Source organism: Schistocerca americana, chromosome 4 (assembly GCF_021461395.2).
Source record: "Schistocerca americana isolate TAMUIC-IGC-003095 chromosome 4, iqSchAmer2.1, whole genome shotgun sequence".
NCBI lineage: Eukaryota > Metazoa > Arthropoda > Insecta > Orthoptera > Acrididae > Schistocerca > Schistocerca americana.
This window is the reverse complement of record NC_060122.1, coordinates 13,741,107-13,813,195: the sequence shown is the minus strand read 5'-3', so window position 1 is coordinate 13,813,195 and position 72,089 is coordinate 13,741,107.

Here is a 72,089-nt window from a genome sequence, read left to right as displayed (position 1 = left end):
TCGGCATTGTGCCTTTTGTATTTAATTCCGATGCAATTTCTGTGTTTCATCGCCAATAAGAAGGTCCAAGGTATACAGTAAACCTGAAGTGAAGCATCGGAATCTATAACTAGTGTCAAATAAATGGTTCAAATCAAAGTCAGTAAGAAGAGTCAGTCTTCTTGTACTTAAGTCGGCATTGTGCCTTTTCTATTAAATTCCGATGCAATTTCTGTATTTCATTGTCAATTTGACGGTCCAAGGTGTACAGTAAACCTGAAGTGAAGCATCTGAATCCATAACTAGTGTCACAGGAATGGTTCAAAACATAGACAGTAAGAAGAGTCAGTCTTCTTGTACTTAAGTCGTCATTGTGCATTTTCTATTTAATTCCGATGCAATTTCTGTGTTTTATCGTCAATAAGAAGGTCCAAGGGATACAGTTAACCTGAAGTGAAGCATCGGAATCTATAACTAGTGTCACAGGAATGGTTCAAAACATAGTCAGTAAGAAGAGTCAGTCATCTTGTACTTAAGTCGGCATTGTGCCATTTGTATTTAATTCCAATGCAATTTCTGTGTTTCATCGTCAATAAAAATGTCAGAGGGGTACAGTAAACCCGAATTGAAGCATAGGAATATATAACTAGTGTCACAGGAATGTTTCAGAACATAGTCAGTTAGAAGAGACAGTCTTCTTGTCTTTAAGTCGGCATTGTGCCTTTTGTATTTAATTCCGATAGAACTTCTGTGTCTCATCGTCAATAAGAAGGTAGAAGGGATAGTGTAAACCTGGAGTGAAGCATCGGAATCTATAACTAGTGTCACAGTAATGGTTCAAAACATAGACAGTATGAAGAGTCGGTCTTCTTGTACTTAAGTCCGCATTGTGCCTTTTGTATTTAATTCCGATGCAATTTCTATGTTTCATCGTCAATAAGAAGGTCCAAGGGATACAGTAAACCTGAAGTGAAGCATCGGAATCTAGAACTAGTGTCACTGGAATGGTTCAAAATATAGACAGTAAGAAGAGTCAGTCTTCTTGTGGTAAAGCCGGTATTGTGCTTTTTGTTTTTAATTCCGATGAAACTTCTGTGATTCATCGTCAATAAGAAGATCCAAGGGATACAGTAAACCTGAAGTGAAGCATCGGACTCTATAACTAGTGTCACAGAAATGGTTCAAAACATAGACAGTATTAAGAGTCAGTCTTCTTGTACTTAAGTCGGAATTGTGCCTTTTCTATTTAATTCCGATGCAATTTCTGTGTTTCATCGTCAATTACAAGGTCCAAGGGATACAGTAAACCTGGAGTGAAGCATCGGAATCTATAACTAGTGTCACAGGAATGGTTCAAAACATTGTCAGTAAGAAGAGTCAGTCTTCTTGTACATAAGTCGGCATTGTGGCTTTTGTATTTAATTCCGATGCAATTACTGTGTTTCATCGTCAATAAGAAGGTCCAAGGGATACAGTAAACCTGTAGTGAAGCATCGGAATCTACTACTAGTGTCACAGGAATGGTTCAAAACATAGACAGTAAGAAAAGTCAGTCGTCTTGTACTTAAGTCGGCTTTGTGCCTTTAGTATTTAATTCCGATACAATTTCTGTGTTTCATCGTCAATAAGAAGGTCAGAAGGATACAGTAAACCTGAAGTGAAGCATCGGAATCTATAACTAGTGTCACAGGAATGGTTCGAAACATAGACAGTAAGAAGAGTCAGTCTTCTTGTACATAAGTCGGCATTGTGCCTTTTGTATTTAATTCCGATGCAATTTCTGTGTTTCATCGTCAATAAGAAGATCAGAGGGATACAATAAACCTGAAGTGAAGCATCGGAACCTATAACTAGTATCACAGGAATGGTTCAAAACTTTGACAGTAGGAGGAGTCAGTCTTATTGTACTTAAGTCGGCATTGTGCCTTTTGTATTTAATTCCGATGCAATTACTGTGCTTCATCGTCAATAAGATGGTCCAAGGGATACAGTAAACCTGAAGTGAAGCATCGGAATCTATAACTAGTGTCACAGGAATGGTTCATAACATAGACAGTAGGAAGAGTCAGTCTTCTTGTACTTAGGTCGGCATTGTGCGTTTTGTATTTAATTCCGATGCAATTTCTGTGTTTCACTGTCAATACGTAGGTCAGAGGGATACGGTTAACCTGAAGTGAAGCATCGGAATCCATAACTAGTGTCAAAGGAATGGTCCAAAACATAGTCAGTAAGAAGAGTCAGTCTTCTTGTACTTAAGTCGGCATTCTGCCTTTTCTATTTAATTCCGATGTAATTTCTGTGTTTCATCGTCAATAAGAAGGACCAAGGGTTACAGTAAACCTGGAGTGAAGCATCGGAATTTATAACTAGTGTCACAGGAATGGTTCAAAACATAGACAGTAAGAAGAGTCAGTCTTCTTGTACTTAAGTCGACATTGTGCCTTTTCTATTTAATTCCGATGCAATTTCTGTTTTTCATCGTCAATAAGAAGGTCAGAGGGATACAATAAACCTGAAGTGAAGCATCGGAATCTATAACTAGTCTCACAGGAATGGTTCAAAACAAAGTCAGTAAGAAGAGTCAGTCTTCTAGTACTTAAGTCGGCATTGTGCCTTTCGTATTTAATTCGGATGCAATTTGTGTGTTTCATCGTCAATAACATGGTCCAAGCGATGCAGTAAACCTGGAGTGTAGCATCGGAATCTATAACTAGTGTCACAGGAATAGTTCAAAATATAGGCAGTAAGAAGAGTCAGTCTTCGTGTACGTAAGTCGGCATTTTGCCTTTTGTAATAAACTGCGATGCAATTTCTGTGTTTCATCGTCAATATGAAGGTCCAAATGATACAGTAAACCTGTAGTGAAGCATCGGAATCTACTACTAGTGTCACAGGAATGGTTCAAAACATAGACAGTAAGAAAAGTCAGTCGTCTTGTACTTAAGTCGGCTTTGTGCCTTTAGTATTTAATTCCGATACAATTTCTGTGTTTCATCGTCAATAAGAAGGTCAGAAGGATACAGTAAACCTGAAGTGAAGCATCGGAATCTATAACTAGTGTCACAGGAATGGTTCGAAACATAGACAGTAAGAAGAGTCAGTCTTCTTGTACATAAGTCGGCATTGTGCCTTTTGTATTTAATTCCGATGCAATTTCTGTGTTTCATCGTCAATAAGAAGATCAGAGGGATACAATAAACCTGAAGTGAAGCATCGGAACCTATAACTAGTATCACAGGAATGGTTCAAAACTTTGACAGTAGGAAGAGTCAGTCTTATTGTACTTAAGTCGGCATTGTGCCTTTTGTATTTAATTCCGATGCAATTACTGTGCTTCATCGTCAATAAGATGGTCCAAGGGATACAGTAAACCTGAAGTGAAGCATCGGAATCTATAACTAGTGTCACAGGAATGGTTCATAACATAGACAGTAGGAAGAGTCAGTCTTCTTGTACTTAGGTCGGCATTGTGCGTTTTGTATTTAATTCCGATGCAATTTCTGTGTTTCACCGTCAATACGTAGGTCAGAGGGATACGGTAAACCTGAAGTGAAGCATCGGAATCCATAACTAGTGTCAAAGGAATGGTTCAAAACATAGTCAGTAAGAAGAGTCAGTCTTCTTGTACTTAAGTCGGCATTCTGCCTTTTCTATTTAATTCCGATGTAATTTCTGTGTTTCATCGTCAATAAGAAGGACCAAGGGTTACAGTAAACCTGGAGTGAAGCATCGGAATTTATAACTAGTGTCAAGGGAATGGTTCAAAACATAGACAGTAAGAAGAGTCAGTCTTCTTGTACTTAAGTCGACATTGTGCCTTTTCTATTTAATTCCGATGCAATTTCTGTTTTTCATCGTCAATAAGAAGGTCAGAGGGATACAATAAACCTGAAGTGAAGCATCGGAATCTATAACTAGTCTCACAGGAATGGTTCAAAACAAAGTCAGTAAGAAGAGTCAGTCTTCTAGTACTTAAGTCGGCATTGTGCCTTTCGTATTTAATTCGGATGCAATTTGTGTGTTTCATCGTCAATAACATGGTCCAAGCGATGCAGTAAACCTGGAGTGTAGCATCGGAATCTATAACTAGTGTCACAGGAATAGTTCAAAATATAGGCAGTAAGAAGAGTCAGTCTTCGTGTACGTAAGTCGGCATTTTGCCTTTTGTAATAAACTGCGATGCAATTTCTGTGTTTCATCGTCAATATGAAGGTCCCAATGATACAGTAAACCTGAAGTGAAGCATCGGAATATATAACTAGTGTCACAGGAATGGTTCAAAACATAGTCAGTAAGAAGAGTCAGTCATCTTGTACTTAAGTCGGCATTGTGCCATTTGTATTTAATTCCAATGCAATTTCTGTGTTTCATCGTCAATAAAAATGTCAGAGGGATACTGTAAACCTGAATTGAAGCATCGGAATCTATAACTAGTGTCACAGGAATGTTTCTGAACATAGTCCGTTAGAAGAGTCAGTCTTCTTGTCCTTAAGTCGGCATTGTGCCTTTTGTATTTAATTCCGATAGAACTTCTGTGTCTCATCGTCAATAAGAAGGTCCAAGGGATAGTGTAAACCTGGAGTGAAGCATCGGAATCTATAACTAGTGTCACAGTGATGGTTCAAAACATAGACAGTAAGAAGAGTCAGTCTTCTTGTACTTAAGACGGCATTGTGCATTTTGTATTTAATTCCGATGCAATTTCTGCGGTTCATCGTCAATAAGAATGTCCAAGGGATACAGTAAACCTGAAGTCAAGCATCGGAATCTATATCTAGTGTCACTGGAATGGTTCAAAATATAGACAGTAAGAAGAGTCAGTCTTCTTGTGGAAAAGTCGGTATTGTGCTTTTTGTATTTAATTCCGATGCAATTTCTGTGATTCATCGTCAATAAGACGATCCAAGGGATACAGTAAACCTGAAGTGAAGGATCGGACTCTATAACTAGTGTCATAGAAATGGTTCAAAACATTGTCAGTAAGAAGAGTCAGTCTTCTTGTACTTAAGTCGGCATTGTGGCTTTTGTATTTAATTCCGATGCAATTTCTGTGTTTCATCGTCAATGGGAAGGTCCAAGGGAAACAGTAAACCTCAAGTGAAGCTTCGGAATCCATAATTAGTGTCACAGGAATGTTTCAAAGCATAGACAGTAGGAAGAGTCAATCTTCTTGTACTTAAGTCGGCATTGTGCCTTTTGTATTTAATTCCGATGCAATTTCTGTGTTTCATCGTCAATAAGAAGGTCAGAGGGATACAGTAAACCTGAAGTGAAGCATCGGAATCTATAACTAGTGTCACAGGAATGGTTCAAAACATAGTCAGTAAGAGGAGTCAGTCTTTTTGAACTTAAGTCGGCATTGTGCCTTTTGTGGTTAATTCCGATGCAATATATGTTTTTCATCATCAATAAGAAGGTCCAAGGGATACAGTAAACCTGAAGTGAAGCATCGGATTCTATAACTAGTGTAACAGGAATGGTTCAAAACATAGACAGTAAGAAGAGTCAGTCTTCTTGTACATAAGTCGGCATTGTGCCTTTTGTATTTAATTCCGATGCAATTTCTGTGTTTCATCGTCAATAAGAAGATCAGAGGGATACAATAAACCTGAAGTGAAGCATCGGAACCTATAACTAGTATCACAGGAATGGTTCGAAACATAGACAGTAGGAAGAGTCAATCTTATTGTACTTAAGTCGGCATTGTGCCTTTTGTATTTAATTCCGATGCAATTACTGTGCTTCATCATCAATAAGATGGTCCAAGGGATACAGTAAACCTGAAGTGAAGCATCGGAATCTATAACTAGTGTCACAGGAAAGGTTCATAACATAGACAGTAGGAAGAGTCAGTCTTCTTGTACTTAGGTCGGCATTGTGCCTTTTGTATTTAATTCCGATGCAATTTCTGTGTTTCATCGTCAATACGTAGGTCAGAGGGATACAGTAAACCTGAAGTGAAGCATCGGCGTCCAAAACTAGTGTCACAGGAATGGTTCAAAACATAGACCGTAGGAAGAGTTAGTCTTCTTGTACCTAAGTCGGCATTGTGCCTTTTGTATTTAATTCCGATGCAATTTCTGTGTTTCATCGCCAATAAGAAGGTCCAAGGTATACAGAAAATCTGAATTGAAGCATCGGAATCTATAACTAGTGTCAAAGGAATGGTTCAAAACATAGTCAGTAAGAAGTGTCAGTCTTCTTGTACTTAAGTCGGCATTGTGCCTTTTCTATTTAATTCCAATGCAATTTCTGTGTTTCATCGTCAATAAGAAGGTCCAAGGGTTACAGTAAACCTGGAGTGAAGCATCGGAATCTATAACTAGTGTGACAGGAATGGTTCAAAGCATAGACAGTTAGAAGAGTCAGTCTTCTTGTCCTTAAGTCGGCATTGTGCCTTTTGTATTTATTTCCGATAGAATTTCTGTGTCTCATCGTCAATAAGAAGGTCCAAGGGATAGTGTAAACCTGGAGTGAAGCATCGGACTCTATAACTAGTGTCACAGAAATGGTTCAAAACATAGACAGTAGGAAGAGTCAGTCTTCTTGTACTTAAGTCGGTATTGTGCCTTTTCTATTTAATTCCGATGCAATTTCTGTGTTTCATCGTCAATTACAAGGTCCAAGGGATACAGTAAACCTGGAGTGAAGCATCGGAATCTATAACTAGTGTCACAGGAATGGTTCAAAACATAGTCAGTAGGAAGAGTCAGTCTTCCTGTACTTAAGTCGGCATTGTGGCTTTTGTATTTAATTATGATGCAATTTCTGTGTTTCATCGTCAATAAGAAGGTCAGAGGGATACAGTAAACCTGAAGTGAAGCATCGGAATCTATAACTAGTGTCACAGGAATGTTTCAATTATAGTCAGTAAGATGAGTCAGTCAATTGTCTTAAAGTCGGCATTGTGCCTTTTGTATTTCATTCCGACGCAATTTCTGTGTTTCATCGTCAATAAGAAGGTCCAAGGGATTCAGTCAACCTGGAGTGAAGCATCGGAATCTATAACTAGTGTCGCAGGATTGGTTCAAACCATAGACAGTAAGAAGAGTCAGTCTTCTTGTACTTAAGTCGGCATTGTGCCTTTTGTATTTAATTCCGATGCAATTTCTGTGTTTCATCGTCAATAAAAAGGTCCAAGGATTCAGTAAACCTCAAGTGAAGCTTCGGAATCTGTAACTAGTGTCACAGGAATGGTTCAAAACATGGTCAGTAGGAAGAGTCGGTCTTCATGTACTTAAGTCGGCATTGTGCCATTTGTATTTAATTCCGATGCAATTTCTGTGTTTCATCGTCAGTAAGAAGGTCCAAGGGATACAGTAAACCTGATGTGAAGCATCGGAATTTATAACTAGTGTCACAGGAATGGTTCAAAACATAGTCAGTAATAAGAGTCAGTCTTCTTGTACTTAAGTCGGAATTGTGGCTTTTGTATTTAATTATGATGCAATTTCTGTGTTTCATCGTCAGTAACAAGGTCCAAGGGATACAGTAAACCTGGAGTGAAGCATCGGAATCTATATCTAGTGTCACAGGAATGGTTCAAAGCATAGTCAGTAGGAAGAGTCGGTCTTCATGTACTTAAATCGGCATTGTGCCTTTTGTATTTAATTTTCGATGCTATTTCTGTGTTTCATCGTCAGTAAGAAGGTACAAGGGTTACAGTAATCCTGAAGTGAAGCATCGGAATCTGTAACTAGTGTCACAGGAATGGTTCAAATCATAGAATGTAAGAAAAGTCAGTCGGCTTGTACTTAAGTCGGTATTGTGCTTTTTCTATTTAATTCCGATGCAATTTCTGTGTTTCATCGTCAATAAGAAGGTCCAAGGGATACAGTAAACCTGAAGTGAAGCATCGGAATCTATAACTAGTGTCACAGGAATGGTTCAAAACATAGACAGTAAGAAGAGTCAGTCTTCTTGTACTTGAGTCGGCATTGTGCCTTTTGTATTTAATTCCGATGCAAACTCTGTGTTTATTCGTCAATAAGAAGATCAGAGGGATATAATAAACCTGAAGTGAAGCATCTGAATCCATAACTAGTGTCACAGGAATGGTTCAAAACATTGACAGTAGGAAGAGTCAGTCTTCTTGCACTTATGTCGGCATTGTGCATTTTGTATTTAATTCCGATGCAATTTCTGTGTTTGATCGTCAATAAGAAGGTCCAAGGGATACAGTAAACGTGAAGTGGAGCATCGGAATCTATAACTAGTGTCACAGGAATGGTTCAAAACATAGACAGTAAGAAGAGTCAGTCTTCTTGTACATAAGTCGGTATTGTGCCTTTTGTATTTAATTCCGATGCAATTTCTGTGTTTCATCGTCAATAAGAAGGTCCAAGGGATACAGTAAACCTGAAGTGAAGCATCGGAATCTATAACTAGTGTCACAGGAATGGTTCAAACATAGACAGTAAGATGAGTTAGTCTTCTTGTACTTAAGTCGGCATTGTGCCTTTTCTATTTAATTCCGATGCAATTTCTGTGTTTCATCGTCAAAAACATGGTCCAGGGGATACAGTAAACCTTAAGTGAAGCATCGGAATCTATAGCTAGTGTCACAGGAATGGTTCAAAACATAGTCAGTAAGAAGAGTAAGTCTTCTTGTCCTTAAGTCGGCATTGTGACCTTTGTATTTACGTCCGAAGCAATTTCTGTGTTTCATCGTCAATAAGAAGGACCAAGAAATACAGTAAACCTGGAGTGAAGCATCGGAATCTATATCTAGTGTCACAGGAATGGTTCAAACCATAGACAGTAAGAAGAGTCAGTCTTCTTGTACTTAAGTTGGCATTGTGCCTTTTGTATTAAATTCCGATTGCAATTTCTGTGTTTCATCGTCAATAAGAAGGTCCAAGGGATACAGTAAACGTCAAGTGAAGCATCGGAATCTGTAACTAGTGTCACAGGAATGGTTCAAATCTTGGTCAGTAGGAACAGTCGGTCTTCATGTACTTAAATCGGCATTGTGCCTTTTGTATTTAATTTTCGATGCTATTTCTGTGTTTCATCGTCAGTAAGAAGGTCAGAGGGATACAGTAAACCTGAAGTGAAGCATCGGAATCTATAACTAGTGTCACAGGAATGTTTCAAACATAGTCAGTATGATGAGTCAGTCTTCTTGTCTTAAAGTCGGCATTGTGCCTTTTGTATTTCATTCTGATGCAATTTCTGTGTTTCATCGTCAATAAGAAGGTCCAAGGGATTCAGTCAACCTGGAGTGAAGCATCGGAATCTATAACTAGTGTCGCAGGAATGGTTCAAAACATAGACAGTAAGAAGAGTCAGTCTTCTTGTATTTAAGTCGGCATTGTGCCTTTTGTATTTAATTCCGATGCAATTTCTGTGTTTCATCGTCAATAAGAAGGTCCAAGGGATACAGTAAACCTGAAGTGAAGCATCTGAATCCATAACTAGTGTCACAGGAATGGTTCAAAACATTGACAGTAGGAAGAGTCAGTCTTATTGCACTTATGTCGGCATTGTGCCTTTTGTATTTAATTCCGATGCAATTTCTGTGTTTCATCGTCAATAAGAAGGTCCAAGGGATACAGTAAACGTGAAGTGAAGCATCGGAATCTATAACTAGTGTCACAGGAATGGTTCAAAACATAGACAGTAAGATGAGTCAGTCTTCTTGTACTTAAGTTGGCATTGTGCCTTTTGTATTAAATTCCGATTGCAATTTCTGTGTTTCATCGTCAATAAGAAGGTCCAAGGGATACAGTAAACGTCAAGTGAAGCATCGGAATCTATAACTAGTGTCACAGGAATGGTTCAAAACATAGTCAGTAGGAAGAGTCGGTCTTCTTGTACTTAAGTCGGCATTGTGGCTTTTGTATTTAATTCCGATGCAATTTCTGTGTTTCATCATCAATGAGAAGGTCCAAGGATACAGTAAACCTCAAGTGAAGCTTCGGAATCTATAACTAGTGTCACAGGAATGGTTCAAAACATAGACAGTAGTAAGAGTCAGTCTTCTTGTACTTAAGTCGGCATTGTGCCTTTTGTATTTAATTCCGATGCAATTTCTGTGTTTCATCGTCAATAAGAAGGTCCAAGGGATTCAGTAAACCTAAAGTGAAGCATCGGAATCTATAACTAGTGTCACAGGAATGGATCAAAACATAGACAGTAAGAAGAATCAGTCGTCTTGTACTTAAGTCGGCATTGTGCCTTTTAGATTTAATTCCGATGCAATTTCTGTGTTTCATCGTCAATTAGAAGGTCAGCGGGATACAGTAAACCTGAAGTGAAGCATCGGAATCTATAACTAGTGTCACAGGAATGGTTCAAAACATAGACAGTAAGAAGAGTCAGTCTTCTTGTACTTAAGTCGGCATTTTGCCCGTTCTATTTAATTCCGATGCAATTTCTGTGTTTCATCGTCAATAAGATGGTCCAAGGGATACAGTAAACCTGAAGTGAAGCATCGGAATCTATAGCTAGTGTCACAGGAATGGTTCAAAACATAGTCAGTAAGAAGAGTCAGTCTTCTTGTACATAAGTCGGCATTGTGCCCTTTGTATTTAATTCCGATGCAATTTCTGTGTTCCGTCGTCAATAAGAAGGTCCAAGAAATACAGTAAACCTGGAGTGAAGCATCGGAATCAATATCTAGTGTCACAGGAATGGTTCAAACCATAGACATTAGGAAGAGTCAGTCTTCTTGTACTTAAAGTGGCATTGTGCCTTTTGTATTTAATTCCGATGCAATTTCTGTGTTTCATCGTCAATAAGAAGGTCCAAGGTACACAGTAAACGTCACGTGAAGCATTGGAATCTATAGCTAATGTCACAGGAATGGTTCAAAACATAGTCAGTAGGAAGAGTCGGTCTTCTTGTAATTAAGTCAGCATTGTGCATTTTGTATTTAATTCCGATGCAATTTCTGTGTTTCATCGTCAATGAGAAGGTCCGAGGTATACAGTAAACCTCAAGTGAAGCTTCGGAATCTATAACTAGTGTCACAGGAATTTTTCAAAACTTAGACAGTAGGAAGAGTCAGTCTTCTTGTACTTAAGTCGGCATTGTGCCTTTTGTATTTAATTCCGATGCAATTTCTGTGTTTCACCGTCAATAAGAAGGTCCAAGGGATTCAATACCTGAAGTGAAGCATCGGAGTCTATAACTAGTGTCACAGGAATGGTTCAAAACATAGACAGTAAGAAGAATCAGTCGTCTTGTACTTAAGTTGGCATTGTGCCTTTTCGATTTAATTCCGATGCAATTTCTGTGTTTCATCGTCAATAAGAAGGTCAGAGGGATACAGTAAACCTGAAGTGAAGCATCGGAATCTATAACTAGTGTCACAGGAATGGTTCAAAACATAAACAGTAAGAAGAGTCAGTCTTCTTGTACTTAAGTCGGCATTGTGCCCGTTCTATTTAATTCCGATGCAATTTCTGTGTTTCATCGTCAACAAGATGGTCCAAGGGATACAGTAAACCTGAAGTGAAGCATCGGAATCTATAGCTAGTGTCACAGGAATGGTTCAAAACATAGACAGTAAGAAGAGACAGTCTTCTTGTCCTTAAGTCGGCATTGTGCCCTTTGTATTTAATTCCGATGCAATTTCTGTGTTTCATCGTCATTAAGAAGGTCCAAGAAATACAGAAAACCTGGAGTGAAGCATCGGAATCTATATCTAGTGTCACAGGAATGGTTCAAACCATAGACAGTAAGAAGAGTCAGTCTTCTTGTACTTAAGTTGGCATTGTGCCTCTTGTATTTAATTCCGATGCAATTTCTGTGTCTCATCGTCAATAAGAAGGTCCAAGGGATAGTGTAAACCTGGAGTGAAGCATCGGAATCTATAACTAGTGTCACAGTAATGGTTCAAAACATAGACAGTAAGAAGAGTCAGACTTCTTGTGCTTAAGTCGGCATTGTGATTTTTGTATTTAATTCCGATGCAATTTCTGTGTTTCATCGTCAATAAGAAGGTCCAAGGGAAACAGTAAACCTGAAGTGAAGCATCGGAATGTATAACTAGTGTCACAGGAATGTTTCAAACATAGTCAGTAAGATGAGTCAGTCTTCTTGTCTTAAAGTCGGCATTGTGCCTTTTGTATTTCATTCCGATGCAATTTCTGTGTTTCATCGTCAATAAGAAGGTCCAAGGGATACAGTCAACCAGGAGTGAAGCATCGGAATCTATAACTAGTGTCGCAGGAATGGTTCAAAACATAGACAGTAAGAAGAGTCAGTCTTCTTGTACTTAAGTCGGCATTGTGCCTTTTGTATTTAATTCCGATGCAATTTCTGTGTTTCATCGTCAATAAGAAGGTCCAAGGATTCAGTAAACCTCAAGTGAAGCTTCGGAATCTGTAACTAGTGTCACAGGAATGGTTCAAAACATGGTCAGTAGGAAGAGTCGGTCTTCATGTGCTTAAGTCGGCATTGTGCCTTTTGTATTTAATTCCGATGCAATTTCTGTGTTTCATCGAAAGTAAGAAGGTCCAAGGGATACAGTAAACCTGATGTGAAGCATCGGAATCCATAACTAGTGTCACAGGAATGGTTCAAAGCACAGTCAGTAATAAGAGTCAGTCTTCTTGTACTTAAGTCGGAATTGTGGCTTTTGTATTTAATTATGATGCAATTTCTGTGTTTCATCGTCAATAACAAGGTCCAAGAGATACAGTAAACCTGGAGTGAAGCATCGGAATCTATATCTAGTGTCACAGGAATGGTTCAAAGCATAGTCAGTAGGAAGAGTCGGTCTTCATGTACTTAAATCGGCATTGTGTCTTTTGTATTTAATTCCGATGCAATTTCTGTGTTTCATCGTCTATAAGAAGGTCCAAGGGATACAGTAAACCTGAAGTGAAGCATCGGAATCTATAACTTAGTATCACAGGAATGGTTCAAAACATAGACAGTAAGAAGAGTCAGTCTTCTTGTACTTGAGTCGGCATTGTGCCTTTTGTATTTAATTCCGATGCAAATTCTGAGTTTATTCCTCAATAAGAAGATCAGAGCGATACAATATACCTGAATTGAAGCATCTGAATCCATAAGTAGTGTCACAGGAATGGTTCAAAACATTGACAGTAGGAAGAGTCAGTCTTCTTGTACTTAAGTCGGCATTGTGCCTTTTGTATTTAATTCCGATGCAATTTCTGTGTTTCACCGTCAATAAGAAGGTCCAAGGGATACAGTAAACCTGAAGTGACGCATCGGAATCTATAACTAGTGTCCCAGGAATGGTTCAAAACATAGATAGTAAGAAGAGTCAGTCTTCTTGTACATAAGTCGGTATTGTGCCTTTTGTATGTAATTCCGATGCAATTTCTGTGTTTCATAGTCAATAAGAAGGTCCAAGGGATACAGTAAACCTGAAGTGAAGCATCGGAATCTATAACTAGTGTCACAGGAATGGTTCAAACGTAGACAGTAAGATGAGTCAGTCTTCTTGTACTTAAGTAGGCATTGTGCCTTTTGTATTTAATTCCGATGCAATTTCTGTGTTTCATCGTCAATAAGAAGGACCAAGGTATCCAGTAAACGGCAAGTGAAGCATCTGAATCTATAACTAATGTCACAGGAATGGTTCGAAACATAGTCAGTAGGAAGAGTCGGTCATCTTGTACTTAAGTCGGCATTGTGCCTTTTCTATTTAATTCCGATGCAAATTCTTTGTTTCATCGTCAATAAGAAGGTCAGAGGGATACAGTAAACCTCAAGTGAAGCTTCGGAATCTATAACTAGTGTCACAGGAATGGTTCAAAACATAGACAGTAGGAAGAGTCAGTCTTCTTGTGCTTAAGTCGGCATTGTGCCTTTTATATTTAATTCCAATCCAATTTCTGTGTTTCATCGTCAATAAGAAGGTCCAAGGGATACAGTAAACCTGAAGTGAAGCATCGGAATCTATAACTAGTGTCACAGGAATGGTTCAAAACATAGACAGTGAGAAGAGTCAGTCTTCTTGTACCTAAGTCGGTATTGTGCCTTTTGTATTTAAGTCCGATGCAATTTCTGTGTTTCATCGTCAATAAGAAGGTCCAAGGGATTCAGTATACCTGAAGTGAAGCATCGGAATCTATAACTAGTGTCACAGGAATGGTTCAAAACATAGACAGTGAGAAGAGTCAGTCTTCTTGTACCTAAGTCGGTATTGTGCCTTTTGTATTTAAGTCCGATGCAATTTCTGTGTTTCATCGTCAATAAGAAGGTCCAAGGGATTCAGTATACCTGAAGTGAAGCATCGGAATCTATAACTAGTGTCACAGGAATGGTTCAAAACATAGGCAGTAAGAAGAATCAGTCGTCTTGTACTTAAGTCGGCATTGTGCCTTTTAGATTTAATTCCGATGCAATTTCTGTGTTTCATCGTCAATAAGAAGGTCAGCGGGATACAGTAAACCTGAAGTGAAGCATCGGAATCTATAACTAGTGTCACAGGAATGGTTCAAAACATAGACAGTAAGAAGAGTCAGTCTTCTTGTACTTAAGTCCGCATTTTGCCCGTTCTATTTAATTCCGATGCAATTTCTGTGTTTCATCGTCAATACGAAGGTCCAAGAAATACAGTAAACCTGGAGTGAAGCATCGGAATCAATATCTAGTGTCACAGGAATGGTTCAAACCATAGACATTAGGAAGAGTCAGTCTTCTTGTACTTATGTTGGCATTGTGCCTTTTGTATTTAAATCCGATGCAATTTCTGTGTTTCATCGTCAATAAGAAGGTCCAAGGGATACAGTCAACCAGGAGTGAAGCATCGGAATCTATAACTAGTGTCGCAGGAATGGTTCAAAACATAGACAGTAAGAAGAGTCAGTCTTCTTGTACTTAAGTCGGCATTGTGCCTTTTGTATTTAATTCCGATGCAATTTCTGTGTTTCATCGTCAATAAGAAGGTCCAAGGATTCAGTAAACCTCAAGTGAAGCTTCGGAATCTGTAACTAGTGTCACAGGAATGGTTCAAAACATGGTCAGTAGGAAGAGTCGGTCTTCATGTGCTTAAGTCGGCATTGTGCCTTTTGTATTTAATTCCGATGCAATTTCTGTGTTTCATCGAAAGTAAGAAGGTCCAAGGGATACAGTAAACCTGATGTGAAGCATCGGAATCCATAACTAGTGTCACAGGAATGGTTCAAAGCACAGTCAGTAATAAGAGTCAGTCTTCTTGTACTTAAGTCGGAATTGTGGCTTTTGTATTTAATTATGATGCAATTTCTGTGTTTCATCGTCAATAACAAGGTCCAAGAGATACAGTAAACCTGGAGTGAAGCATCGGAATCTATATCTAGTGTCACAGGAATGGTTCAAAGCATAGTCAGTAGGAAGAGTCGGTCTTCATGTACTTAAATCGGCATTGTGTCTTTTGTATTTAATTCCGATGCAATTTCTGTGTTTCATCGTCTATAAGAAGGTCCAAGGGATACAGTAAACCTGAAGTGAAGCATCGGAATCTATAACTTAGTATCACAGGAATGGTTCAAAACATAGACAGTAAGAAGAGTCAGTCTTCTTGTACTTGAGTCGGCATTGTGCCTTTTGTATTTAATTCCGATGCAAATTCTGAGTTTATTCCTCAATAAGAAGATCAGAGCGATACAATATACCTGAATTGAAGCATCTGAATCCATAAGTAGTGTCACAGGAATGGTTCAAAACATTGACAGTAGGAAGAGTCAGTCTTCTTGTACTTAAGTCGGCATTGTGCCTTTTGTATTTAATTCCGATGCAATTTCTGTGTTTCACCGTCAATAAGAAGGTCCAAGGGATACAGTAAACCTGAAGTGACGCATCGGAATCTATAACTAGTGTCCCAGGAATGGTTCAAAACATAGATAGTAAGAAGAGTCAGTCTTCTTGTACATAAGTCGGTATTGTGCCTTTTGTATGTAATTCCGATGCAATTTCTGTGTTTCATAGTCAATAAGAAGGTCCAAGGGATACAGTAAACCTGAAGTGAAGCATCGGAATCTATAACTAGTGTCACAGGAATGGTTCAAACGTAGACAGTAAGATGAGTCAGTCTTCTTGTACTTAAGTAGGCATTGTGCCTTTTGTATTTAATTCCGATGCAATTTCTGTGTTTCATCGTCAATAAGAAGGACCAAGGTATCCAGTAAACGGCAAGTGAAGCATCTGAATCTATAACTAATGTCACAGGAATGGTTCGAAACATAGTCAGTAGGAAGAGTCGGTCATCTTGTACTTAAGTCGGCATTGTGCCTTTTCTATTTAATTCCGATGCAAATTCTTTGTTTCATCGTCAATAAGAAGGTCAGAGGGATACAGTAAACCTCAAGTGAAGCTTCGGAATCTATAACTAGTGTCACAGGAATGGTTCAAAACATAGACAGTAGGAAGAGTCAGTCTTCTTGTGCTTAAGTCGGCATTGTGCCTTTTATATTTAATTCCAATCCAATTTCTGTGTTTCATCGTCAATAAGAAGGTCCAAGGGATACAGTAAACCTGAAGTGAAGCATCGGAATCTATAACTAGTGTCACAGGAATGGTTGAAAACATAGACAGTGAGAAGAGTCAGTCTTCTTGTACCTAAGTCGGTATTGTGCCTTTTGTATTTAAGTCCGATGCAATTTCTGTGTTTCATCGTCAATAAGAAGGTCCAAGGGATTCAGTATACCTGAAGTGAAGCATCGGAATCTATAACTAGTGTCACAGGAATGGTTCAAAACATAGGCAGTAAGAAGAATCAGTCGTCTTGCACTTAAGTCGGCATTGTGCCTTTTAGATTTAATTCCGATGCAATTTCTGTGTTTCATCGTCAATAAGAAGGTCAGCGGGATACAGTAAACCTGAAGTGAAGCATCGGAATCTATAACTAGTGTCACAGGAATGGTTCAAAACATAGACAGTAAGAAGAGTCAGTCTTCTTGTACTTAAGTCCGCATTTTGCCCGTTCTATTTAATTCCGATGCAATTTCTGTGTTTCATCGTCAATACGAAGGTCCAAGAAATACAGTAAACCTGGAGTGAAGCATCGGAATCAATATCTAGTGTCACAGGAATGGTTCAAACCATAGACATTAGGAAGAGTCAGTCTTCTTGTACTTATGTTGGCATTGTGCCTTTTGTATTTAAATCCGATGCAATTTCTGTGTTTCATCGTCAATAAGAAGGTCCAAGGTATACAGTAAACGTCACGTGAAGCATCGGAAACTATAACTAATGTCACAGGAATGGTTCAAAACATAGTCAGTAGGAAGAGTCGGTCTTCTTGTACTTAAGTCAGCATTGTGCATTTTGTATTTAATTCCGATGCTATTTCTGTGTTTCATCGTCAATGAGAAGGTCCAAGGTATACAGTAAACCTCAAGTGAAGCTTCGGAATCTATAATTAGTGTCACAGGAATTTTTCAAAACATAGACAGTAGGAAGAGTCAGTCTTCTTGTACTTAAGTCGGCATTGTGCGTTTTGTATTTAATTCCGATGCAATTTCTGTGTTTCATCGTCAATAAGAAGGTCCAAGGGATTCAATACCTGAAGTGAAGCATCGGTATCTATAACTAGTGTCACAGGAATGGTTCAAAACATAGACAGTAAGAAGAATCAGTCGTCTTGTACTTAAGTTGGCATCGTGCCTTTTCGATTTAATTCCGATGCAATTTCTGTGTTTCATCGTCAATAAGAAGGTCAGAGGGATACAGTAAACCTGAAGTGAAACATCCGAATCTATAACTAGTGTCACAGGAATGGTTCAAAACATAAACAGTAAGAAGAGTCAGTCTTCTTGTACTTAAGTCGGCATTGTGCCCGTTCTATTTAATTCCGATGCAATTTCTGTGTTTCATCGTCAATAAGATGGTCCAAGGGATACAGTAAACCTGAAGTGAAGCATCGGAATCTATAGCTAGTGTCACAGGAATGGTTGAAAACATAGACAGTAAGAAGAGACAGTCTTCTTGTCCTTAAGTCGGCATTGTGCCCTTTGTATTTAATTCCGATGCAATTTCTGTGTTTCATCGTCATTAAGAAGGTCCAAGAAATACAGTAAACCTGGAGTGAAGCATCGGAATCAATATATAGTGTCGCAGGAATGGTTCAAACCATAGACAGTAAGAAGAGTCAGTCTTCTTGTACTTAAGTTGGCATTGTGCCTCTTGTATTTAATTCCGATGCAATTTCTGTGTTTCATCGTCAATAAGAAGGTCCAAGGTATCCAGTAAACGGCAAGTGAAGCATCTGAATCTATAACTAATGTCACAGGAATGGTTCCAAACATAGTCAGTAGGAAGAGTCGGTCATCTTGTTCTTAAGTCGGCATTGTGCCTTTTCTATTTAATTCCGATGCAATTTCTTTGTTTCATCGTCAATACGAAGGTCAGAGGGATATAGTAAACCTGAAGTGAAGCATCGGAATCTATAACTAGTGTCACAGGAATGGTTCAAATCATAGACAGTAAGAAGAGTCAGTCTTCTTAACCTTAAGTCGGCATTGGGCCCTTTGTAGTTAATTCCGATGAAATTTCTGTGTTTCATCGTCAATAAGAAGGTGCAAGGGATACACTAAACCTGAAGTGAAGCATCGGAATCTATAACTAGTGCCACAGGAATGGTTCAAATCATAGACAGTAAGAAAAGTCAGTCGTCTTGTACTTAAGTCGGCATGGTTCCTTTTCTATTTAATTCCGATGCAATTTCTGTGTTTTATCGTCAATACGAAGGTCAGAGGTATACAGTAATCCTGAAGTGAAATATTTGAGTCTATAACTAGTGTCACAGGAATGGTTCAAAACATAGTCAGTGAAAAGAGTGAGACTTCTTGTACTTAAGTCGACATTGTGCCTTTTGTATTCAATACCGCTGCAATTTCTGTGTTTCATCGTCAATAAGAAGATCAGAGGGATATAGTAAACCTGAAGTGAAGCATCGGAATCTATAACTAGTGTCACAGGAATGGTTCAAATCATAGTCAGTAAGAAGCGTCAGTCTTTTTGAACATAAGTCGGCATTGTGCCTTTTGTGTTTAATTCCGATACAATTTCTGTGTTTCATCGTCAATAAGAAGGTCCAAGGGATACAGTAAACCTGAAGTGAAGCATCGGAAACTACAACTAGTGTCACAGGAATGGTTCAAAACATAGACTGTAAGAAGAGTCAGTGTTCTTGTACTTAAGTCGGTATTGTGACTTTTGTATTTAATTCCGATGCAAATTCTGTGTTTCATCGTCAATAAGAATTCCCAAGGGATACAGTAAACCTGGAGTGAAGCATCGGAATCTATAACTAGTGTCACAGGAATGGTTCATATCATAGACAGTAGGAGGAGTCAGTCTTCTTGTACTTAAGTCGGCATTGTGCATTTTGTATTTAATTCCGATGCAATTTCTGTGTTGCACCGTCAATACGAAGGTCAGAGGGATACTGTAAACCTGAAGTGAGGCATCGGAGTCCAAAACCAGTCTCGCAGGAGTGGTTCAAATCATAGACATTAGGAAGAGTTAGTCTTCTTGTACTTAAGTCGGCATTGTGAACTTTTTTATTTAATTCCGAAGCAATTACTGTGTTTCATCGCCAATAAGAAGGTCCAAGGTATACAGTAAACCTGAAGTGAAGCATCGGAATTTATAACTAGTGTCACAGGAATGGTTCAAACATAGTCAGTAAGAAGAGTCAGTCTTCTTGTACTTAAATCGGCATTGTGCCTTTTCAATTTAATTCCGCTGCAATTACTGTGTTTCATCGTCAATAAGAAGGTCAGAGGGATACTGTAAACCTGAAGTGAAGCATCGTAATCTATAGCTAGTGTCACAGGAATGTTTCAAAACATAGTCAGTACGAAGAGTCAGTCTTCTTGTCCTTAAGTCGGCATTGTGCCTTTTGTATTTAATTCCGATGCAATTTCTGTGCTTCATCGTCAATAAGAAGGTCCAAGGGATACAGTAAACCTGGAGTGAAGCATCGGAATCTATACCTAGTGTCACAGGAATGGTTCAAAACACAGACAGTAAGAAGAGTCAGTCTCCTTGTACTTAAGTTGGCATTGTGCCTTTTGTATTTAATTCCGATGCAATTTCTGTGTTTCATCGTCAATACGAAGGTCCAAGGGATACAGTAAACGTTAAGTGAGGCATCGGAATCTATAACTAGTGTCACAGGAATGGTTCAACACATAGTATGTAAGAAGAGTCGGTCTTCATGTACTTAAGTCGGCATTGTGCCTTTTGTATTTAATTCCGATGCACTTTCTGTGTTTCATCGCCAATAAGAAGGTCCAAGGCATACAGTAAACCTCAAGTGAAGCATAGGATTCTATAACTAGTGTCACAGGAATGTTTGAAAACATAGACAGTAGGAAGAGTCAGTCTTCTTGTACTTAAGTCGGCATTGTGCCTTTCGTATTTATTTCCGATGCAATTTCTGTGTCTCATCGTCAATAAGAAGGTCCGAGGGATACAGTAAACCTGAAGTGATGCATCGGAATCTATAGCTAGTGTCACAGGAATGGTTCAAATCATAGCCAGTAATAAGAGTCAGTCTTCGTGAACAAAAGTCGGCATTTTGCCTTTTGTATTTAATTCCAGTCCAATTTCTGTGTTTCATCGTCAATAAGAAGGTCCATGGGATACAGTAAACCTGAAGTGAAGAATCGGAATCTATAACTAGTGTCACAGGAATGGTTCAAAACATAGTCAGTAATAAGAGACAGTCTACTTGTACTTAAGTCGGCATTGTGCCTCTTCTATTTAATTCCGATGCAATTTCTGTGTTTCATCGTCAATAACAAGGACCAAGGGATACAGTAAACCTGGGGTGAAGCATCGGAATCTATAACTAGTGGCAATGAAAAGGTTCAAATCATAGACAGTAAGAAGAGTCGGTCTTCTTGTACTCAGGTCGGCATTGTGCCTTTTGTATTTAATTCCGATGCAATTTCTGTGTTTCATCGTAAATAAGAAGGTCCAAGGGATACAGTAGACTTTTAGTGAAGCATCGGAATCTATAACTAGTGTCACAGGAATGGTTCAAAAAATAGACAGTAAGAAGAGTTAGTCTACTTGTACTTAAGACAGTATTGTGCCTTTTGTATTTAATTCCGATGCAATTTCTGTGTTTCATCGTCAATAAGAAGGTCCAAGGGATACAGTAAACCTGAAGTGAAGCATCGAAATCTGTAACTAGTGTCACAGGAATGGTTCAAAACATAGTCAGTAAGAAGAGTCAGTCTTCTTGTACTAAGTCGGCATTGTGCCTTTTGTATTTAATACCGATGCAATTTCTGTGTTTCTTCGTCAATAAGGAGGCCCAAGGGATACAGTAAACCTGGAGTGAAGCATCGGAATCTATAAATAGTGTCACATGAATGGTTCAAAACATAGTCAGTAGGAAGAGTCGGTCTTCATGTACTTAAGTCGGCATTGTGCCTTTTGTATTTAATTCCGATGCAATTTCTGTGTTTCAACGTCAATAAGAAGGTCCAAGGGACTCAGTAAACCTGACGTGAACCATCGGAATCTATATCTAGTGTCACAATAATGGTTCAAAACTAAGTCAGTAAGAAGAGTCAGTCTTCTTGTCCTTATGTCGGCATTGTACCATTTGTATTTAATTCCGGTGCAATTTCTGTGTTTCATCGTCAACAAGAAGGTCCAAGGGATACAGTAAACGTCATGTGAAGCATCGGAATCTATAACTAGCGTCACAGGAATGGTTCAAAACATAGACAGTAAGAAAAGTCAGTCGTCTTTTACTTAAGTCGGTGTTGTGCCTTTTCTATTTAAATTTGATGCAATTTCTGTGTTTCATCGTCAGTAAGAAGGTCAGAGGGATACAGTAAACCTATAGTGAAGCATCCGAATCTATAACTAGTGTCACAGGAATGGTTCAAAACAAAGTCAGTAAGAAGAGTCAGTCTTCTTGTCCTTAAGTCGGCATTGTGCCTTTTGTATTTAATTCGGATCCAATTTCTGTGTTACATCGTCAATAAGAAGGTCCAAGGGATACAGTAAACCTACAGTGTAGCATCGGAATCTATAACTAGTGTCACAGGAATGGTTCAAAACATTGACAGTAAAGAGAGTCAGTCTTCGTGTACTTAAGTCGGCATTTTGCCTTAGTATTTAATTCCGATGCAATATCTGTGTTTCATCGTCAAGAAGATGGTCCAAGGGATACAGTAAACCTGAGGTGAAGCATCGGAATCTATAACTAGTGTCACAGGAATGGTTCAAAGCATAGTCAGTAGGGAGAGTCGGTGTTCATGTACTTAAGTCGGCATTGTGCCTTTTATATTTAATTCCGATGCAATTTCTGTGTTTCCTCGTCAATAAGAATATCCAAGGGATACAGTAAACCTGAAGTAAAGCATCGGAATCTATAACCAGTGTCACTGCAATGGTTCACAACATAGACAGTAGGAAGAGTCAGTCTTCTTGTACCTAAGTCGGCATTGTGCCTTTTGTATTTAATTCCGATGCAATTTCTGTGTTTCAACGTCAATAAGAAGGTCCAAGGGACTCAGTAAACCTGATGTGAACCATCGGAATCTATATCTAGTGTCACAATAATGGTTCAAAACTAAGTCAGTAAGAAGAGTCAGTCTTCTTGTCCTTATGTCGGCATTGTACCATTTGTATTTAATTCCGGTGCAATTTCTGTGTTTCATCGTCAACAAGAAGGTCCAAGGGATACAGTAAACCTGAAGTGAATCCACGGAATCTATAACTAGTGTCCCAGGAATGGTTCAAAACATAGTCAGTAAGAAGAGTGAGTCATCTTGTACTTATGTCGGCATTGTGCCTTTTCCATTTTATTCCGATGCAATTACTGTGTTTCATCGTCGGTAACAAGGTCCAAGGGATACAGTAAACCTGGTGTGAATCATCGGAATCTATAACTAGTGTCAATGGAATGGTTCAAATCATAGACAGTAAGAAGAGTCAGTCTTCTTGTACTTAGGCCGGCATTGTGCCTTTTGTTTTTAATTTCGATCCAATTTCTGTGTTTCATCGTCAATAAGAAGGTCCAAGGGATACAGTAAACCTCAAATGAAGCATCGGAATCTTTAACTAGTGTCACAGGAATGTTTCAAAACAAAGTCAGTAAGAAGAGTCAATCTTCTTGTACATAAGTCGGCATTGTGCCTTTTGTATTTAATTCCGATGCAATTTCTGTGTTCCATCGTCAATAAGAAGGTCCAAGGGATACTGTAAACCTGGAGTGAAGCATCGGAATCTATAACTAGTGTCAATGAAAAGGTTCAAAACATAGACAGTAAGAAGAGTCAGTCTTCTTGTACTCATGTCGGCATTGTGCTTTTTGTATTTAATTCCGATGCAATTTCTGTGTTTCTTCGTCAATAAGAAGGTCAGAGTGATACTGTAAACCTGAAGTGAAGCATCGTAATCTATAGCTAGTGTCACAGGAATGTTTCAAAACATAGTCAGTAAGAGGAGTCAGTCTTCTTGTCCTTATGTCGGCATTGTGCCTTTTGTATTTAATTCCGATGCAATTTCTGTGTTTCATCGTCAATATGAAGGTCCAAGGGATACAGTAAACCTGGAGTGAAGCATCGGAATCTATACCTAGTGTCACAGGAATGGTTCAAAACATAGACAGTAAGAAGAGTCTGTCTACTTGTACTTAAGTTGGCATTCTGCCTTTTGTATTTGATTCCGATGCAATTTCTGTGTTTCATCGTCAATACGAAAGTCCAAGGGATACAGTAAACGTCAAGTGAGGCATCGGAATCTATAACTAGTGTCACAGGAATGGTTCAACACATAGTCAGTAGGAAGAGTCGGTCTTCATGTACTTAAGTCGGCATTGTGCCTTTTGTATTTAATTCCGATGCACTTTCTGTGTTTCATCGTCAATAAGAAGGTCCAAGGGATACAGTAAACCTCAAGTGAAGCGTCGGATTCTATAACTAGTGTCACAGGAATGGTTGAAAACATAGACAGTAGGAAGAGTAAGTCTTCTTGTACTTAAGTCGGCATTGTGCCTTTTGTATTTATTTCCGATGCAATTTCTGTGTCTCATCGTCAATAAGAAGGTCCGAGGGATAAGGTAAACCTGAAGTGAAGCATCGGAATCTATAAGTAGTGTCACAGGAATGGTTCAAAACAAAGTCAGAAAGAAGAGTCAATTTTCTTGTACATAAGTCGGCATTGTGCCTTTTGTAATTAATTCCGATGCAATTTCTGTGTTTCATCGTTAATAAGAAGGTCCAAGGTATACAGTAAACCTGGAGTGTAGAATCGGAATCTATAAGTAGTGCCACAGGAATGGTTCAAATCATAGACAGTAAGAAGAGTCAGTCTTCGTGAACAAAAGTCGGCATTTTGCCTTTTGTATTTAATTCCAATGCAATTTCTGTGTTTTATCGTCAATAAGAAGGTCCAAGGGATACAGTAAACCTGAAGTTTAGAATCGGAATCTATAACTAGTGTCACAGGAATGGTTCAAAACATAGTCAGTAATAAGAGACAGTCTTCTTGTACTTAAGTCGGCATTGTGCCTTTTCTATTTAATTCCGATGCAATTTCTGTGTTTCATCGTCAATAACAAGGTCCAAGGGATACAGTAAACCTGGGGTGAAGCATCGGAATCTATAACTAGTGTCAATGAAAAGGTTCAAATCATAGACAGTAAGAAGAGTCGGTCTTCTTGTACTCATGTCGGCGTTGTGCCTTTTGTATTTAATTCCGATGCAATTTCTGTGTTTCATCGTAAATAAGAAGGTCCAAGGGATACAGTAGACTTTTAGTGAAGCATCGGAATCTATAACTAGTGTCACAGGAATGGTTCAAAAAATAGACAGTAAGAAGAGTCAGTATTCTTGTACTTAAGTTGGCATTGTGCCTTTTGTATTCAATTCCGATGCAATTTCTGTGTTACATCGTCAATAAGAAGGTCCAAGGGATACAGTAAACCTACAGTGTAGCATCGGAATCTATAACTAGTGTCACAGGAATGGTTCAAAACATTGACAGTAAAAAGAGTCAGTCTTCGTGTACTTAAGTCGGCATTTTGCCTTAGTATTTAATTCCGATGCAATATCTGTGTTTCATCGTCAAGAAGATGGTCCAAGGGATACAGTAAACCTGAGGTGAAGCATCGGAATCTATAACTAGTGTCACAGGAATGGTTCAAAGCATAGTCAGTAGGGAGAGTCGGTGTTCATGTACTTAAGTCGGCATTGTGCCTTTTATATTTAATTCCGATGCAATTTCTGTGTTTCCTCGTCAATAAGAATATCCAAGGGATACAGTAAACCTGAAGTAAAGCATCGGAATCTATAACTAGTGTCACTGCAATGGTTCACAACATAGACAGTAGGAAGAGTCAGTCTTCTTGTACCTAAGTCGGCATTGTGCCTTTTGTATTTAATTCCGATGCAATTTCTGTGTTTCAACGTCAATAAGAAGGTCCAAGGGACTCAGTAAACCTGATGTGAACCATCGGAATCTATATCTAGTGTCACAATAATGGTTCAAAACTAAGTCAGTAAGAAGAGTCAGTCTTCTTGTCCTTATGTCGGCATTGTACCATTTGTATTTAATTCCGGTGCAATTTCTGTGTTTCATCGTCAACAAGAAGGTCCAAGGGATACAGTAAACCTGACGTGAATCCACGGAATCTATAACTAGTGTCCCAGGAATGGTTCAAAACATAGTCAGTAAGAAGAGTGAGTCATCTTGTACTTATGTCGGCATTGTGCCTTTTCCATTTTATTCCGATGCAATTACTGTGTTTCATCGTCGGTAACAAGGTCCAAGGGATACAGTAAACCTGGTGTGAATCATCGGAATCTATAACTAGTGTCAATGGAATGGTTCAAATCATAGACAGTAAGAAGAGTCAGTCTTCTTGTACTTAGGCCGGCATTGTGCCTTTTGTTTTTAATTTCGATCCAATTTCTGTGTTTCATCGTCAATAAGAAGGTCCAAGGGATACAGTAAACCTCAAATGAAGCATCGGAATCTTTAACTAGTGTCACAGGAATGTTTCAAAACAAAGTCAGTAAGAAGAGTCAATCTTCTTGTACATAAGTCGGCATTGTGCCTTTTGTATTTAATTCCGATGCAATTTCTGTGTTCCATCGTCAATAAGAAGGTCCAAGGGATACTGTAAACCTGGAGTGAAGCATCGGAATCTATAACTAGTGTCAATGAAAAGGTTCAAAACATAGACAGTAAGAAGAGTCAGTCTTCTTGTACTCATGTCGGCATTGTGCTTTTTGTATTTAATTCCGATGCAATTTCTGTGTTTCTTCGTCAATAAGAAGGTCAGAGTGATACTGTAAACCTGAAGTGAAGCATCGTAATCTATAGCTAGTGTCACAGGAATGTTTCAAAACATAGTCAGTAAGAAGAGTCAGTCTTCTTGTCCTTATGTCGGCATTGTGCCTTTTGTATTTAATTCCGATGCAATTTCTGTGTTTCATCGTCAATATGAAGGTCCAAGGGATACAGTAAACCTGGAGTGAAGCATCGGAATTTATACCTAGTGTCACAGGAATGGTTCAAAACATAGACAGTAAGAAGAGTCTGTCTACTTGTACTTAAGTTGGCATTCTGCCTTTTGTATTTGATTCCGATGCAATTTCTGTGTTTCATCGTCAATACGAAAGTCCAAGGGATACAGTAAACGTCAAGTGAGGCATCGGAATCTATAACTAGTGTCACAGGAATGGTTCAACACATAGTCAGTAGGAAGAGTCGGTCTTCATGTACTTAAGTCGGCATTGTGCCTTTTGTATTTAATTCCGATGCACTTTCTGTGTTTCATCGTCAATAAGAAGGTCCAAGGGATACAGTAAACCTCAAGTGAAGCGTCGAATTCTATAACTAGTGTCACAGGAATGGTTGAAAACATAGACAGTAGGAAGAGTAAGTCTTCTTGTACTTAAGTCGGCATTGTGCCTTTTGTATTTATTTCCGATGCAATTTCTGTGTCTCATCGTCAATAAGAAGGTCCGAGGGATAAGGTAAACCTGAAGTGAAGCATCGGAATCTATAAGTAGTGTCACAGGAATGGTTCAAAACAAAGTCAGAAAGAAGAGTCAATCTTCTTGTACATAAGTCGGCATTGTGCCATTTGTAATTAATTCCGATGCAATTTCTGTGTTTCATCGTTAATAAGAAGGTCCAAGGTATACAGTAAACCTGGAGTGTAGAATCGGAATCTATAAGTAGTGCCACAGGAATGGTTCAAATCATAGACAGTAAGAAGAGTCAGTCTTCGTGAACAAAAGTCGGCATTTTGCCTTTTGTATTTAATTCCAGTGCAATTTCTGTGTTTCATCGTCAATAAGAAGGTCCAAGGGATACAGTAAACCTGAAGTGAAGAATCGGAATCTATAACTAGTGTCACAGGAATGGTTCAAAACATAGTCAGTAATAAGAGACAGTCTTCTTGTACTTAAGTCGGCATTGTGCCTTTTCTATTTAATTCCGATGCAATTTCTGTGTTTCATCGTCAATAACAAGGTCCAAGGGATACAGTAAACCTGGGGTGAAGCATCGGAATCTATAACTAGTGTCAATGAAAAGGTTCAAATAATAGACAGTAAGAAGAGTCGGTCTTCTTGTACTCATGTCGGCATTGTGCCTTTTGTATTTAATTCCGATGCAATTTCTGTGTTTCATCGTAAATAAGAAGGTCCAAGGGATACAGTAGACTTTTAGTGAAGCATCGGAATCTGTAACTAGTGTCACAGGAATGGTTCAAAAAATAGACAGTAAGAAGAGTCAGTATTCTTGTACTTAAGTTGGCATTGTGCCTTTTGTATTTAATTCCGATGCAATTTCTGTATTTCATCGTCAATAAGAAGGTCCAAGGGATACAGTAAACCTGAAGTGAAGCATCGGAATCTATAACTAGTGTCACAGGAATGGTTCAAAACATAGACTGTAAGAAGAGTCAATCTTCTTGTACTTGAGTCGGCATTTTGCCTTAGTATTTAATTCCGATGCAATATCTGTGTTTCATCGTCAAGAAGATGGTCCAAGGGATACAGTAAACCTGAGGTGAAGCATCGGAATCTATAACTAGTGTCACAGGAATGGTTCAAAGCATAGTCAGTAGGGAGAGTCGGTGTTCATGTACTTAAGTCGGCACTGTGCCTTTTGTATTTAATTCCGATGCAATTTCTGTGTTTCCTCGTCAATAAGAATATCCAAGGGATACAGTAAACCTGAAGTAAAGCATCGGAATCTATAACTAGTGTCACTGCAATGGTTCACAACATAGACAGTAGGAAGAGTCAGTCTTCTTGTACCTAAGTCGGCATTGTGCCTTTTGTATTTAATTCCGATGCAATTTCTGTGTTTCATCGTAAATAAGAAGGTCCAAGGGATACAGTAGACTTTTAGTGAAGCATCGGAATCTGTAACTAGTGTCACAGGAATGGTTCAAAAAATAGACAGTAAGAAGAGTCAGTATTCTTGTACTTAAGTTGGCATTGTGCCTTTTGTATTTAATTCCGATGCAATTTCTGTATTTCATCGTCAATAAGAAGGTCCAAGGGATACAGTAAACCTGAAGTGAAGCATCGGAATCTATAACTAGTGTCACAGGAATGGTTCAAAACATAGACAGTAAGAAGAGTCAATCTTCTTGTACTTGAGTCGGCATTGTGCCTTTTCTATTTAATTCCGATGCAATTTCTGTGTTTCATCGTCAATAAGAAGGTCCAAGGGATACAGTAAACCTGAAGTGTAGCATCGAAATCTATAACTAGTGTCACAGGAATGGTTCAAAACATAGTCACTAAGAAGAGTCAGTCTTCTTGTACTAAGTCGGCATTGTGCCTTTTGTATTTAATACCGATGCAATTTCAGTGTTTCTTCGACAATAAGAAGGCCCAAGGGATACAGTAAACCTGGAGTGAAGCATCGGAATCTATAACTAGTGTCACAGGAATGGTTCAAAACATAGTCAGTAATAAGAGACAGTCTTCTTGTACTTAAGTCGGCATTGTGCCTTTTCTATTGAATTCCGATGCAATTTCTGTGTTTCATCGTCAATAACAAGGTCCAAGGGATACAGTAAAACTGGGGTGAAGCATCGGAATCTATAACTAGTGTCCATGAAAAGGTTCAAATCATAGACAGTAAGAAGAGTCGGTCTTCTCGTACTCATGTCGGCTTTGTGCCTTTTGTATTTAATTCCGATGCAATATCTGTGTTTCATCGTAAATAAGAAGGTCCAAGGGATACAGTAGACTTTTAGTGAAGCATCGGAATCTATAACTAGTGTCACACGTATGGTTCAAAAAATAGACAGTAAGAAGAGCCAGTCTTCTTGTACTTAAGACAGTATTGTGCCTTTTGTATTTAATTCCGATGCAATTTCTGTGTTTCATCGTCAATAAGAAGGTCCAAGGGATACAGTAAACCTGAAGTGAAGCATCGGAATCTATAACTAGTGTCACAGGAATGGTTCAAATCATAGACAGTAAGAAGAGTCAGTCTTCTTGTACTTGAGTCGGCATTGTGCCTTTTCTATTTCATTCCGATGCAATTTCTGTGTTTCATAGTCAATAAGATGGTCCAAGGGATACAGTAAACCTGAAGTGAAGCATCGAAATCTATAACTAGTGTCAAAGGAATGGTTCAAAACATAGTCAGTAGGAAGAGTCAGTCTTCTTAAACTAAGTCGGCATTGTGCCTTTTGTATTTAATATCGATGCAATTTCTGTGTTTCTTCGTCAATAAGAAGGCCCAAGGGATACAGTAAACCTGGAGTGAAGCATCGGAATCTATAACTAGTGTCACAGGAATGGTTCAAAACATAGTCAGTAGGAAGAGTCAGTCTTCATGTATTTAAGTCGGCATTGTGCCTTTTGTATTTAATTCCGATGCAATTTCTGTGTTTCATCGAGAATAAGATGGTCCAAGGGATACAGTTATCCTGAAGTGATGCATCGGAATCTGAAACTAGTGTCACAGGAATGGTTCAAACAAAGTCAGTAAGTAGAGTCAATCTTCTTGTCCATAAGTCGGCATTGTGCCTTTTGTATTTAATTCCGATGCAATTTCTGTGTTTCACCGTCAATAAGAAGGTCCAAGGGATACAGTAAACCTGGAGTGTAGAAACGGAATATATAACTAGTGGCACACTAATGCTTCAAATCATAGTCACTAAGAAGAGTCAGTCTTCGTGTACTTAAGTCGGCATTTTGCCTTTTGTATTTAATTACGATACAATTTCTGTGTTTCATCGTCAATAAGAAGGTCCAAGGGATAGAGTAAACCTGAAGTGAAGCATCGGAATCTATAACTAGTGTCACAGGAACGGTTCAAAGCATAGTCAGTAATAAGAGTCAGTCTTCTTGTACTTAAGTCGGAATTGTCCCTTTTCCATTTAAATCCGATGCAATTTCTGTGTTTCATCGTCAATAACAAGGTCCAAGGGATACAGTAAACCTCGAGTGAAGCATCGGAATCTATTACTAATGTCAATGAAAAGGTTCAAATCGTAGACAGTAAGAAGAGTCAGTGTTCTTGTACTTATGTCGGCATTGTGCCTTTTGTATTTAATTCCAATGCAATTTCTGTGTTTCATCGTCAATAAGAAGGTCAGAGGGATACAGTAAACGTCAAGTGAAGCATCGGAATCTATAACTAGTGTCACAGGAATGGTTCAAAACATAGTCAGTAGGAAGAGCCGGTCCTCATGTACTTAAGTCGGCATTGTGCCATTTGTATTTAATTCCGATGCAATTTCTGTGTTTCATCGTCAATGAGAAGGTCCAAGGGATACAGTAAACCGGAAGTGAAGCATCGGAATCTATTACTAGTGACACAGGAATGGCTCAAAACATAGACAGTAAGAAGAGTCAGTCTTCTTGTACTTAAATCGGCATTGTACCTCCTCTATTTAATTCCGATGCAATTTCTGTGCTTCATCGCAAATAAGAAGGTCCAAGGGATACAGTAGACTTTTAGTGAAGCATCGGAATCTATAACTAGTGTCACAGGAATGGTTCAAAAAATAGACAGTAAGAAGAGTCAGTCTTCTTGTACTTAAGTTGGCATTGTGCCTTTTGTATTTAATTCCGATGCAATTTCTGTGTTTCATCGTCAATAAGAAGGTCCAAGGGATACAGTAAACGTCAAGTGAAGCATCTGAATCTATAACTAGTGTCACAGGAATGGTTCAAAACATAGACAGTAAGAAAAGTCAGTCGTCTTTTAATTAAGTCGGTGTTGTGACTTTTCTATTTAAATCCGATGCAATTTCTGTGTTTCATCGTCAGTAAGAAGGTCAGAGGGATACAGTAAACCTATAGTGAAGCATCCGAATCTATAACTAGTGTCACAGGAATGGTTCAAAGCATAGTCAGTAGGGAGAGTCGGTGTTCATGTACTTAAGTCGGCATTGTGCCTTTTGTATTTAATTCCGATGCAATTTCTGTGTTTCCTCGTCAATAAGAATATCCAAGGGATACAGTAAACCTGAAGTGAAGCATCGGAATCTATAACTAGTGTCACTGGAATATTTCACAACATAGACAGTAGGAAGAGTCAGTCATCTTGTACTTAAGTCGGCATTGTGCCTTTTGTATTTAATTCCGATGCAATATCTGTGTTTCAACGTCAATAAGAAGGTCCAAGGGATTCAGTAAACCTGAAGTGAACCATCGGAATCTATAACTAGTGTCACAGGAATGGTTCAAAACAAAGTCAGTAAGAAGAGTCAGTCTTCTTGTCCTTATGTCGGCATTGTACCATTTGTATTTAATTCCAGTGCAATTTCTGTGTTTCATCGTCAACAAGAACGTCCAAGGGATACAGTAAACCTGAAGTGAATCATCGGAATCTATAACTAGTGTCACAGGAATGTTTCAAAACAAAGTCAGTAAGAAGAAACAATCTTCTTGTACATAAGTCGGCATTGTGCCTTTTGTATTTACTTCCGATGCAATTTCTGTGTTCCATCGTCAATAAGAAGGTCCAAGGGATACTGTAAACCTGGAGTGAAGCATCGGAATCTATAACTAGTGTCAATGAATAGGTTCAAAACATAGACAGTAAGAAGAGTCAGTCTTCTTGTACTCATGTCGGCATTGTGCTTTTTGTATTTAATTCCGATGCAATTTCTGTGTTTCTTCGTCAATAAGAAGGTCAGAGGGATACTGTAAACCTGAAGTGAAGCATCGTAATCTATAGCTAGTGTCACAGGAATGTTTCAAACGTAGTCAGTATGAAGAGTCAGTCTTCGTGTCCTTAAGTCGGTATTGTGCCTTTTGTATTTAATTCCGATGCAATTTCTGTGTTTCATCGTCAATAAGAAGGTCCAAGGGATACAGTAAACCTGGAGTGAAGCATCGGAATCTATACCTAGTGTCACAGGAATGGTTTCTAAACATAGACAGTAAGAAGAGTCAGTCTACTTGTACTTAAGTTGGCATTGTGCCTTTTGTATTTATTTCCGATGCGATTTCTGTGTTTCATCGTCAATACGAAGGTCCAAGGGATACAGTAAACGTCAAGAGAGGCATCGGAATCTCTAACTAGTGTCACAGGAATGTTTCAAAACAAAGTCAGTAAGAAGAGTCAATCTTCTTGTACATAAGTCGGCATTGTGCCTTTTGTATTTAATTCCGACGCAATTTCTGTGTTCCAACGTCAATAAGAAGGTCCAAGGGATACTGTAAATCTGGAGTGTAACATCGGAATCTATAACTAGTGTCAATGAAAAGGTTGAAAACATAGACAGTAAGAAGAGTCAGTCTTCTTGTACTCATGTCGGCATTGTGCATTTTGTATTTAATTCCGATGCAATTTCTGTGTTTCTTCGTCAATAAGAAGGTCAGAGGGATACTGTAAACCTGAAGTGAAGCATCGTAATCTATAGCTAGTGTCACAGGAATGTTTCAAAACATAGTCAGTAAAAAGAGTAAGTCTTCTTGTCCTTAAGTCGGCATTGTGCCTTTTGTATTTAATTCCGATGCAATTTCTGTGTTTCATCGTCAATAAGAAGGTCCAAGGGATACAGTAAACCTGGAGTGAAGCATCGGAAACTATACCTAGTGTCACAGGAATGGTTCAAAACAAAGTCAGAAAGAAGAGTCAATCTTCTTGTACATAAGTCGGCATTGTGCCTTTTGTAATTAATTCCGATGCAATTTCTGATTTCATCGTCAATAAGAAAGTCCAAGGGATACAGTAAACCTGGAGTGTAGAATCGGAATCTATAACTCGTGTCACAGGAATGGTTCAAATCATAGACAGTAAGAAGAGTCAGTCTTCGTGAACAAATGTCGGCATTTTGCCTTTTGTATTTAATTCCAGTGCAATTTCTAAGTTTCATCGTCAATAAGAAGATCCAAGTGATACAGTAAACCTGAAGTGAAGAATCGGAATCTATAACTAGTGTCACAGGAATGGTTCAAAACATAGTCAGTAATAAGAGATAGTCTTCTTGTACTTAAGTCGGCATTGTGCCTTTTCTATTTAATTCCGATGCAATTTCTGTGTTTCATCGTCAATAACAAGGTCCAAGGGATACAGTAAACCTGGGGTGAAGCATCGGAATCTATAACTAGTGTCAATGAAAAGGTTCAAATCATAGACAGTAAGAAGAGTCGGTCTTCTTGTACTCATGTCGGCATTGTGCCTTTTGTATTTATTTCCGATGTAATTTCTGTGTTTCATCGTAAATAAGAAGGTCCAAGGGATACAGTAGACTTTTAGTGAAGCATCGGAATCTATAACTAGTGTCACAGGAATGGTTCAAAAAATAGACAGTAAGAAGAGTCAGTCTTCTTGTACTTAAGACAGTATTGTGCCTTTTGTATTTAATTCCGATGCAATTTCTGTGTTTCATCGTCAATAAGAAGGTCCAAGGGATACAGTAAACCTGAAGTGAAGCATCGGAATCTATAACTAGTGTCACAGGAATGGTTCAAAACATAGACAGTAAGAAGAGTCAGTCTTCTTGTACTTGAGTCGGCATTGTGCCTTTTCTATTTTATTCCGATGCAATTTCTGTGTTTCATAGTCAATAAGATGGTCCAAGGGATACAGTAAACCTGAAGTGAAGCATCGAAATCTATAACTAGTGTCAAAGGAATGGTTCAAAACATAGTCAGTAAGAAGAGTCAGTCTTCTTGTACTAAGTCGGCATTGTGCCTTTTGTATTTAATATCGATGCAATTTCTGTGTTTCTTCGTCAATAAGAAGGCCCAAGGGATACAGTAAACCTGGAGTGAAGCATCGGAATCTATAACTAGTGTCACAGGAATGGTTCAAAACATAGTCAGTAGGAAGAGTCGGTCTCCATGTACTTAAGTCGGCATTGTGCCTTTTGTATTTAATTCCGATGCAATTTCTGTGTTTTATCGACAATGAGAAGGTCCAAGGAATAAGGTAAACCTGATGTGAAGCATCGGAATGTATAACGAGTGTCACAGGAATGGTTCAAAACATAGACAGTAGGAGGAGTCAGTCTTCCTGTACTTAAGTCGGCATTGTGCCTTTTGTATTTCATTACGATGCAATTTCTGTGTTTCATCGTCAATAAGAAGGTCCAAGGGATAGAGTAAACCTGAAGTGAAGCATCGGAATCTATAACTAGTGTCACAGGAACGGTTCAAAGCATAGTCAGTAATAAGAGTCAGTCTTCTTGTACTTAAGTCGGAATTGTCCCTTTTCCATATAAATCCGATGCAATTTCTGTGTTTCATCGTCAATAACAAGGTCCAAGGGATACAGTAAACCTCGAGTGAAGCATCGGAATCTATTACTAATGTCAATGAAAAAGTTCAAATCGTAGACAGTAACAAGAGTCAGTGTTCTTGTACTTATGTCGGCATTGTGCCTTTTGTATTTAATTCCGATGCAATTTCTGTGTTTCATCGTCAACAAGAAGGTCACAGGGATACAGTAAACGTCAAGTGAAGCATCGGAATATATAACTAGTGTCACAGGAATGGTTCAAAACATAGTCAGTAGGAAGAGCCGGTCCTCATGTACTTAAGTCGGCATTGTGCCTTTTGTGTTTAATTCCGATGCAATTTCTGTGTTTCATCGTCAATGAGAAGGTCCAAGGGATACAGTAAACCGGAAGTGAAGCATCGGAATCTATTACTAGTGACACAGGAATGGTTCAAAACATAGACAGTAAGAAGAGTCAGTCTTCTTGTACTTAAGTCGGCATTGTGCCTTCTCTATTTAATTCCGATGCAATTTCTGTGTTTCATCGTCAATACGATGGTCCAAGGGATACAGTAAACCTGAAGTGAAACATCGGAATCTATAACTAGTGTCAATGAAAAGGTTCAAAATATAGACAGTAAGAAGAGTCAGTCTTCTTGTACTCATGTCGGCATTGTGCCTTTTGTATTTAATTCCGATGCAATCTCTGTGTTTCATCGTCAATAAGAAGGTCCAAGGGATACAGTAAACCTGGAGTGAAGCATCGGAATCTATATGTAGTGCCACAGGAATGGTTCAAAACATAGACAGTAAGAAGAGTCAGTCTTCTTGTACTTAAGTTGGCATTGTGCCTTTTGTATTTAATTCCGATGCAATTTCTGTGTTTCATCGTCAATAAGATGGTCCAAGGGATACAGTAGACGTGAAGTGAAGCATCGGAATCTATAACTAGTGTCACAGGAATGGTTCAAAACATAGTCAGTAGGAAGAGTCGGTCTTCATGTACTTAAGTCGGCATTGTGCCTTTTGTATTTAATTCCGATGCAATTTCTGTGTTTCATCGTCAATAAGAAGGTCCAAAGGATACAGTAAACCTGAAGTGAAGCATCGGAATCTATAACTAGTGTCACAGGAATGGTTCAAAACATAGTCAGCAATAAGAGTCAGTCTTCTTGTACTTAACTCGGCATTGTGCCTTTTCTATTTAATTCCGATGCAATTTCTGTGTTTCATCGTCAATAGCAAGGTCCAAGGGATACAGTAAACCTGAAGTGAAGCATCGGAATCTATAACTAGTGTCAATGAAAAGGTTCAAAACATAGACAGTAAGAAGAGTCAGTCTTCTTGTACTCATGTCGGCATTGTGCCTTTTGTATTTAATTCCGATGCAATCTCTGTGTTTCATCGTCAATAAGAAGGTCCAAGGGATACAGTAAACCTGGAGTGAAGCATCGGAATCTATATCTAGTGCCACAGGAATGGTTCAAAACATAGACAGTAAGAAGAGTCAGTCTTCTTGTACTTAAGTTGGCATTGTGCCTTTTGTATTTAATTCCGATGCAATTTCTGTGTTTCATCGTCAATAAGAAGGTCCAAGGGATACAGTAGACGTGAAGTGAAGCATCGGAATCTATAACTAGTGTCACAGGAATGGTTCAACACGCAGTCAGTAGGAAGAGTCGGTCATCATGTACTTAAGTCGGCATTGTGAATTTTGTATTTAATTCCTATGCAATTTCTGTGTTTCATCGTCAATAAGAAGGTCCAAGGGATACAGTAAACCTCAAGTGAAGCTTCGGAATCTATAACTAGTGTCACAGGAATGGTTCAAAACATAGCCAGTAGGAAGAGTCAGTCTTCTTGTACTTAAGTCGGCATTGTGCCTTTTGTATTTAATTCCGATGCAATTTCTGTGTTTCATCGTCAATAAGAATGTCCAAGGGATACAGTAAACCTGAAGTGAAGCATCGGAATCTATAACTAGTGTCACAGGAATGGTTCAAAACATAGACAGTAAGAAAAGTCAGTCGTCTTGTACTTAAGTCGGAATTGTGCCTTTTCCATTTAATTCCGATGCAATTTCTGTGTTTCATCGTCAATAAGAAGGTCAGAGGGATACAGTAAACCTGAAGTGAAGCATCCGAATCTATAACTAGTGTCACAGGAATGGTTCAAAGCATAGTCAGTAAATAGAGTCACTCTTCTTGTACGTATGTCGGCATTGTGCCTTTTATATTCAATTCCGATGCAATTTCTGTGTTTCATCGTCAATAAGAAGGTCAGAGGGATATAGTAATCCTGAAGTAACGCATCGGAATCTATAACTAATGTCACAGGAATGGTTCCAAACATAGTCAGTAAGAAGAGTCAGTCTTTTTGAACTTAAATCAGCATTGTGCCTTTTGTGTTTAAATCCGATGCAATTTCTGTGTTTCATCGTCAATAAGCAGGTCCAAGGTATACAGTAAACTTGAAGTGAAGCATCGGAATCTATAACTAGTGTCACAGGAATGGTTCAAAGCATAGACAGTAAGAGGAGTCAGTCTTCTTGTACTTAAGTCGGCATTGTGCATTTTGTATTTAATTCCGATGCAATTTTTGTGTTTCATCGTAAGTAAGAAGGTCCATGGGATACAGTAAACCTTTAGTGAAGCATCGGCATCTATAACTAGTGTCGCAGGAATGGTTAAAAACATAGACAGTAAGAAGAGTCACTCTTCTTGTACTTAAGACGGTATTGTGCCTTTTATATTTAATTCCGATGCAATTTCTGTGTTTCATCGTCAATAAGAAGGTCCAAGGGATACAGAAAACCTGAAGTGAAGCATCGGAATCTATAACTACTGTCACAGGAATGGTTCAAAACATAGACAGTAAGAAGAGTCAGTCTTCTTGTACTTTAGTCGGCATTGTGCCTTTTCTATTTCATTCCGATGCAATTTCTGTGTTTCATCGTGATTAAAATGGTCCAAGGGATACAGTAAACCTGAAGTGAAGCATCGGAATCTATAGCTAGTGTCACAGGAATGTTTCAAAACATAGTCAGTAAGATGAGTCAGTCTTCTTGTACTAAGTCGGCATTGTGCCTTTTGTATTTAATACCAATGCAATTTCTGTGTTTCTTCGTCAATATGACGGCCCAAGGGATACAGTATACCTGGAGTGAAGCATCGGAATCTATAACTAGTATCACAGGAATGGTTCAAATCATAGTCAGTAGGAAGAGTCGGTCATCATGTACTTAAGTCGGCATTGAGCATTTTGTATTTAATTCCGATGCAATTTCTGTGTTTCATCGTCAATAAGAAGGTCCAAGGGATAACGTAAACCTGATGTGAAGCATCGGAATGTATAACGAGAGTCACAGGAATGGTTCAAACATAGACAGTAGGAAGAGTCAGTCTTCCTGTACTTAAGTCGGCATTGTGCCTTCTGTATTTAATTCCGATGCAATTTCTGTGTTACATCGACAATAAGAAGGTCCAAGGGATACATTAATCCTGAAGTGAAGCATCGGAATCTGAAACTAGTGTCACAGGGAGGGTTCAAACAAAGTCAGTAAGAAGAGTCAATCTTCTTGTCCATAAGTCGGCATTGTGCCTTTTGTATTTAATTCCGATGCAATTTCTGTATTTCACCGTCAATAAGAAGGTCCAAGGGATACAGTAAACCTGAAGTGTAGAATCGGAATATATAACTAGTGGCACAGGAATGGTTCAAATCATAGACACTAAGAAGAGTCAATCTTCGTGTACTTAAAACGGCATTTTGCCTTTTGTATTTAATTCGGATGCAATTTCTGTGTTTCATCGTCAATAAGAAGGTCCAAGGGATACAGTAATTCTGGAGTGAAGCATCGGAATCTATAACTAGTGTAACAGGAACGGTTCAAAACATAGTCAGTAATAAGAGTCAGTCTTCTTGTACTTAAGTCGGCATTGTGCCTTCTCTATTTAATTCCGATGCAATTTCTGTGTTTCATCGTCAATAACAAGGTCCAAGGGATACAGTAAACCTCGAGTGAAGCATCGGAATCTATTACTAATGTCAATGGAAAGGTTCAAATCATAGACAGTAAGAAGAGTCAGTCTTCTTGTACTTATGTCGGCATTGTGCCTTTTGTATTTAATTCCGATGCAATTTCTGTGTTTCATCGTCAATAAGAAGGTCAGAGGGATACAGTAAACGTCAAGTGAAGCATCGGAATCTATAACTAGTGTCACAGGAATGGTTCAAAACATAGTGAGTAGGAAGAGCCGGTCCTCATGTACTTAAGTCGGCATTGTGCCTTTCGTATTTAATTCCGATGCAATTTCTGTGATTCATCGTCAATGAAAAGGTCCAAGGGATACAGTAAACCTCAAGTGAAGCTTCGGAATCTAAAACTAGTGTCACAGGAATGGTTCAAAACATAGACAGTAGGAAGAGTCAGTCTTCCTGAACTTAAGTCGGCATTGTGGCCTTTGTATTTAATTCCGATGCAATTTCTGTGTTTCGTCGCCAATAAGAAGGTCCAAGGGATACAGTAAACCTGAGGTGAAGCATCGGAATCTATAACTAGTGTCACTGGAATGGTTCAAATCATAGACAGTAAGGAAAGTCAGTCGTCTTGTACTTAAGGCTCATTGTACCTTTTCTATTTAATTCCGATGCAATCTCTGTGTTTCATCGTCAATAAGTAGGTCAGAGGGATATAGTGAACCTGAAGTGAAGCATCGGAATCTATAACTAGTGTCATAGGAATTGTTCAAAACATAGTCAGTAAGAAGAGTCAGTCTTTTTGAACTTAAGTCGGCATTGTGCCTTTTGTGTTTAATTCCGATGCAATGTCTGTGTTTCATCGTCGATAAGAAGGTCCAAGGTATACAGTAAACCTGAAGTGAAGCATCGGAATCTATAAGTAGTGTCACAGGAATGGTTCAAAGCATAGACAGTAAGAAGAGTCAGTCTTCTTGTACTTAGGTCGGCATTGTGCCTTTTGTATTTAATTCCGATGCAATTTCTGTGTTTCATCGTCAATAAGAAGATCGGAGGGATACTGTAAACCTGAAGTGAAGCATCGGAATCTATAACTAGTGTCACAGGAATGGTTCAAAACATTGACAGTAGGAAGAGTAAGTCTTCTTGTACTTAAGTCGGCATTGTGAATTTTGTATTTAATTCCGATGCAATTTCTGTATTTCATCGTCAATAAGAAGGTCCAAGGGATACAGTAATCCTAAAGCGAAGCATCGGAATCTATAACTAGTGTCACAGGAATGGTTCAAAACATAGACAGTAAGAAGAGTCAGTCTTCTTGTACTTAAGACGGTATTGTGCCTTTTGTATTTAATTCCTATGCAATTTCTGTGTTTCATCGTCAATAATAAGGTCCAAGGGATACAGTAAACCTGAACTGGAGCATCGTAATCTATAACTAGTGGCACAGGAATGGTTCAAAACATAGACAGTAAGAAGAGTCAGTCTTCTTGTACTTTAGTCGGCATTGTGCCCTTTCTATTTCATTCCGATGCAATTTCTGTGTTTCATCGTGAATAAGATGGTCCAAGGGATACAGTAAACCTGAAGTGAAGCATCGGAATCTATAGCTAGTGTCACAGGAATGGTTCAAAACATAGTCAGTAAGATGAGTCAGTCTTCTTGTACTAAGTCGGCATTGTGCCTTCTGTATTTAATACCGATGCAATTTCTGTGTTTCTTCGTCAATATGAAGGCCCAAGGGATACAGTATACCTGGAGTGAAGCATCGGAATCTATAACTAGTGTCACAGGAATGGTTCAAATCATAGTCAGTAGGAAGAGTCGGTCTTCTTGTACTTAAGTCGGCATTGTGCATTTTGTATTTAATTCCTATGCAATTTCTGTGTTTCATCGTCAATAAGAAGGTCCAAGGGATAAGGTAAACCTGATGTGAAGCATCGGAATGTATAACGAGAGTCTCAGGAATGGTTCAAAACATAGACACTAGGAAGAGTCAGTCTTCCTGTACTTAAGTCGGCATTGTGCCTTCTGTATTTAATTCCGATGCAATTTCTGTGTTTCATCGACAATAAGAAGGTCCAAGGGATACAGTAATCCTGAAGTGAAGCATCGGAATCTGAAACTAGTGTCACAGGGAGGGTTCAAAACAAAGTCAGTAAGAAGAGTCAATCTTCTTGTCCATTAGTCGGCATTTTGCCTTATGTATTTAATTCCGATGCAATTTCTGTATTTCACCGTCAATAAGTAGGTCCAAGGGATACAGTAAATCTGAAGTGTAGAATCGGAATATATAACTAGTGGCACAGGAATGGTTCAAATCATAGACACTAAGAAGAGTCAATCTTCGTGTACTTAAAACTGCATTTTGCCTTTTGTATTTAATTCCGATGCAATTTCTGTGTTTCATCGTCAATACGAAGGTCCAAGGGATACAGTAATTCTGGAGTGAAGCATTGGAATCTATAACTAGTGTCACAGGAACGGTTCAAAACATAGTCAGTAATAAGAGTCAGTCTTCTTGAACTTAAGTCGGCATTGTGGCCTTTGTATTTAATTCCGATGCAATTTCTGTGTTTCGTCGCCAATAAGAAGGTCCAAGGGATACAGTAAACCTGAGGTGAAGCATCGGAATCTATAACTAGTGTCACTGGAATGGTTCAAATCATAGACAGTAAGAAAAGTCAGTCGTCTTGTACTTAAGGCTTCATTGTACCTTTTCTATTTAATTCCGATGCAATCTCTGTGTTTCATCGTCAATAAGTAGGTCAGAGGGATATAGGGAACCTCAAGTGAAGCATCGGAATCTATAACTAGTGTCATAGGAATTGTTCAAAACATAGTCAGTAAGAAGAGTCAGTCTTTTTGAACTTATGTCGGCATTGTGCCTTTTGTATATAATTCCGATGCAATTTCTGTGATTCATCGTAAATGAGAAGGGCCAAGGGATACAGTAAACCTCAAGTGAAGCTTCGGAATCAATAACTAGTGTCACAGGAATGGTTCAAAACATAGACAGTAGGAAGAGTCAGTCTTCTTGAACTTAAGTCGGCATTGTGGCCTTTGTATTTAATTCCGATGCAATTTCTGTGTTTCGTCGCCAATAAGAAGGTCCAAGGGATACAGTAGACCTGAAGTGAAGCATCGGAATCTATAACTAGTGTCATAGGAATTGTTCAAAACATAGTCAGTAAGAAGAGTCAGTCTTTTTGAACTTAAGTCGGCATTGTGCCTTTTGTGTTTATTTCCGATGCAATGTCTGTGTTTCATCGTCGATAAGAAGGTCCAAGGGATACAGTACACCTGAAGTGAAGCATCGAAATCTATAACTAGTGTCACAGGAATGGTTCAAAGCATAGACAGTAAGAAGAGTCAGTCTTCTTGTACTTAGGTCGGCATTGTGCCTTTTGTATTTAATTCCGATGCAATTTCTGTGTTCCATCGTCAATAAGAAGATCGGAGGGATACAGTAAACCTGAAGTAAAGCATCGGAATCTATAACTAGTGTCACAGGAATGGTTCAAAACATTGACAGTAGGAAGAGTAAGTCTTCTTGTACTTAAGTGGGCATTGTGAATTTTGTATTTAATTCCGACGCAATTTCTGTGTTTCATCGTCAATAAGAAGGTCCAAGGGATACAGTAAACCTAAAGCGAAGCATCGGAATCTATAACTAGTGTCACAGGAATGGTTCAAAACATAGACAGTAAGAAGAGTCAGTCTTCTTGTACTTAAGACGGTATTGTGCCTTTTGTATTTAATTCCGATGAAATTTCTGTGTTTCATCGTCAATAAGAAGGTCCAAGGGATACAGTAAACCTGAACTGAAGCATCGGAATCTATAACTAGTGACACAGGAATGGTTCGAAACATAGACAGTAAGAAGATTAAGTCCTCTTGTACTTAAGTCGGCATTGTGCCTTTTCTATTTAATTCCGATGCAATTTCTGTGTTTCATCGTCAATACGATGGTCCAAGGGATACATTACACCTGAAGTGAAGAATCGGAATCTATAACTAGTGTCACAGGAATGGTTCAAAACATAGTCAGTAAGAAGAGTCAGTCTTCTTGTACTTAAGTCGGCATTGTGCCTTTTGTATTTATTTCCGATTCAATTTCTGTGTTTCATCGTCAATTAAAATGTCAGAGGGATACAATAAACCTGAAGTGAAGCATTGGAATCTGTAACTAGTGTCACAGGAATGTTTCAAAGCATAGTCAGTAAGTAGAGTCAGTCTTTTTGTCCTTAAGTCGCCATTGTGCTTTTTGTATTTAATTCCAATAGAATTTCTGTGTCTTATCGTCAATAAGAAGGTCGAAGGGATACAGTAAACCTGGAGTGAAGCATCGGAATCCATAACTAGTGTCACAGTAATGGTTCAAAACATAGTCAGTAAGAAGAGTCAGTCTTCTTGTTCTTAAGTCGGCATTGTGGCTTTTGTATTTAATTCCGATTCAATTTCTGTGTTTCATCGTCAATATGAAGGTCAGAGGGACACAGTAGACCTGAAGTGAAGCATCGGAAACCATAACTAGTGTCACAGGAATAGTTCAAAACATAGTCAGTAAGAAGAGTCAGTCTCCTTGTCCTTAAGTCGGCATTGTGACTTTTGTATTTAATTCCGATGCAATTTCTGTGTTTCATCGGCAATAAGGTCAGTGAGATACAGTAAACCTGAAGTGCAGCATCGGAATCTGTAAATAGTGCCACAGGAATGGTTCAAGACATAGACAGTAGGACGAGTCAGTCTTCTTGTACATAAGTCGGCATTGTGCCTTTTGTATTTAATTCCGATCCAATTTCTGTGTTTCATCGTCAATAAGAAGGTCCAAGGGATACAGTAAACCTGGAGTGTAGCATCGGAATCTATAACTAGTTTCACAGGAATGGTTCAAAACATAGACAGTAAGAAGAGTCATTCTTCGTGTACTTAAGTCGGCATTTTGCTATTTGTATTTAATTCCGATGCAATTTCTGTGTTTCATCGTCAATAAGAAGGTCAGAGGGATACAGTAAACCTGAGGTGAAGCATCGGAATCTATAACTAGTGTCACAGGAATGGTTCAAAACATAGTCAGTAAGAAGAGTCAGTCTTCTTGTACTTAAGTCGGCATTGTGCCTTTTCTATTTAATTCCGATGCGATTTCTGTGTTTCATCGTCAAAATCAAGGTCCAAGGGATACAGTAAACCTGGAGTGAAGCATCGGAATCTATAACTAGTGTCAATGGAATGGTTCAAAACGTAGACAGTAAGAAGAGTCAGTCTTCTTGTATTTAAGTCGGCATAGTGCCTTTTGTATTTAATTCCGATGCAATTTCTGTGTTTCATCGTCAATAAGGAGGTCAGAGTGATACAGTAAACCAGAAGTGAAGCATCGGAATCTATAGCTAGTGTCACAGGAATGGTTCAAAACACAGTCAGTTAGAAGAGTCAGTCTTCATGTCCTTAAGTCGGCATTGTGCTTTTGTATTTAATTCCGATGCAATATCTGTGTTTCATCGTCAATAAGAAGGTCCAAGGGATACAGTAAACCTTATGTGAAGCATCGGAATCTATAACTAGTGTCACAGGAATGGTTCAAAACATAGTCAGTAGGTAGAGTCGGTCTTCATGTACTTAAGTCGATATTGGGCCTTTATTATTTAATTCCAATGCAATTTCTGTGTTTCATCGTCAATAAGAAGATCCAAGGGATACAGTAAACCTGAAGTGAAGCATCGGAATCTATTACTGGTGTCACAGGAATGGTTCAAACATAGAGAGTAGGAAGAGTCAGTCTTCTTGTACTTAACTCGGCATTGTGCCTTTTGTATTTAATTCCGATGCAATTTCTGTGTTTCATCGTCAATATGAAGGTCCAAGGGATACAGTATACCTGAAGTGAAGCATCGGAACCTATAACTAGTATCACAGGAATGGTTCAAAACAAAGTCAGTAAGATGAGTCAGTTTTCTTGTCCTTATTCCGGCATTGTGCCTTTTGTATTTAATTACGATGCAATTTCTGTGTTTAATCGTCAATAAGAAGGTCCTAGGGAAACAGTAAACCTGAAGTGAAGCATCGGAATCTATAACTAGTGTCACAAGAATGGTTCAAAATATAGTGAGTAAGAAGAGTCAGTCTTCTTGTACTTAAGTCGGCATTGTGGCTTTTGTATTTAATTCCGATGCAATTTCTGTGTTTCATCGGCAATAAGAAGGTCAGAGGGATACAGTAAACCTAAATTGAAGCATCGGAATCCATAAGTAGTGTCACAGGAATGGTTCAAAACATAGTCAGTAAGAAGAGTCAGTGTTGTTGTCCTTAAGTCGGCATTGTGCCTTTTGTATTTAATTCCGATGCAATTTCTGTGTTTCATCGGCAATAAGGTCAGTGCGATACAGTAAAGCTGAAGTGAAGCTTCGGAATCTATAACTAGTGTCACAGGAATGGTTCAAAGCATGGACAGTAGGAAGAGTCAGTCTTCTTGTACTTAAGTCGGCATTGTGCCTTTTGTATTTAATTCCGATGCAATTTCTGTGTTTCATCATAAATGAGGAGGTCAGAGGGACACAGTAAACCTGATGTGAAGCATCGGAATCTATAGCTAGTGTCACAGGAATGGTTCAAAACATAGTCAGTAAGAAGAGTCAGTCTTCATGTCCCTAAGTCGGCATTGTGCCTTTTGTATTTAATTCCGATGCAATTTCTGTGTTTCATCGTCAATAAGAAGGTCCAAGGGATACAGTAAACCTGGAGTGAATCATCTGAATCTATAACTAGTGTCGCAGGAATGGTTCAAAACATAGACAGCAAGATGTGTCAGTCTTCTTGTACTTAAGTCGGCATTGTGCATTTTTTATTTTATTCCGATGCAATTTCTGTGTTTCATCGTCAATAAGACGGTCCAAGGGATACAGTAAACCTCAAGTGAAGCATCGGAATCTATAACTAGTGTCACAGGAATGGTTCAAACATAGAGAGTGGGAAGAGTCAGTCTTCTTGTACTTAAGTCGGCATTGTGCCTTTTGTATTTGTTTCCGAGGCAAGTTCTGAGTTTCATCGTCAATAAGAAGATCCAAGGGATACAGTAAACCTGAAGTGAAGCATCGGAATCTATAACTAGTATCACAGGAATTGTTCAAAACAAAGTCAGTAAGAAGAGTCAGTCTTGTAGTTCTTATGTCGGCATTGTGCCTTTTGTATTAATTTCCGATGCAATATCTGTGTTTCATCGTCAATAAGAAGGTCCAAGGGATACAGTAAACCTGGAGTGTAGTATCTCAATCCATAACTAGTGTCACAGGAATTGTTCAAAACATAGACAGTAAGAAGAATCAGTCTTCGTGTACTTAAGTCGGCATTGTGCCTTTTGTATTTGTATCCGAGGCAAGTTCTGTGTTTCATCGTCAATAAGAAGTTCCAAGGGATACAGTAAACCTGAAGTGAAGCATCGGAATCTATAACTAGTGTCACAGGAAAGGTTCAAAACATAGTCAGAAGGAAGAGTCGGTCTTCATGTACTTAAGTCGGCATTGTGCCTTTTGTATTTAATTCCGATGCAATTTCTGTGTTTCATCGTCAATAAGAAGGTCCAAGGGATACAGTAAACTTGAAGTGAAGCATCGGAATCCATAACTAGTGTCACAGGAATGGTTCAAATCATAGACAGTAAGAAAAGTCAGTCGTCTCGTACTTAAGTCGGCATTGTGGCTTTTGTATTTAATGCCGATGCAATTTCTGTGTTTCATCGTCAATAAGAAGGTCCAAGGGATACAGTAAACTTCAAGTGAAGCATCGGAATCTATAATTAATGTCACAGGAATGGTTCAAAACAATGTCAGTAAGAAGAGTCAATCTTCTTGTACATAAGTCGGCATGTGCCTTTTGTATTTAATTCCGATGCAATTTCTGTGTTTCATCGTCAATAAGAAGGTCCAAGGGATACAGTAAACCTGGAGTGTAGAATCGGAATCTATAACTAGTCACACAGGAATGGTTCAAAACATAGACATTAAGAAGAGTCAGTCTTCTTGTACTTAAGTCGACATTGTGCCTTTTCTATTTAATTCCGATGCAATTTCTGTGTTTCATCGTCAATAAGAAGGTCAGAGGGATACAATAAACCTGGAGTGTACCATCGGTATCTATAACTAGTGTCACAGGAATGGTTCAATATATAGACAGTAAGAAGAGTCAGTCTTCGTGTACTTAAGTCGGCATTTTGCCTTTTGTAATAAACTCCTAAGCAATTTCTGTGTTTCATCGTCCATAAGAAGGTCCAAGGGATAAGGTATACCTGAAGTGAAGCATCGGAATCTATAACTAGTGTCACAGGAATGGTTCAAAACATAGTCAGTAAGAAGAGTCAGTCTTCTTGTACTTAAGTCGGCATTGTGCCTTTTGTATTTAATTCCGATGTAATTTCTGTGTTTCATCGTCAATTAAAATGTCAGAGGGATACAGTAAACCTGAAGTGAAGCATCGGAATCTATAACTAGTGTCACAGGAATGTTTCAAAACATAGTCAGTAAGAAGAGTCAGTCTTCTTGTACTTATGTCGGCATTGTGCCTTTTGTATTTAATTCCAATAGAATTTCTGTGTCTCATCGTCAATAAGAAGGTCCAAGGGATAAAGTAAACCAGGTGTGAAGCATCGGAATCTATAACTAGTGTCACAGTAATGGTTCAAATCATAGACAGTAAGAAGACCAGTCTTCTTGTACTTAAGTCGGCATTGTGCTTTTTGTATTTTATTCCGATGCAATTTCTGTGTTTCATCGTCAATAAGAAGGTCCAGGGGATACAGTAAACCTGAAGTGAAGCATCGGAATCTATATCTAGTGTCACTGGAATGGTATAAAATATAGACAGTAGGAGGAGTCAGTCTTCTTGTACTTAAGTTGGCATTGGGCCTTTTGTATTTAATTACGATGCAATTTCTGTGTTTAATCGTCAATAAGAAGGTCCAAGGGAAACAGTAAACCTGAAGTGAAGCATCGGAATCTATAACTAGTGTCACAGGAATGGTTCAAAGCATAGTCAGTAAGAAGAGTCAGTCTTCTTGTACTTAAGTCGGCATTGTGGCATTTGTATTTAATTCCGATGCAATTTCTGTGTTTCATCGTCAATAAGAAGGTCAGAGGGATACAGTAAACCTGAAGTGAAGCATCGGAATCTATAACTAGTGTCACAGGAATGGTTCAAAACTTAGTCAGTAAGAAGAGTCCGTCTTGTTGTCCTTAAGTCGGCATTGTGCCTTTTGTATTTAATTCCGATGCAATTTCTGTGTTTCATCGGCAATAAGGTCAGTGGGATACAGTAAACCTGAAGTGAAGCTTCGGAATCTATAACTAGTGTCACAGGAATGGTTCAAAACATAGTCAGTAAGAAGAGTCAGTCTTCATGTCCCTAAGTCGGCATTGTGCTTTTTGTATTTAATTCCGATGCAATTTCTGTGTTTCATCGTCAATAAGAAGGTCCAAGGGATACAGTAAACCTGGAGTGAATCATCTGAATCTATAACTAGTGTGGCAGGAATGGTTCAAAGCATAGACAGTAAGATGATTCAGTCTTCTTGTACTTAAGTCGGCATTGTGCATTTTGTATTTAATTCCGATGCAATTTCTGTGTTTCATCGTCAATAAGAAGGTCCAAGGGATACAGTAAACCTCAAGTGAAGCATCGGAATCTATAACTAGTGTCACAGGGATGGTTCAAAACATAGTCAGTAGGGAGAGTCGGTCTTCATGTACGTAAGTCAGCATTGTGCCTTTAGTATTTAATTCCGATGCAATTTCTGTGTTTCATCGTCAATAAGAAGGTCCAAGGGAAACAGTAAACCTGAAGTGAAGCATCGGAATCCGTAACTAGTGTCACAGGAATGGTTCAAAGCATAGTCAGTAAGAAGAGTCAGTCTTCTTGTACTTAAGTCGGCATTGTGGCATTTGTATTTAATTCCCATGCAATTTCTGTGTTTCATCGTCAATAAGAAGGTCAGAGGGATACAGCAAACCTGAAGTGTAGAATCGGAATCAATAACTAATCTCACAGGAATGGGTCAAAACATAGACAGTAAGAAGAGTCAGTCTTCTTGTACTTAAGTCGACATTGTCCCTTTTCTATTTAATTCCGATGCAATTTCTGTGTTTCATCGTCAATAAGAAGGTCAGAGGGATACAATAAACCTGGAGTGTAGCATCGGAATCTATAACTAGTGTCACAGGAGTGGTTCAATATATAGACTGTAAGAAGAGTCAGTCTTCGTGTACTTAAGTCGGCATTTTGCCTTTTGTAATAAACTCCTAAGCAATTTCTGTGTTTCATCGTCCATAAGAAGGTCCAAGGGATAAGGTATACCTGAAGTGAAGCATCGGAATCTATAACTAGTGTCACAGGAATGGTTCAAAACATAGTCAGTAAGAAGAGTCAGTCTTCTTGTACTTAAGTCGGCATTGTGCCTTTTGTATTTAATTCCGATGTAATTTCTGTGTTTCATCGTCAATTAAAATGTCAGAGGGATACAGTAAACCTGAAGTGAAGCATCGGAATCTATAACTAGTGTCACAGGAATGTTTCAAAACATAGTCAGTAAGAAGAGTCAGTCTTCTTGTACTTATGTCGGCATTGTGCCTTTTGTATTTAATTCCAATAGAATTTCTGTGTCTCATCGTCAATAAGAAGGTCCAAGGGATAAAGTAAACCAGGTGTGAAGCATCGGAATCTATAACTAGTGTCACAGTAATGGTTCAAATCATAGACAGTAAGAAGACCAGTCTTCTTGTACTTAAGTCGGCATTGTGCTTTTTGTATTTTATTCCGATGCAATTTCTGTGTTTCATCGTCAATAAGAAGGTCCAGGGGATACAGTAAACCTGAAGTGAAGCATCGGAATCTATATCTAGTGTCACTGGAATGGTATAAAATATAGACAGTAGGAGGAGTCAGTCTTCTTGTACTTAAGTTGGCATTGGGCCTTTTGTATTTAATTACGATGCAATTTCTGTGTTTAATCGTCAATAAGAAGGTCCAAGGGAAACAGTAAACCTGAAGTGAAGCATCGGAATCTATAACTAGTGTCACAGGAATGGTTCAAAGCATAGTCAGTAAGAAGAGTCAGTCTTCTTGTACTTAAGTCGGCATTGTGGCATTTGTATTTAATTCCGATGCAATTTCTGTGTTTCATCGTCAATAAGAAGGTCAGAGGGATACAGTAAACCTGAAGTGAAGCATCGGAATCTATAACTAGTGTCACAGGAATGGTTCAAAACTTAGTCAGTAAGAAGAGTCCGTCTTGTTGTCCTTAAGTCGGCATTGTGCCTTTTGTATTTAATTCCGATGCAATTTCTGTGTTTCATCGGCAATAAGGTCAGTGGGATACAGTAAACCTGAAGTGAAGCTTCGGAATCTATAACTAGTGTCACAGGAATGGTTCAAAACATAGTCAGTAAGAAGAGTCAGTCTTCATGTCCCTAAGTCGGCATTGTGCTTTTTGTATTTAATTCCGATGCAATTTCTGTGTTTCATCGTCAATAAGAAGGTCCAAGGGATACAGTAAACCTGGAGTGAATCATCTGAATCTATAACTAGTGTGGCAGGAATGGTTCAAAGCATAGACAGTAAGATGATTCAGTCTTCTTGTACTTAAGTCGGCATTGTGCATTTTGTATTTAATTCCGATGCAATTTCTGTGTTTCATCGTCAATAAGAAGGTCCAAGGGATACAGTAAACCTCAAGTGAAGCATCGGAATCTATAACTAGTGTCACAGGGATGGTTCAAAACATAGTCAGTAGGGAGAGTCGGTCTTCATGTACGTAAGTCAGCATTGTGCCTTTAGTATTTAATTCCGATGCAATTTCTGTGTTTCATCGTCAATAAGAAGGTCCAAGGGAAACAGTAAACCTGAAGTGAAGCATCGGAATCCGTAACTAGTGTCACAGGAATGGTTCAAAGCATAGTCAGTAAGAAGAGTCAGTCTTCTTGTACTTAAGTCGGCATTGTGGCATTTGTATTTAATTCCCATGCAATTTCTGTGTTTCATCGTCAATAAGAAGGTCAGAGGGATACAGCAAACCTGAAGTGTAGAATCGGAATCAATAACTAATCTCACAGGAATGGGTCAAAACATAGACAGTAAGAAGAGTCAGTCTTCTTGTACTTAAGTCGACATTGTCCCTTTTCTATTTAATTCCGATGCAATTTCTGTGTTTCATCGTCAATAAGAAGGTCAGAGGGATACAATAAACCTGGAGTGTAGCATCGGAATCTATAACTAGTGTCACAGGAGTGGTTCAATATATAGACTGTAAGAAGAGTCAGTCTCCGTGTACTTAAGTCGGCATTTTGCCTTTTGTAATAAACTCCTATGCAATTTCTGTGTTTCATCGTCCATAAGAAGGTCAAGGGATAAAGTAAACCTGAAGTGAAGCATCGGAATCCATAACTAGTGTCGCAGGAATGGTTCAAAACATAGTCAGTGAGAAGTGTCAGTCTTCTTGTACTTAAGTCGGTGTTGTGCCTTTTGTATTTAATTCCGATGCAATTTCTGTGTTTCATCATCAATTAAAATGCCAGAGGGATACAGTAAACCTGAAGTGAAGCATCGGAATCTATAACTAGTGTCACGGTAATGGTTCAAAACATAGACAGTAGGAAGAGTTAGTCTTCTAGTACTTAAGTCGGCATTGTGCCTTTTGTATTTAATTCCGATGCAATTTCTGTGATTCATCGTTAATAAGAAGGTCCAAGGGTTACAGTCAACCTGAAGTGAAGCATCGGAATCTATATCTAGTGTCACTGGAATGGTTTAAAATATAGACAGCAGGAAGAGTCAGTCTTCTTGTACGTAAGTCGGCATTGTGCCTTTTGTATTTAATTACGATGCAATTTCTGTGTTTAATCGTCAATAAGAAGGTCCAAGGGAAACAGTAAGATTGAAGTGAAGCATAGGAATTTATAACCAGTGTCACAGGAATGGTTCAAAACATAGACAGTAGGAAGAGTCAGTCTTCTTGTACTTAAGTCGGCATTGTGCCTTTTGTATTTAAATCCATTGCAGTTTCTGTGTTTCATCGACAATAAGAAGGTCCAAGGGATACAGTAAACCTGAAGTGAAGCATCGGAATCTATAACTAGTGCCACAGGAATGGTTCAAAACAAAGTCAGTAAGAAGAGTCAATCTTCTTGTACATAAGTCGGCATGTGCCTTTTGTTTTAATTCCGATGCAATTTCTGTGTTTCATCGTTAATAAGAAGGTCCAAGAGTTACAGTAAACTTGGAGTGTGGAATCGGAATCTATAACTAGTGTCACAGGAATGGTTCAATATATAGACGGTAAGAAGAGTCAGTCTTCGTGAACTTAAGTCGGCATTTTGCCTTTTGTAATAAACTCCGATGCAATTTCTGTGTTTCATCGTCCATAAGAACGTCCAAGGGATACAGTAAACCTGAAGTGAAGCAGCGGAATCTATAACTAGTGTCACAGGAATGGTTCAAAACATAGTCAGTAAGAAGAGTCAGTCTTCTAGTACTTAAGTCGGCATTGTGCCTTTTGTATTTAATTCCGATGCAATTTCTGTGTTTCATTGTCAATTACAATGTCAGAGGGATATAGTAAACCTGAAGTGAGGCATCGGAACCTATAACTAGTGTCACAGGAAGGTTTCAAAACATAGTCAGTAAGAAGAGTCAGTCTTCTTGTCCTTAAGTCGGCATTGTGCCTTTTGTATTTAATTCCAATAGAATTTCTGTGTCTTATCGTCAATAAGAAGGTCCAAGGGATACAGTAAACCTGGAGTGAAGCATCGGAATCTATAACTAGTGTCACAGTAATGGTTCAAAACATAGACAGTAGGAAGTGTTCGTCTTCTTGTACTTAAGTCGGCATTGTGCCTTTTGTATTTAATTCCGATGCAATTTCTGTGTTTCATCGTCAATAAGAAGGTCCAAGGGATACAGTAAACCTGAAGTGAAGCATCGGAATCTATATCTAGTGTCACTGGAATGGTTTAAAATATAGACAGTGGGAAGAGTCAGTCTCCTTGTCCTTAAGTCGGCATTGTGCCTTTTGTATTTAATTTCGATGCAATTTCTGTGTTTCATCGGCAATAAGGTCAGTGGGATACAGTAAACCTGAAGTGAAGCATCGGAAACTATAACTAGTGTCACAGGAATGGTTCAAAGCATAGACAGTAGGAAGAGTCAGTCTTCTTGTACTTAAGTCGGCATTGTGCCTTTTGTATTTAATTCCGATGCAATTTCTGTGTTTCATCGTCAAGAAGTAGGTCAGAGGGATATGGTAAACCTGAAGTGAGGCATCGGAATCCAAAACTAGGGTCACAGGAATGGTTCAATTCATAGACAGTAGGAAGAGTTAGTCTTCTTGTACTTCAGTCGCATTGTGCCTTTTCTATTTAATTCCGATGCAATTTCTGTGTTTCATCGTCAATAAGAAGGACAGAGGGATACAATATACCTGAAGTGAAGCATCGGAATCTATAACTAGTGTCACAGGATTGGTTCAAAACAAAGTCATTAAGAAGAGTCAGTCTTCTTGTCCTTAAGTCGGCATTGTGCCTTTTGTATTTACTTCCGATCCAATTACTGTGTTTCATCGTCAATAAGAAGGTCCAAGGGATACAATAAACCTGGAGTGAAGCATCGGAATCTATATCTAGTGTCACAGCAATGGTTCAAAACATAGTCAGTAAGAAGAGTCAGTCTTCTTGTAATTAAGTCGGCATTGTGCCTTTTCTATTTAATTCCGATGCAATTTCTATGTTTCATCGTCAATAACAAGGTCCAAGGGATACAGTAAACCTCGAGTGAAGCATCGGAATCTATAACTAGTGTCAATGGAATGGTTCAAAACATAGTCAGTAAGAAGAGTCAGTCTTGTTGTCCTTAAGTCGGCATTGTGCCTTTTGTATTTAATTACGATGCAATATCTGTGTTTAATCGTCAATAAGAAGGTCCAAGGGAAACAGTAAACCTGAAGTGAAGCATCGGAATCTATAACTAGTGTCACAGGAATGGTTCAAAGCATAGTCAGTAAGAAGAGTCAGTCTTCTTGTACTTAAGTCGGCATTGTGGCATTTGTATTTAATTCCGATGCAATTTCTGTGTTTCATCGTCAATAAGAAGGTCAGAGGGATACAGTAAACCTGAAGTGAAGCATCGGAATCTATAACTAGTGTCACAGGAATGGTTCAAAACATAGTCAGTAAGAAGAGTCAGTCTTGTTGTCCTTAAGTCGGCATTGTGCGTTTTGTATTTAATTCCGATGCAATTTCTGTGTTTCATCGGCAATAAGAAGATCCAAGGGATACAGTAAACCTGAGGTGAAGCATTGGAACCTATAACTAGTGTCACAGGAATGGTTCAAACATAGAGAGGAGGAGGAGTCAGTCTTCTTGTACATAAGTCGGCATTCTGTCTTTCGTATTTGTTTCCGATGCAAGTTCTGTGTTTCATCGTCAATAAGAAGATCCAAGGGATACTGTAAATCTGAAGTGAAGCGTCGGAATCTATAACTAGTATCACAGGATTAATTCAAAGCAAAGTCAGTAAGAAGAGTCAGTCTTCTAGTCCTTATGTCGGCATTTTGCCTTTTGTATTTATTTCCTATGCAATTTCTATGCTTCATCGTCAATAAGAAGGTCCAAGTGATACAGTGAACCTGAAGTGAATCATCGGAATCTATAACTAGTGTCACAGGAATGGTTCAAAAAATAGTCAGTAAGAAGAGTCAGTCTTATTGTACATACGTCGGCATTGAGCATTTTCTATTTAATTTCGATGCAATTTCTGTGTTTCATCGTCAATAACAAGGTCCAAGGGCGACAGTAAACCTGGAGTAAAGCATCGGAATCCATATCTAGTGCCAATGGAATGGTTCAAATCATAGACAGTATGTAGAGTCAGTCTTCTTGTACTTAGGCCGGCATTGTGCCTTTTGTATTTAATTCCAAAGCAATTTCTGTTTTTCATCGTCAATAAGAAGGTCCAAGGAATACAGTAAACCTCAAGTGAAGCATCGGAATCTATAACTAGTGTCACAGGAATGGTTCAAAACACAGTCAGAAGGAAGAGTCGGTCTTCATGTACCTATGTCGGCATTGTGCCTTTTGTATTTAATTCTGATGCAATTTCTGTGTTTCATCGTCAATAAGAAGGTCCAAGGGATACAGCAAACCTGAAGTGTAGTATCGGAATCTATAACTAATCTCACAGGAATGGGTCAAAACATAGACAGTAAGAAGAGTCAATCTTCTTGTACATAAGTCGGCATGTGCCTTTTGTTTTAATTCCGATGCAATTTCTGTGTTTCATCGTTAATAAGAAGGTCCAAGAGTTACAGTAAACTTGGAGTGTGGAATCGGAATCTATAACCAGTGTCACAGGAATGGTTCAATATATAGACGGTAAGAAGAGTCAGTCTTCGTGAACTTAAGTCGGCATTTTGCCTTTTGTAATAAACTCCGATGCAATTTCTGTGTTTCATCGTCCATAAGAACGTCCAAGGGATACAGTAAACCTGAAGTGAAGCAGCGGAATCTATAACTAGTGTCACAGGAATGGTTCAAAACATAGTCAGTAAGAAGAGTCAGTCTTCTAGTACTTAAGTCGGCATTGTGCCTTTTGTATTTAATTCCGATGCAATTTCTGTGTTTCATTGTCAATTACAATGTCAGAAAGATATAGTAAACCTGAAGTGAGGCATCGGAACCTATAACTAGTGTCACAGGAAGGTTTCAAAACATAGTCAGTAAGAAGAGTCAGTCTTCTTGTCCTTAAGTCGGCATTGTGCCTTTTGTATTTAATTCCAATAGAATTTCTGTGTCTTATCGTCAATAAGAAGGTCCAAGGGATACAGTAAACCTGGAGTGAAGCATCGGAATCTATAACTAGTGTCACAGTAATGGTCCAAAACATAGACAGTAGGAAGTGTTCGTCTTCTTGTACTTAAGTCGGCATTGTGCCTTTTGTATTTAATTCCGATGCAATTTCTGTGTTTCATCGTCAATAAGAAGGTCCAAGGGATACAGTAAACCTGAAGTGAAGCATCGGAATCTATATCTAGTGTCACTGGAATGGTTTAAAATATAGACAGTGGGAAGAGTCAGTCTCCTTGTCCTTAAGTCGGCATTGTGCCTTTTGTATTTAATTTCGATGCAATTTCTGTGTTTCATCGGCAATAAGGTCAGTGGGATACAGTAAACCTGAAGTGAAGCATCGGAATCTATAACTAGTGTCACAGGAATGGTTCAAAGCATAGACAGTAGGAAGAGTCAGTCTTCTTGTACTTAAGTCGGCATTGTGCCTTTTGTATTTAATTCCGATGCAATTTCTGTGTTTCATCGTCAAGAAGTAGGTCAGAGGGATATGGTAAACCTGAAGTGAGGCATCGGAATCCAAAACTAGTGTCACAGGAATGGTTAATTTCATAGACAGTAGGAAGAGTTAGTCTTCTTGTACTTAAGTCGCATTGTGCCTTTTCTATTTAATTCCGATGCAATTTCTGTGTTTCATCGTCAATAAGAAGGACAGAGGGATACAATATACCTGAAGTGAAGCATCGGAATCTATAACTAGTGTCACAGGATTGGTTCAAAACAAAGTCATTAAGAAGAGTCAGTCTTCTTGTCCTTAAGTCGGCATTGTGCCTTTTGTATTTACTTCCGATCCAATTACTGTGTTTCATCGTCAATAAGAAGGTCCAAGGGATACAATAAACCTGGAGTGAAGCATCGGAATCTATATCTAGTGTCACAGCAATGGTTCAAAACATAGTCAGTAAGAAGAGTCAGTCTTCTTGTAATTAAGTCGGCATTGTGCCTTTTCTATTTAATTCCGATGCAATTTCTATGTTTCATCGTCAATAACAAGGTCCAAGGGATACAGTAAACCTCGAGTGAAGCATCGGAATCTATAACTAGTGTCAATGGAATGGTTCAAAACATAGTCAGTAAGAAGAGTCAGTCTTGTTGTCCTTAAGTCGGCATTGTGCCTTTTGTATTTAATTACGATGCAATATCTGTGTTTAATCGTCAATAAGAAGGTCCAAGGGAAACAGTAAACCTGAAGTGAAGCATCGGAATCTATAACTAGTGTCACAGGAATGGTTCAAAGCATAGTCAGTAAGAAGAGTCAGTCTTCTTGTACTTAAGTCGGCATTGTGGCATTTGTATTTAATTCCGATGCAATTTCTGTGTTTCATCGTCAATAAGAAGGTCAGAGGGATACAGTAAACCTGAAGTGAAGCATCGGAATCTATAACTAGTGTCACAGGAATGGTTCAAAACATAGTCAGTAAGAAGAGTCGGTCTTGTTGTCCTTAAGTCGGCATTGTGCGTTTTGTATTTAATTCCGATGCAATTTCTGTGTTTCATCGGCAATAAGAAGATCCAAGGGATACAGTAAACCTGAGGTGAAGCATTGGAACCTATAACTAGTGTCACAGGAATGGTTCAAACATAGAGAGGAGGAGGAGTCAGTCTTCTTGTACATAAGTCGGCATTCTGTCTTTCGTATTTGTTTCCGATGCAAGTTCTGTGTTTCATCGTCAATAAGAAGATCCAAGGGATACTGTAAACCTGAAGTGAAGCGTCGGAATCTATAACTAGTATCACAGGATTAATTCAAAGCAAAGTCAGTAAGAAGAGTCAGTCTTCTAGTCCTTATGTCGGCATTTTGCCTTTTGTATTTATTTCCTATGCAATTTCTATGCTTCATCGTCAATAAGAAGGTCCAAGTGATACAGTGAACCTGAAGTGAATCATCGGAATCTATAACTAGTGTCACAGGAATGGTTCAAAAAATAGTCAGTAAGAAGAGTCAGTCTTATTGTACATACGTCGGCATTGAGCATTTTCTATTTAATTTCGATGCAATTTCTGTGTTTCATCGTCAATAACAAGGTCCAAGGGCGACAGTAAACCTGGAGTAAAGCATCGGAATCCATATCTAGTGCCAATGGAATGGTTCAAATCATAGACAGTATGTAGAGTCAGTCTTCTTGTACTTAGGCCGCCATTGTGCCTTTTGTATTTAATTCCAAAGCAATTTCTGTTTCTCATCGTCAATAAGAAGGTCCAAGGAATACAGTAAACCTCAAGTGAAGCATCGGAATCTATAACTAGTGTCACAGGAATGGTTCAAAACACAGTCAGAAGGAAGAGTCGGTCTTCATGTACCTATGTCGGCATTGTGCCTTTTGTATTTAATTCTGATGCAATTTCTGTGTTTCATCGTCAATAAGAAGGTCCAAGGGATACAGCAAACCTGAAGTGTAGTATCGGAATCTATAACTAATCTCACAGGAATGGGTCAAAACATAGACAGTAAGAAGAGTCAATCTTCTTGTACATAAGTCGGCATGTGCCTTTTGTTTTAATTCCGATGCAATTTCTGTGTTTCATCGTTAATAAGAAGGTCCAAGAGTTACAGTAAACTTGGAGTGTGGAATCGGAATCTATAACCAGTGTCACAGGAATGGTTCAATATATAGACGGTAAGAAGAGTCAGTCTTCGTGAACTTAAGTCGGCATTTTGCCTTTTGTAATAAACTCCGATGCAATTTCTGTGTTTCATCGTCCATAAGAACGTCCAAGGGATACAGTAAACCTGAAGTGAAGCAGCGGAATCTATAACTAGTGTCACAGGAATGGTTCAAAACATAGTCAGTAAGAAGAGTCAGTCTTCTAGTACTTAAGTCGGCATTGTGCCTTTTGTATTTAATTCCGATGCAATTTCTGTGTTTCATTGTCAATTACAATGTCAGAGGGATATAGTAAACCTGAAGTGAGGCATCGGAACCTATAACTAGTGTCACAGGAAGGTTTCAAAACATAGTCAGTAAGAAGAGTCAGTCTTCTTGTCCTTAAGTCGGCATTGTGCCTTTTGTATTTAATTCCAATAGAATTTCTGTGTCTTATCGTCAATAAGAAGGTCCAAGGGATACAGTAAACCTGGAGTGAAGCATCGGAATCTATAACTAGTGTCACAGTAATGGTCCAAAACATAGACAGTAGGAAGTGTTCGTCTTCTTGTACTTAAGTCGGCATTGTGCCTTTTGTATTTAATTCCGATGCAATTTCTGTGTTTCATCGTCAATAAGAAGGTCCAAGGGATACAGTAAACCTGAAGTGAAGCATCGGAATCTATATCTAGTGTCACTGGAATGGTTTAAAATATAGACAGTGGGAAGAGTCAGTCTCCTTGTCCTTAAGTCGGCATTGTGCCTTTTGTATTTAATTTCGATGCAATTTCTGTGTTTCATCGGCAATAAGGTCAGTGGGATACAGTAAACCTGAAGTGAAGCATCGGAATCTATAACTAGTGTCACAGGAATGGTTCAAAGCATAGACAGTAGGAAGAGTCAGTCTTCTTGTACTTAAGTCGGCATTGTGCCTTTTGTATTTAATTCCGATGCAATTTCTGTGTTTCATCGTCAAGAAGTAGGTCAGAGGGATATGGTAAACCTGAAGTGAGGCATCGGAATCCAAAACTAGGGTCACAGGAATGGTTCAATTCATAGACAGTAGGAAGAGTTAGTCTTCTTGTACTTAAGTCGCATTGTGCCTTTTCTATTTAATTCCGATGCAATTTCTGTGTTTCATCGTCAATAAGAAGGACAGAGGGATACAATATACCTGAAGTGAAGCATCGGAATCTATAACTAGTGTCACAGGATTGGTTCAAAACAAAGTCATTAAGAAGAGTCAGTCTTCTTGTCCTTAAGTCGGCATTGTGATTTTTGTATTTACTTCCGATCCAATTACTGTGTTTCATCGTCAATAAGAAGGTCCAAGGGATACAATAAACCTGGAGTGAAGCATCGGAATCTATATCTAGTGTCACAGCAATGGTTCAAAACATAGTCAGTAAGAAGAGTCAGTCTTCTTGTAATTAAGTCGGCATTGTGCCTTTTCTATTTAATTCCGATGCAATTTCTATGTTTCATCGTCAATAACAAGGTCCAAGGGATACAGTAAACCTCGAGTGAAGCATCGGAATCTATAACTAGTGTCAATGGAATGGTTCAAAACATAGTCAGTAAGAAGAGTCAGTCTTGTTGTCCTTAAGTCGGCATTGTGCCTTTTGTATTTAATTACGATGCAATATCTGTGTTTAATCGTCAATAAGAAGGTCCAAGGGAAACAGTAAACCTGAAGTGAAGCATCGGAATCTATAACTAGTGTCACAGGAATGGTTCAAAGCATAGTCAGTAAGAAGAGTCAGTCTTCTTGTACTTAAGTCGGCATTGTGGCATTTGTATTTAATTCCGATGCAATTTCTGTGTTTCATCGTCAATAAGAAGGTCAGAGGGATACAGTAAACCTGAAGTGAAGCATCGGAATCTATAACTAGTGTCACAGGAATGGTTCAAAACATAGTCAGTAAGAAGAGTCAGTCTTGTTGTCCTTAAGTCGGCATTGTGCCTTTTGTATTTAATTCCGATGCAATTTCTGTGTTTCATCGGCAATAAGGTCAGTGGGATACAGTTAACCTGAAGTGAAGCTTCGGAATCTATAACTAGTGTCACAGGAATGGTTCAAAACATAGTCAGTAAGAAGAGTCAGTCTTTATGTCCCTAAGTCGGCATTGTGCCTTTTGTATTTAATTCCGATGCAATTTCTGTGTTTCATCGTCAATAAGAAGGTCCAAGGGATACAGTAAACCTGGAGTGAATCATCTGAATCTATAACTAGTGTCGCAGGAATGGTTCAAAACATAGACAGTAAGATGAGTCAGTCTTCTTGTATTTAAGTCGGCATTGTGCATTTTGTATTTAATTCCGATGCAATTTCTGTGTTTCATCGTCAATAAGAAGGTCCAAGGGATACAGTAAACCTCAAGTGAAGCATCGGAATCTATAACTAGTGTCACAGGGATGGTTCAAAACATAGTCAGTAGGGAGAGTCGGTCTTCATGTACTTAAGTCGGCATTGTGCCTTTAGTATTTAATTCCGATGCAATTTCTGTGTTTCATCGTCAATAAGAAGATCCAAGGGATACAGTAAACCTGAGGTGAAGCATTGGAACCTATAACTAGTGTCACAGGAATGGTTCAAACATAGAGAGCAGGAGGAGTCAGTCTTCTTGTACATAAGTCGGCATTCTGTCTTTCGTATTTGTTTCCGATGCAATTTCTGTGTTTCATCGTCAATAAGAAGGTCAGAGGGATACAGTAAACCTGAAGTGAAGCATCGGAATCTATAACTAGTGTCACAGGAATGGTTCAAAACATAGTCAGTAAGAAGAGTCAGTCTTCTAGTCCTTAAGTCGGCATTGTGCCTTTTGTATTTAATTCCGATGCAATTTCTGTGTTTCATCGGCAATAAGGTCAGTGGGATACAGTGAACCTGAAGTGAATCATCGGAATCTATAACTAGTGTCACAGGAATGGTTCAAAAAATAGTCAGTAAGAAGAGTCAGTCTTATTGTACATACGTCGGCATTGAGCATTTTCTATTTAATTTCGATGCAATTTCTGTGTTTCATCGTCAATAACAAGGTCCAAGGGCGACAGTAAACCTGGAGTAAAGCATCGGAATCCATATCTAGTGCCAATGGAATGGTTCAAATCATACACAGTAAGTAGAGTCAGTCTTCTTGTACTTAGGCCGGCATTGTGCCTTTTGTATTTAATTCCAAAGCAATTTCTGTTTTTCATCGTCAATAAGAAGGTCCAAGGAATACAGTAAACCTCAAGTGAAGCATCGGAATCTATAACTAGTGTCACAGCAATGGTTCAAAACACAGTCAGAAGGAAGAGTCGGTCTTCATGTACCTATGTCGGCATTGTGCCTTTTGTATTTAATTCTGATGCAATTTCTGTGTTTCATCGTCAATAAGAAGGTCCAAGGGATACAGCAAACCTGAAGTGTAGTATCGGAATCTATAACAAATCTCACAGGAATGGGTCAAAACATAGACAGTAAGAAGAGTCAGTCTTCTTGTACTTAAGTCGACATTGTTCCTTTTCTATTTAATTCCGATGCAATTTCTGTGTTTCATCGTCAATAAGAAGGTCAGAGGGATACAATAAACCTGGAGTGTAGCATCGGTATCTATAACTAGTGTCACAGGAGTGGTTCAATATATAGACAGTAAGAAGAGTCAGTCTTCGTGTACTTAAGTCGGCACTTTGCCTTTTGTAATAAACTCCTGTGCAATTTCTGTGTTTCATCGTCCATAAGAAGGTCCAAGGGATAAAGTGAACCTGAAGTGAAGCATCGGAAACTATAACTAGTGTCGCAGGAATGGTTCAAAACATAGTCAGTAAGAGGTGTCAGTCTTCTTGTACTTAAGTCGGCGTTGTGCTTTTTGTATTTAATTCCGATGCAATTTCTGTGTTTCATCATCAATTAAAATGCCAGAGGGATACAGTAAACCTGAAGTGAAGCATCGGAATCTATAACTAGTGTCACAGTAATGGTTCAAAGCATAGACAGTAGGAAGTGTTAGTCTTCCTGTACTTAAGTCGGCATTGTGCCTTTTGTATTTAATTCCGATGCAATTTCTGTGTTTCATCGTCAATAAGAAGGTCCAAGGGATACAGTAAACCTGTAGTGAAGCATCGGAATCTATATCTAGTGTCACTGGAATGGTTTAAAATATAGACAGTAGGAAGAGTCAGTCTTCTTGTACTTAAGTCGGCATTGTGCCTTTTGTATTTAATTACGATGCAATTTCTGTGTTTAATCGTCAATAAGAATGTCCAAGGGAAACAGTAAACCTGAAGTGAAGCATAGGAATTTATAACTAGTGTCACAGGAATGGTTCTAAACATAGACAGTAGGAAGAGTCAGTCTTCTTGTACTTAAGTCGGCATTGTGCCTTTTGTATTTAATTCCATTGCAATTTCTGTGTTTCATCGACAATAAGAAGGTCCAAGGTATACAGTAAACCTGAAGTGAAGCATCTTAATCTATAACTAGTGCCACAGGAATGGTTCAAAACAAAGTCAGTAAGAAGAGTCAATCTTCTTGTACATAAGTCGGCATGTGCCTTTTGTTTTAATTCCGATGCAATTTCTGTGTTTCATCGTCAATAAGAAGGTCCAAGAGTTATAGTAAACCTGGAGTGTAGAATCGGAATCTATAACTAGTGTCACAGGAATGGTTCAACATATAGACGGGAAGAAGAGTCAGTCTTCGTGAACTTAAGTCGGCATTTTGCCTTTTGTAATAAACTCCGATGCAATTTCTGTGTTTCATCGTCCATAAGAAGGTCCAAGGGATACAGTAAACCTGAAGTGAAGCATCGGAATCTATAACTAGTGTCTCAGGAATGGTTCAAAACATAGTCAGTAAGAAGAGTCAGTCTTCTTGTACTTAAGTCGGCATTGTGCCTTTTGTATTTAATTCCAATGCAATTTCTGTGTTTCATCGTCAATTACAATGACAGAGGGAAACAGTAAACCTGAAGTGAGGCATCGGAATCTATAACTAGTGTCACAGGAAGGTTTCAAAACATAGTCAGTAAGAAGAGTCAGTCTTCTTGTCCATAAGTCGGCATTCTGCCTTTTGTATTTAATTCCAATAGCATTTCTGTGTCTTATCGTCAATAAGAAATTCCAAGGGATACAGTAAACCTGAAGTGAAGCATCGGAATCTATATCTAGTGTCACTGGAATGGTTTAAAATATAGACAGTAGGAAGAGTCAATCTCCTTGTCCTTAAGTCGGCATTGTGCCTTTTGTATTTAATTCCGATGCAATTTCTGTGTTTCATCGTCAATAAGGTCAGTGGGATACAGTAAACCTGAAGTGAAGTATCGGAATCTATAACTAGTGTCACAGGAATGGTTCAAAACATAGACAGTAGGAAGAGTCAGTCTACTTGTACTTAAGTCGGCATTGTGCCTTTTGTATTTAATTCCGATGCAATTTCTGTGTTTCATCGTCAATAAGAAGATCCAAGGGATATGGCAAACCTGAAGTGAGGCATCGGAATCCAAAACTAGGGTCACAGGAATGGTTCAATTCATAGACAGTAGGAAGAGTTAGTCTTCTTGTACTTAAGTCGCATTGTGCCTTTTCTATTTAATTCCGATGCAATTTCTGTGTTTCATCGTCAATAAGAAGGTCAGAGGGATACAATATACCTGAAGTGAAGCATCGGAATCTATAACTAGTGTCACAGGATTGGTTCAAAACAAAGTCATTAAGAAGAGTCAGTCTTCTTGTCCTTAAGTCGGCATTGTGCCTTTTGTATTTACTTCCGATCCAATTACTGTGTTTCATCGTCAATAAGAAGGTCCAAGGGATACAATAAACCTGGAATGAAGCATCGGAATCTATATCTAGTGTCACAGCAATGGTTCAAAACATAGTCAGTAAGAAGAGAAAGTCTTCTTGTACTTAAGTCGGCATTGTGCCTTTTCTATTTAATTCCGATGCAATTTCTATGTTTCATCGTCAATAAGAAGGTCCCAGGGATACAGTAAACCTCGAGTGAAGCATCGGAATCTATAACTAGTGTCAATGGAATGGTTCAAAACATAGACAGTAAGAAGAGTCAGTCTTCTTGTACTTAAGTCGGCATTGTGCCTTCTGTATTTAATTCCGATGCAATTTCTGTGTTTCATCGTCAATAAGGAGGTCAGAGTGATACAGTAAACCTGGAGTGAAGCATCGGAATCTATAACTAGTGTCGCAGGAATGGTTCAAAACATAGACAGTAAGATAAGTCAGTCTTCTTGTACAAAAGTCGGCATTGTGCCTTTTGTATTTAATTGCGATGCAATGTCAGTGTTTCATCGTCAATAAGAAGGTCCAGGGGATACAGTAAACCTCATGTGAAGCATCGGAATCTATAACTAGTGTCACAGTAATGGTTCAAAACATAGTCAGTAGGGAAAGTCGGTCTTAATGTACTTAAGTCGGCATTGTGCCTTTAGTATTTAATTCCGATGCAATTTCTGTGTTTCATCGTCAATAAGAAGATCCAAGGGATACAGTAAACCTGGAGTGAAGCATCGGAATCTATAACTAGTATCACAGGAATGTTTCATAACATAGTCAGTAAGAAGAGTCAGTCTTCTTGTCCTTAAGTCGGCATTGTGCCTTTTGTATTTAATTCCAATAGAAATTCTGTGTCTTATCGTCAATAAGAAGGTCCAAGGGATACAGTAAACCTGAAGTGAAGCATCGGAATCTATAACTAGTGTCACAGGAATGGTTCAAACATAGAGAGTAGGAAGAGTCAGTCTTCTTGTACTTAAGTCGACATTGTGCCTTTTGTATTTAATTCCGATGCAATTTCTGTGTTTCATCGTCAATAAGAAGATCCAAGGGATACAGTAAACCTGAAGTGAAGCATCGGAATCTATAACTAGTATCACAGGAATGGTTCAAAACAAAGTCGGTAAGAAGTGTCAGTTTTCTTGTCCTTATGTCGGCATTGTGCATTTTGTATTTAATTCCGATGCACTTTCTGCGTTTCAACGTCAATAAGAAGGTCCAAGGGATACAGTAGACCTGGAGTGTAGCATCGGAATCCATAACTAGTGTCACAGGAATTATTGAAAACATAGACAGTAAGAAGAGTCAGTTTTCTTGTCCTTATGTCGGCATTGTGCATTTTGTATTTAATTCCGATGCAATTTCTGTGTTTCATTGTCAATAAGTAGGTCAGAGGGATATAGTAAACCTGAAGTGAGGCATCGGAATCCAAAACTAGGGTCACAGGAATGGTTCAATTCATATACAGTAGGAAGAGTTAGTCTTCTTGTACTTAAGTCGCATTGTGCCTTTTCTATTTAATTCCGATGCAATTTCTGTGTTTCATCGTCAATAAGAAGGTCAGAGGGATACAATAAACCTGAAGTGAAGCATCGGAATCTATAACTAGTGTCACAGGATTGGTTCGAAACAAATTCATTAAGAAGAGTCAGTCTTCTTGTCCTTACGTCGGCATTGTGCCTTTTGGATTTACTTCCGATCCAATTTCTGTGTTTCATCGTCAATAAGAAGGTCCAAGGGATACAATAAACCTGGAGTGTAGCATCGGAATCTATAACTAGTGTCACAGGAATGGTTCAAAACATTGACTGTAAGAAGAGTCATTCTTCGTGTACTTTTGTCGGCATTTTGCCATTCGTATTTAATTCCGATGCAATTTCTGTGTTTCATCGTCAATAAGAAGGTCCAAGAGTTACAGTAAACCTGGAGTGTAGAATCGGAATCTATAACTAGTGTCACAGGAATGGTTCAATATATAGACGGGAAGAAGAGTCAGTCTTCGTGAACTTAAGTCGGCATTTTGCCTTTTGTAATAAACTCCGATGCAATTTCTGTGTTTCATCGTCCATAAGAAGGTCCAAGGGATACAGTAAACCTGAAGTGAAGCATCGGAATCTATAACTAGTGTCTCAGGAATGGTTCAAAACATAGTCAGTAAGAGGAGGCAGTCTTCTTGTACTTAAGTCGGCATTGTGCCTTTTGTATTTAATTCCAATAGAATTTCTGTGTCTTATCGTCAATAAGAAGGTCCAAGGGATACAGTAAACCTGAAGTGAAGCATCGGAATCTATATCTAGTGACACTGGAATGGTTTAAAATATAGGCAGTTGGAAGAGTCAGTCTCCTTGTCCTTAAGTCGGCATTATGCCTTTTGTATTTAATTCCGATGCAATTTCTGTGTTTCATCGGCAATAAGATCAGTGGGATACAGTAAACCTGAAGTGAAGTATCGGAATCTATAACTAGTGTCACAGGAATGGTTCAAAACATAGACAGTAGGAAGTGACAGTCTTCTTGTACTTAAGTCGGCATTGTGCCTTTTGTATTTAATTCCGATGCAATTTCTGTGTTTCATCGTCAATAAGTAGGTCAGAGGGATATGGCAAACCTGAAGTGAGGCATCGGAATCCAAAACTAGGGTCACAGGAATGTTTCAATTCATAGACAGTAGGAAGAGATAGTCTTCTTGTACTTAAGTCGCATTGTGCCTTTTCTATTTAATTCCGATGCAATTTCTGTGTTTCATCGTCAATAAGAAGGTCCAGGGGATACAGTAAACCTCATGTGAAGCATCGGAATCTATAACTAGTGTCACAGTAATGGTTCAAAACATAGTCAGTAGGGAAAGTCGGTCTTAATGTACTTAAGTCGGCATTGTGCCTTTAGTATTTAATTCCGATGCAATTTCTGTGTTTCATCGTCAATAAGAAGATCCAAGGGATACAGTAAACCTGGAGTGAAGCATCGGAATCTATAACTAGTATCACAGGAATGTTTCATAACATAGTCAGTAAGAAGAGTCAGTCTTCTTGTCCTTAAGTCGGCATTGTGCCTTTTGTATTTAATTCCAATAGAAATTCTGTGTCTTATCGTCAATAAGAAGGTCCAAGGGATACAGTAAACCTGAAGTGAAGCATCGGAATCTATAACTAGTGTCACAGGAATGGTTCAAACATAGAGAGTAGGAAGAGTCAGTCTTCTTGTACTTAAGTCGACATTGTGCCTTTTGTATTTAATTCCGATGCAATTTCTGTGTTTCATCGTCAATAAGAAGATCCAAGGGATACAGTAAACCTGAAGTGAAGCATCGGAATCTATAACTAGTATCACAGGAATGGTTCAAAACAAAGTCGGTAAGAAGTGTCAGTTTTCTTGTCCTTATGTCGGCATTGTGCATTTTGTATTTAATTCCGATGCACTTTCTGCGTTTCAACGTCAATAAGAAGGTCCAAGGGATACAGTAGACCTGGAGTGTAGCATCGGAATCCATAACTAGTGTCACAGGAATTATTGAAAACATAGACAGTAAGAAGAGTCAGTTTTCTTGTCCTTATGTCGGCATTGTGCATTTTGTATTTAATTCCGATGCAATTTCTGTGTTTCATTGTCAATAAGTAGGTCAGAGGGATATAGTAAACCTGAAGTGAGGCATCGGAATCCAAAACTAGGGTCACAGGAATGGTTCAATTCATATACAGTAGGAAGAGTTAGTCTTCTTGTACTTAAGTCGCATTGTGCCTTTTCTATTTAATTCCGATGCAATTTCTGTGTTTCATCGTCAATAAGAAGGTCAGAGGGATACAATAAACCTGAAGTGAAGCATCGGAATCTATAACTAGTGTCACAGGATTGGTTCGAAACAAATTCATTAAGAAGAGTCAGTCTTCTTGTCCTTACGTCAGCATTGTGCCTTTTGGATTTACTTCCGATCCAATTTCTGTGTTTCATCGTCAATAAGAAGGTCCAAGGGATACAATAAACCTGGAGTGTAGCATCGGAATCTATAACTAGTGTCACAGGAATGGTTCAAAACATTGACTGTAAGAAGAGTCATTCTTCGTGTACTTTTGTCGGCATTTTGCCATTCGTATTTAATTCCGATGCAATTTCTGTGTTTCATCGTCAATAAGAAGGTCCAAGAGTTACAGTAAACCTGGAGTGTAGAATCGGAATCTATAACTAGTGTCACAGGAATGGTTCAATATATAGACGGGAAGAAGAGTCAGTCTTCGTGAACTTAAGTCGGCATTTTGCCTTTTGTAATAAACTCCGATGCAATTTCTGTGTTTCATCGTCCATAAGAAGGTCCAAGGGATACAGTAAACCTGAAGTGAAGCATCGGAATCTATAACTAGTGTCTCAGGAATGGTTCAAAACATAGTCAGTAAGAAGAGGCAGTCTTCTTGTACTTAAGTCGGCATTGTGCCTTTTGTATTTAATTCCAATAGAATTTCTGTGTCTTATCGTCAATAAGAAGGTCCAAGGGATACAGTAAACCTGAAGTGAAGCATCGGAATCTATATCTAGTGTCACTGGAATGGTTTAAAATATAGGCAGTTGGAAGAGTCAGTCTCCTTGTCCTTAAGTCGGCAGTATGCCTTTTGTATTTAATTCCGATGCAATTTCTGTGTTTCATCGGCAATAAGGTCAGTGGGATACAGTAAACCTGAAGTGAAGTATCGGAATCTATAACTAGTGTCACAGGAATGGTTCAAAACATAGACAGTAGGAAGTGACAGTCTTCTTGTACTTAAGTCGGCATTGTGCCTTTTGTATTTAATTCCGATGCAATTTCTGTGTTTCATCGTCAATAAGTAGGTCAGAGGGATATGGCAAACCTGAAGTGAGGCATCGGAATCCAAAACTAGGGTCACAGGAATGTTTCAATTCATAGACAGTAGGAAGAGATAGTCTTCTTGTACTTAAGTCGCATTGTGCCTTTTCTATTTAATTCCGATGCAATTTCTGTGTTTCATCGTCAATAAGAAGGTCAGAGGGATACAATATACCTGAAGTGAAGCATCGGAATCTGTAACTAGTGTCACAGGATTGGTTCAAAACAAAGTCATTAAGAAGAGTCAGTCTTCTTGTCCTTAAGTCGGCATTGTGCCTTTTGTATTTACTTCCGATCCAATTACTGTGTTTCATCGTCAATAAGAAGGTCCAAGGGATACAATAAACCTGGAGTGAAGCATCGGAATCTATATCTAGTGTCACAGCAATGGTTCAAAACATAGTCAGTAAGAAGAGTCAGTCTTCTTGTACTTAAGTCGGCATTGTGCCTTTTCTATTTAATTCCGATGCAATTTCTATGTTTCATCGTCAATAACAAGGTCCAAGGGATACAGTAAACCTCGAGTGAAGCATCGGAATCTATAACTAGTGTCAATGGAATGGTTCAAAACATAGACAGTAAGAAGAGTCAGTCTTCTTGTACTTAAGTCGGCATTGTGCCTTCTCTATTTAATTCCGATGCAATTTCTGTGTTTCATCGTCAATAAGGAGGTCAGAGTGATACAGTAAACCTGGAGTGAAGCATCGGAATCTATAACTAGTGTCGCAGGAATGGTTCAAAACATAGACAGTAAGATAAGTCAGTCTTCTTGTACATAAGTCGGCATTGTGCCTTTTGTATTTAATTGCGATGCAATGTCAGTGTTTCATCGTCAATAAGAAGGTCCAGGGGATACAGTAAACATCATGTGAAGCATCGGAATCTATAACTAGTGTCACAGTAATGGTTCAAATCTTCGTCAGTAGGGAAAGTCGGTCTTAATGTACTTAAGTCGGCATTGTGCCTTTAGTATTTAATTCCGATGCAATTTCTGTGTTTCATCGTCAATAAGAAGATCCAAGGGATGCAGTAAACCTGAAGTGAAGCATCGGAATCTATAACTAGTGTCACAGGAATGGTTCAAACATAGAGAGTAGGAAGAGTCAGTCTTCTTGTACTTAAGTCGGCATTGTGCCTTTTGTATTTGATTCCGATGCAATATCTGTGTTTCATCGTCAATAAGAAGATCCAAGGGATACAGTAAACCTGAAGTGAAGCATCGGAATCTATAAATAGTATCACAGGAATGGTTCAAAACAAAGTCAGTAAGAAGAGTCAGTTTTCTTGTCCTTATGTCGGCATTGTGCATTTTGTATTTAATTCCAATTCACTTTCTGCGTTCCAACGTCAATAAGAAGGTCCAAGGGATACAGTGGACCTGGAGTGTAGCATCGGAATCCATAACTAGTGTCACAGGAATTATTCAAAACATACACAGTAAGAAGAGACAGTCTTCTTGTACTTATGTCGGCATTGTGTCTTTTCTATTTAATTCCGATGCAATTTCTGTGTTTCATCGTCAATAAGAAGGTCCAAGGGATACAGTAAACCTGGAGTGAAGCATCCGAATCTATAACTAGTATCACAGGAATGTTTCATAACATAGTCAGTAAGAAGAGTCAGTCTTCTTGTCCTTAAGTCGGCATTGTGCCTTTTGTATTTAATTCCAGTAGAAATTCTGTGTCTTATCGTCAATAAGAAGGTCCAAGGGATACAGTAAACCTGGAGTGAAGCATCGGAATCTATAACTAGTTTCACAGTAATGGTTCAAAACATAGACATTAGGAAGACTTAGTCTTCTTGTACTTAAGTCGGCATTGTGCCTTTTGTATTTAATTCCGATGCAATTTCTGTGTTTCATCGTCAATTAAAATGTCAGAGAGATACAGTAAACCTGAAGTGAAGCATCGGAATCTAAAACTAGTGTCACAGGATTGGATCAAAACATAGACAGTGGGAAGAGTCAGTCTTCTTGTACTTAAGTCGGCATTGTGCCTTTTGTATTTAATTCCGATGCAATTTCTGTGTTTCATCGTCAATAAGTAGGTCAGAGGGATATAGTAAACCTGAAGTGAGGCATCGGAATCCAAAACTATGGTCACAGGAATGGTTCAATTCATATACAGTAGGAAGAGTTAGTCTTCTTGTACTTAAGTGGCATTGTGCCTTTTCTATTTAATTCCGATGCAATTTCTGTGTTTCATCGTCAATAAGAAGGTCGGAGGGATACAGTAAACCTCATGTGAAGCATCGGAATCTATAACTAGTGTCACAGTAATGGTTCAAAACATAGTCAGTAGGGAAAGTCGGTCTTAATGTACTTAAGTCGGCATTGTGCCTTTAGTATTTAATTCCGATGCAATTTCTGTGTTTCATCGTCAATAAGAAGATCCAAGGGATACAGTAAACCTGAAGTGAAGCATCGGAATCTAAAACTAGTGTCACAGGAATGGTTCAAACATAGAGAGTAGGAAGAGTCAGTCTTCTTGTACTTAAGTCGACATTGTGCCTTTTGTATTTAATTCCGATGCAATTTCTGTGTTTCATCGTCAATAAGAAGATCCAAGGGATACAGTAAACCGGAAGTGAAGCATCGGAATCTATAACTAGTATCACAGGAATGGTTCAAAACAAAGTCGGTAAGAAGAGTCAGTTTTCTTGTCCTTATGTCGGCATTGTGCATTTTGTATTTAATTCCGATGCACTTTCTGCGTTTCAACGTCAATAAGAAGGTCCAAGGGATACAGTAGACCTGGAGTGTAGCATCGGAATCCATAACTAGTGTCACAGGAATTATTCAAAACATAGACAGTAAGAAGAGTCAGTCTTCTTGTACTTATGTCGGCATTGTGTCTTTTCTATTTAATTCCGATGCAATTTCTGTGTTTCATCGTCAATAAGTAGGTCAGAGGGATATAGTAAACCTGAAGTGAGGCATCGGAATCCAAAACTAGGGTCACAGGAATGGTTCAATTCATATACAGTAGGAAGAGTTAGTCTTCTTGTACTTAAGTCGCATTGTGCCTTTTCTATTTAATTCCGATGCAATTTCTGTGTTTCATCCTCAATAAGACGGTCAGAGGGATACAATAAACCTGAAGTGAAGCATCGGAATCTATAACTAGTGTCACAGGATTGGTTCAAAACAAATTCATTAAGAAGAGTCAGTCTTCTTGTCCCTAAGTCGGCATTGTGCCTTTTGGATTTACTTCCGATCCAATTTCTGTGTTTCATCGTCAATAAGAAGGTCCAAGGGATACAATAAAGCTGGAGTGTAGCATCGGAATCTATAACTAGTGTCACAGGAATGGTTCAAAACATAGATTGTAAGAAGAGTCATTCTTCGTGTACTTTTGTCGGCATTTTGCCATTCGTATTTAATTCCGATGCAATTTCTGTGTTTCATCGTCAATAAGAAGGTCAAAGGGATACAGTAAACCTGAGGTGATGCATCGGAATCTATAACTA